Source organism: Capricornis sumatraensis, chromosome 7 (assembly GCF_032405125.1).
Source record: "Capricornis sumatraensis isolate serow.1 chromosome 7, serow.2, whole genome shotgun sequence".
NCBI classification, from domain to species: Eukaryota; Metazoa; Chordata; class Mammalia; order Artiodactyla; family Bovidae; genus Capricornis; species Capricornis sumatraensis.
This window is the reverse complement of record NC_091075.1, coordinates 87108200-87180288: the sequence shown is the minus strand read 5'-3', so window position 1 is coordinate 87180288 and position 72089 is coordinate 87108200. Positions and strand designations below refer to the sequence as shown.

Here is a 72089-nt window from a genome sequence, read left to right as displayed (position 1 = left end):
GGAAGGACACTGGTCATAACAAACACCCTCTTCCAAAAACAAAAGAGAAGATTCTACACATGGACATCACCAGATGGTCAATACTGAAATCAGATTGATTATATTCTTTGCAGCCAAAGATGGAGAAGCTCTATACAGTAGGCAAAAACAATATTGGGAGCTCACTATGGCACAGACCACGAACTCTTTATTGCCAAATTCAGACTTAAATTGAAGAAAGTAGGGAAAACAACTAGGCCATTCAGGCATGACTTAAATCAAATCCCTAACAATTATACAATGGAAGTAAGAAATAGATTTAAGGGACTAGATCTGATAGAGTGCTGGATGAGCTATGGGCAGAGGTTCAAGACATTGTACAGGAGAAAGGAAGCAAGACCATCCCCAAGAAAAAGAATTGCAAAAAAACAAAATGTCTGTTTGAGGAGGCCTTACAAATAGCTGTGAAAAGAAAAGAAGCAAAAAGCAAAGGAGAAAAGAAAAGATATACCCATCTGAAAGCAGAGTTCCAAAGAATAGCAAGCAGAGGTAAGAAAGCCTTCCTCAGTGAGCAGCGTAAAGAAATAGAGGAAAACAAGAGAATAGCAAAGACTAGAGATTTCTTCAAAAAAAATTAGAGATACCAAGGGAACATTTCATGTAAAGATGGGCACAATAAAGGACAGAAATGGTACAGACCTCACAGAAGCAGTAGATATTAAGAAGTGGCAAGAATACACAGAAGAACTGTACAGAAAAGATCTTCATGACCCAGATAACCACAATGGTGTGATCACTCACCTAGAGTCAGACATCCTGGAATGTGAAGTCAAGTGGGCTTTAGGAAGCATCACTATGAACAAAGCTAGTGGAGGTGATGGAATTCCAGTTAAGGTATTTCAAATCCTGAAAGATGATGCTGTGAAAGTGCTGCCCTCAATATGCCAGCAAATTTGGAAAACTCAGCAGTGGCCACAGGACTGGAAAAGGTCAGTTTTCATTCCAATCCCAAAGAAAGGCAATGCCAAGGAATGCTCAAACTACCGCATGATTTCACTCATCTTACAGGCTAGCAAATGATTCTCAAAATTCTCAAGCCAGGCTTAACAGTACATGAACCATGAACTTCCAAATGTTCAAGCTGATTTAGAAAAGGCAGAGGAACCAGAGATCAATTTGCTAAAATCCACTGGATCATCATAAAGAAAGAGGGTTCCAGAAAACCTCTATTTCTGGTTTATTGACTATGCCAAAGCCTTTGAATGTGTGGATCACAACAAACTGTGGACAATTCTGAAAGAGATGTGAATACCAGACCACCTGACCTGCCTCTTGAGAAATCTGTATACAGGTCAGGAAGCAACAGTTAGAACTAGACATGGAACAACAGACTGGTTCAAAATAGGAAAAGGAGTACATCAATTCTGTATATTGTCACCCTGCTTAATTAACTTATATGAAGAGCACATCATGAGAAACACTGGGCTGGATGAAGCACAAGCTGGAATCAAGTTTTCAGGGAGAAATAATAATTTCAAATATGCAGATGACATCATCTTTATGACAGAAAGTGAAGAACTAAAGAGCCTCTTGATGAAAGTGAAAGAGGAGAGTGAAAAAGTTGGCTTAAAATTCAACATTCAGAAAACTAAGATCATAGCATCCAGTCCCATCATTTCATAGCAAATAGATGGGGAAACAGTGGAAACAGGGACAGACTTTATTTTTGGCTCCAAAATCAGTGCAGATGGCGACTGCAAGCCATGAAAGTAAAAGATACTTGCTCCTTGGAAGGAAAGTTATGGCCAACCTAGATAGCATATTAAAAAACAGAGCCATTACTTTGTCAACAAAGGTCTGTCTAGTTCCTGTTGTCATGTATGGATGTGAGAATTGGACTATAAAGAAATCTGAGCACCAAAGAATTGATGCTTTTGAATTGTGGTTTTGGAGAAGACTCATGAGAGTCTCTTGGACTGCAAGGAGATCCAACCAGTCCATCCTAAAGAAAATCAGTCCTGAATACCATTGGAAGGACTGATGATGAAGCTGAATCTCCAATACTTTGGCCACTTGGTGTGAAGAACTGTCTCTTTTGAAAAGATCCTATTGCTGGGAAAGATTGAAAGTGGGAGGAAAAGGAGACAAAAGAGGATGAGATGGTTGGATGGCATCACCAACTCATTGGACATGCTGCTGCTAAGTCGCATCAGTCGTGTTCTACTCTGTGCGACCCCATAGAAGGCAGCCCACCAGGCTCCCTGGGATTCTCCAGGCAAGAGTACTGGAGTGGGGTGCCATTGACATGAGTTTGAGTAAATTCCGGGAGCTGGTGATGGACAGGGAGGCCTGGCATGCTGTGGTTCATGGGGTCACAAAGAGTCAGACACAACTGAGTGACTGAACTGAACTAAAGTTGGACATAGCTTTTTTTTCCCAAGGAGCAAGTGTCTTTTAATTTCGTGGCTTCAGTCACTATCTGCAGTGATTTTGAACCCCAAGAAAATAGTCTGTCACTCTTTCCATTGTTTCCCCATCTATTTGCCATTAAGTGATGGAACTGGATGCCATGATCTTAGTTTTCTGAATGTTGAGTTTGAAACCAGCTTTTTCACTCTCCTCTTTCACTTTCATCAAGAGGCTCATTAGTTCCTCTTCACTTTGTGCCATAAAGGTGCTATCATCTGTGTATCTGAGGTTATTGATATTTCTCCCAGAAACTTGATTCCAGTTTGTGCTTCATCAAGCCCAGCATTTCTCATGATGTACTCTGCATAGAAGTTAAATAAGCAGGGTGACAATACACAGCCTTGATGTACTCCTTTCCCAATTTGGAACCAGTCTGTTATTCCATGTCCTGTTCTAACTGTTGCTTCTTGATCTGCAAACTAATTTCTCAGAGGGCAGGTAAGGTGATCTGGTATTTTCATCTCTTTCAGGATTTTGCAGTTTGTTGTGATCCCCACAGTCAAAGGCTTCGGTGTTATCAATAAAGTTGATTGAAGTAGATGTTTTTCTGGAATTCTCTTGCTTTTCTGTGATCCAATGGAAAATGGCAATTTGATCTCTGTTTCCTGTGCCTTTCATAATCCAGCTTGAACATCTGGAAGTTCTCTGTTCATGTACCATTGAAGCCTAGCTTGGAGAATTTTGAGCATTACTTTGCTAGTATGTGAGATGAGTGCAATCGTGCAGTAGTTTGAGCATTCTTTGGCATTGCCCTGCTTTGGGGATTGGAATGAAAACTGACCTTTTCCAATCCTGTGGCCATTGATGAGTTTTCCAATTTGCTGGCATATTGAGAACAGCACTTTCACAGCATCATCTTTTAGGATTTGAAATACCTTAACTGGAATTCCATCACCTCCACTAACTTTGTTCATAGTGATGCTTCCTAAGGCCCACTTGACTTCACATTTCAGAATGTCTGGCTCTAGGTGAGTGATCACACCATCGTGGTTATCTGGGTTATAAAGGTATTTTTGCATAGTTCTTCTGTGTATCCTTGCCATCTCTTTTTAATATCTTTTGCTTCTGTTATGTCCATATCATTTCTGTCGTTTATTGTGCCCATCTTTGCATGAAATGTTCTTTAAAGGACATTCCATAAAGGACTTCAGAGGAAACACTCACAACATTTAGGGAATATAAGTGTTCCATGAAGGACAGCAGAGGAAATACTCCTAATCAAAAGAGTGAGAGTAATCTCCTGAAAGAATAAATAATGAAAGAGACATCACCCATCTACCAGATACAAAGTTTTAAAAGAAGTTAACAAAATTGCCAGTTGAATTAAATATCAATGATTTAAAAAAATAAATAATTCAATTTCTGAGATAAAAAGCAATCTAGATACAATGAATAGCTGACTAAATGGCACAGAACAAATAAGTGATCTAGAAGAGAAAATAATAGAAATCACCAGTTAGAACAGCAGACAGAAAAACAAATTAAAAAAATTTAAAGCAGCATAAGAGATCTATGGGATAATTTAAAAGGTGCCAACTTACACATATAGTGTTCCAGATGGAGAAGAGACAGAGAAAGGGATCAAAAATGTATTTGAAGAAATTATGGATGGAAATGTCCCAAACCTAAAGAAGACAACATATATACAACTACAGGAAGCAAAAAGGATATGAAATAAAATCAAAAAGCACATGATTACCTCAGGAGATATGAAAAAAGCATTTAACAAAGTCCAACATCTATTCATGATAAAACTCTCATTAAAATGAGCACATTTGATGGGGAAATATTTTACAATATAATAAAGGTCATTGACAATAAACCCACAGCAAACATAATACTCAACAGTGATAAACTTAAAGCTTTATTGCTAAATCCAGGAACAAGACAAGGACATCACATTACTGCCTTTATTCAACACAGTATGTAAAGTTGTAGCCACAGAAAGTAGATAAGAAAAAGAAATAAAATGTGTCAAAAGTGCAAGAGAAGAAAAACTGTCAGTATTTGCAGATGCCATGATACTCTATGCAGAGAATCCTAAAGTCCCCACATAAAAGCTATTAGAACTAATAATACAATTTCAGCATGCTAGCAGGAAACAGGATTAATTTGCAAAAATCTGTTGCATTTCTTTTTACTAATATTGAAATATCAGGATGAGAAAGTTTAAAAAAAATAACCTCTTTAAAAACTGTATCCAAAAAATAAAACACCTATGAATAAACCTGACCAAGAAAATGAGACTTACATGCAAAAAAACTTTAAAACTTGAATAAAGGAAATAAAAGAGGATTCAAAGAAATGGAAAGACATCCCATGCATGCTCTTGGATTAGAAGAATTAATATTGTCAAAATGGCAATACTACCCAAAGCTATCTACAAATTTAGTGTGATCACTATCAAATTGCCCATGACATTTTTCACACAAAACTAGAATCAATAATTCAAAAATTTGTATGGAACTATAAAAGATGAAGAATGGGAGAGTAATCCTGAGGGGGGATAAAAGCAGGAGGTATAACTCTCCTAGACTTCAGACAATATTACAAAGCTGCAATAATCTAAACAGTGCAGTATTGATATAAAATTAAAAATAGAACTAACATTTTTTGTTTTTGTTCAGTCACTAAGTTGTGTCAGATTGTTTGCAACCCCATGGACTGCAGAAGGACTTGCCCTTCACTATCTCCCTGAGTTTGCTCAAACTCATGTCCACTGAGTCTATGATACCATCCATCTCGTCCTCTGTTTCCCTTTTTGCCATCTGCCCTCAATCTTTCCCAGCAACAGGGTTTTTTTCAATGCATCAGCTCTTTGCATCAGGTGGTCAGAGTACTGGAGATTCAGCTGCAGCATCAGTCCTTCCAGTGAATATTCAGGACTGATTTCTTTTAGGATTGATGGGTTTGATCTCCTTGTAATCTAAGGTATGCTCAAGAGTTTGTTCCAACAACATAGTTCAATAGCATCCATTCTTCAGCACTCAGCCTTCTTTATGGTTTAAATCTCACAGCCATACATGACTACTGGAAAACTATAGCTTTGACTATACGGACCTTTGTTGGCAACATGATGTCTCTGCTTTTTAATATCCTGTCTAAGTTTCTCATAGCTTTCCTTCTAAGGAGAATGTGTTTTGTTTTTTTTTTGTTTTTTTTTTTAAATTTCACGGCTGCATTCACCATCTGCATTTACTTTAGAGCCCAATAAAATAAACTGTCACTGTTTCTACTTTTTCCCCATCTATTTGCCTGGAAGAATGGGAATAGATGCCACAATCTTAGTTTGTTGAATGTAGAGTTTTAAGCCAGCTTTTTCATTCTTTGCTTTCACCCTCAAGAGGTTCTTTGGTTCCTCTTTACTTTCTGCCATTAGAGTGATGGTGGTGGTTTAGTTGCTAAGTCATGTCTGAATGTTGCTATCGCATGGACTATATCCCACCAGGATCTTGTCCATGGGATTTTTCAGGCAAGAATACTGGAGTGGGTTGCCATTTCCTTCTCCAGGGGATCTTCCCAACCCAGGGATTGGACTGGGGTGTCTTGCACTGCAGGTAGATTTTTTTTACTGATTGAGCTACCAGGGAAACCTACATATCTGAGGTTGCTGATATTTTTTTCAGCAGTCTTGATTCCAGCTTGAGATTCATCCAGTCTGGCATTTTGCATGATGTACTCTGCTACAGGGAACAAGGACTGTTTCAAATTTGGAAAGGAGTACATCCAGGCTATGATATTGTCACCCTGCTTATTTAACTTATGTGGAATTTCCACTATGAAAAGAGAAAACTAAAAAGAGAGGCTAGTGTTTACACCCAAAACAAGGATGTCAATCAGAAAGAATTGTGCCATTGTCCCTATACCTAGCTCTGGAAGCCAAAGTTCAGAGGGTTTGTTCATAGGGTGATGCAGGAACTGAAACAGAGAGCTCCAAGATTCTACACAGAAACTCATTTTATTTGAAACAGACTGTGGGAAGGTCAGGGCTTCCCTGGTGGCTCAGATGGTAAAAAAATATGCCTGCAATGCAGAGAATGGGTTCTGTCCCTGGGTTGAGAATATCCTCTGCAGAAAGAACTGGCAACACACTCCAGTATTCTTCCCTGGAGAATTCTGTGCAGAGAGGAGCCTGGTGGGCTACAGTCCATGGTGTTTCAAAGAGTTGCACACAGCTGAGAAACTATACTTTCACTTCATTTCACATGGGAAGGTCAAGCCTAATAGTTCCCTCAAACTATGAAAGATTTTGTTGAAAAGCAGTTAAGAGGAAGCTTATGACTTCATGACAGATTCAAGCTAAACCACTTGCAAGCGAGTTTATCAGAGAAAACCAGAGAAAGACACAGCTAGAAAGAGCCTTCCTGAGGTCAGAACATATCTCAAACATTGACTTCAAAATTATCCTTGAAAAACAGAATGAACTTTGGGGGATCAGATTCTGGAAAAATTAATATTACCAGGTCAGTTCAGTTCAGTCTCAGTCGTGTCTGACTCTTTGTGACCCCATGAATCACAGCACGCCAGGCCTCCCTGTCCACCACCAGCTCCTGGAGTTCACTCAGACTCAGGTCCATCAAGTCAGTGATGCCATTCAGCCATCTCATCCTCTGTCGTCCCCTTCTCTTCCTGCCCTCAATCCCTCCCAGGATCAGAGATTTTCCAGTGTGTCAATGCTTTGCATGAGGTGTCCAAAGTATTGGAGTTTCAGCTTTAGCATTGTTCCTTCCAAAGAAATCCCAGGGCTGATCTCCTTCAGAATGGACTGGCTGGATCTCCTTGCAGTCCAAGGAACTTTCAAGAGTCTTCTCCAACACCACTGTTCAAAAGCATCAATTCTTCGGCACTCAGCCTTCTTCACAGTCCAACTCTCACATCCATACATGACCACTGGAAAAACCCATAGCCTTGACTAGATGGACCTTCGTTGGCAAAGTAATGTCAGTGCTTTTGAATACGCTGTCTAGGTTGGTCATAACTTTTCTTCCAACGAGTACACGTCTTTTAATTTCATGGCTGCAATCACCATCTGCAGTGATTTTGGAGCCCAAAAAAATAAAGGCTGACACTTTTTCCACTGTTTCCCCATCTATTTCCCATCAAGTGATGGGACCAGATGCCATGACCTTAGTTTTCTATATGTTGAGCTTGAAGCCAACTTTCTCACTCTCCACTTTCACTTTCATTAAGAGGCTTTTTAGGTCCTCTTCACTTTCTGCCACAAATGTGGTGTCATCTGCATATTTGAGGTTATTGATATTTCTCCTGGCAATCTTGATTCCAGCTTGTGCTTCTTCCAGCCCAGCGTTTCTCATAATGTACTCTGCATATAAGTTAAATAAGCAGGGTGACAATATACAGCCTTGACGGACTCCATTTCCTGTTTGGAACCAGTCTGTTTTTCCATGTCCAGTTCTAACTGTTGCTTCATGACCTGCATATAGGTTTCTCAAGAGACATGTGAGGTGGTCTGGTATTCCCATCTCTTTCAGAATTTTCCACAATTTATTGTGATCCACACAGTCAAAGGCTTTGGCATAGTCAATAAAGCAGAAATAGATGTTTTTCTGGAACTCTCTTCCTTTTACAATGATCCAGCAGATGTTGGAAATTTGATCTCTGGTTCCTCTGACTTTTCTAAAACCAGCTTGAACCTCTGGAAGGTCACGGTTCATGTCTTGCTGAAGCCTGGCTTGGAGAATTTTGAGCATTACTTTACTAGCATGTGAGATGAGTGCAATTGTGTGGTAGTTTGAGCATTCTTTGGCATTGCCTTTCTTTGGGATTGGAATGAAAGCTGACCTTTTCCAGTCCTGTGGCCACTGCTGAGTTTTCCAAACTTGCCGGCATATTGAGTGCAGCACTTTCACAGCATCATCTTTCAGGATTTGAAATAGCTCAACTGGAATTCCATCACCTCCACTAGCTTTGTTCGTAGTGATGCTTTCTAAGGCCCACTTGACTTCACATTCCCAGATGTCTGGCTGTAGGTGAGTGATCACACCGTCTTGATTATCTTGGTTATGGAGATCTTTTTTGTACAGTTCTTCTCTGTATTTTTGCCACTTCTTCTTAATATCTTCTGCTTCTCTTAGGTCCATACTATTTCTGTCCTTTATCAAGTCCATCTTTGCATGAAATGTTCCCTTGGTATCTCTAATTTTCTTGAAGAGTTCTCTAGTCTTTCCCATTCTGTTCTTTTCCTCTATTTCTTTGCACTGATCGCTGAAGAAGGCTTTCTTTTCTCTTCTTGTTATTCTTTGGAACTCTGCAGTCAGATGCTCATATCTTTCCTTTTCTCCTTTGCTTTTCACCTCTCTTCTTTTCATAGCTATTTGTAAGGCCTCCTCAGACAGCCATTTTGCTTTTTTGCATTTCTTTTCCATGGGGATGGTCTTGATCCCTGTCTCCTGTACAATGTCATGAACCTCCATCCATAGTTCATCAGGCACTCTATCTATCAGATCTAGTCCCTTAAATCTATTTCTCACTTCCACTGTATAATCATAAGGGATTTGATTTAGGTCATACATGAATGGTCTAGTGGTTTTTCCTACTTTCTTCAATTTGAGTCTGAATTTGACAATAAGAAGGTCATGATCTGAGCCACAGTCATCTCCCGGTCTTATTTTTGCTGACTGTATAGAGCTTCTCCATCTTTGGCTGCAAAGAATATAATCAGTCTGATTTAGTGTTGAGCATCTGGTGATGTCCATGTGTTAGAGTCTTCTCTTGTGTTGTTGCAAGAGAGTGTTTGCTATGACCAGTACATTTTCTTGGCAAAACTCTCTTAGTCTTTGCCCTGGTTCATTCCGTATTCCAAGGCCAAATTTGCCTGTTACTCCAGGTGTTTCTTGACTTCCCTCTTTTGCATTCCAGTCCCTTATAATGAAAAGGACATCTTTTTTTTGGGTATTAGTTCTAGAAGGTCTTGTAGGTCTTCATAGAACGGTTCAACTTCAGCTTCTTCAGCATTACTGGTTGGGGCATAGACTTGGGTTACTGTGATACTGAATGGTTTGCCTTGGAAACAAACAGAGATCATTCTGTGGTTTTCAAGATTGCATCCAAGTAGTACATTTCGGATTCTTTTGTTGACCATAATGGATACTCCATTTCTTCTGGGGGATTCCTTCCCACAGTAGTAGATATAATGGTCATCTGAGTTAAATTCACACATTCAAGTTCATTTTAGTTCGCTGATTCCTAGAATGTCAGCGTTCACTCTTGCCATCTTCTGTTTGACCACTTCCAATTTGACTTGATTCATGGACCTGACAATCCAGGTTTCTATGCAATATTGCTCTTTACAGCCTCGGACCTTGCTTCTATCACCAGTCACATCCACAGCTGGATATTGTTTTTGCTTTGGCTCCATCCCTTCATTCTTTCTGGAGTTATTTGTCCACTGATCTCCAGTAGCATATTGGGCACCTAATGACTTGGGGAGTTCCTCTTTCAGTATCCTATCACTTTTGCTTTTCATACTGTTCATGGGGTTCTCAAGGCAAGAATACTGAAGTGGTTTGCCATTCCCTTCTCCAGTGGACCACATTCTGTCAGACCTCTCTACCATGACCTGCCCATCTTGGGTGATCCCACGGGCATGGCTTAGTTTCATTGAGTTAGACAAGGCTGTGGTCCTAGTGTGATTAGATTGACTAGTTTTCTGTGATTATGGTTTCAGTGTGTCTGCCCTCTGATGCCCTCTTGCAGCACTTACCATCTTACTTGGGTTTCTCTTACCTTGGACGTGGGGTATCTCTTCATGGCTGCTCCAGCAAAGCACAGCCGCTGCTCCTTACCTTATTATCAAAAACTATAGGGACTTCTTTGGTGGTCCATTGGTTGACTTCACCTTCCAATGCAGGAGGTGTGGGTTTGAACCCTGGTGTTGGAGCTAAGATCCCACATGCCTCATAGCCAAAGAACAGAAACAATACTTTAAAAAATTCAATAAAGACTTTAAGAATGGTCTATATATATATATATATAGCAAGTCACTCAACAATTGATGAAAGCTACCAGCGAGGGAATGTGAATATGCATGAGGCTGCACAAAGACTTCATTAAATAGTCCATGTAGTTACTAAATATATAAGAGTAACAAGACATGGAATTGGAGTTGCTATACTCCATTGTCTAAATGTAACAGTTAAACAATAATTTCACAAAACATAAAGAAATAAAGTATGTGACCTACGGGGGGGTGGGGAGGGGAGGGGAGAAGAGACAATAGAATCTTCCTGTGAGAGGGTAAATGATTGGCTCTAACAGTAAAACACTTCAAAATAGATATTGCCTATGGGCTCATGAATCAAAGGAAACTATCAAAAAGACAAAACATTCAAATTAATAAAATTAGAAACTAAAATTAAAAATATAAAAGACCATAGGAGACTATTGTTAATATAAGAATGTAAAAAATATTCCTACAAACTGGAGAACTTAGAAAGGTGGATAAATTCTTATAAGCATACAACCTACTTTCAGGAAACTATTCTTATAGAACAAAAGTATAATAACAAGGTTCCATCTAATAGAGTCTATAAATAAGAGATAGAAATCATACTTTACAAAAACAGCAAATGGAAATTTTGGACCTGAAAATTACTATATCTGTAATGAAAATTTCACAAGCTGGAGTTAACAGTAGATTTGAAGAAGCTGATGAAAAAGCAAGTGAACTTGAAGATAGATCAATAAGTTAACATAATCCAAAGAAAAGGGAAGAAAAAAATAAAGAAAAGTGAACAGAAACTTAGAGAATGGCACATGTGCTGTGTGTGCCTAGTCATTCAGTAGTATCTGACTCTTTGTGACCCCACGGGCAGGGCTGTAGCCCTCCAGGCTCCTCTGAACATGGGGATTCTCCATGCAAGAATATTGGACTGGGTTGCCATGTCCTCAGGGATCTAACCCAGGTCTCCTGCATTGCAAGCAGGTTCTTTACCATCTGAGCCACCAGGGAAGCCCTATGTACTAACCTGCTTAGCTTCTGTGATCAGACGAGATAGGGTGTATTCAGGGTGGTGTGGCCGTAGACATAATAAAGCGCACCAACATACACAAAAATGGAGTGCCAGAAGAAAAAGGTGCAGAGTGAAAGATTCAAAAAATAATGCCTGAAAACATCCCAATCATGATGTAAAATATTAATCTGTACAACCCAATTGTCCAATTAATTCCAAGTAGGATAAATATTGGAGAGCCATACACAGATACTAATGAAATATTGAAAACTAAAAACAGAAAGTCTTGAAGCATTAAAAGAAAAATAATTCATCCTTACAAGCTAATGCCAAGATATTGCTTATTCCTCATTAGACACAAGGAATGTTCTCTGGCAGTGAGATGATATATTGAAAGTGCTAAAAGACAAACCTATAAGGCAAAAATTCTTTATCAAGAAAAACTATGTTTCAAAAATGAGGGCATGGGGTTCCCTGGTGGCTCAGTGGGAAAGAATCCATCTGCCAATGCAAAAGACATGGATTTGATCACTGATCCAGGAGAATCCCACATGGCACAGAGCAATGCACCACAACTAGGTCCATGCACCACAATTAGTGAGCCTGTGCTCTAAAGCCCAGGAGCCCCAGCCACTGAGCCCACATGCCACAACTACTGAACCCCTGATGCCCTTGAGTCTGTGCTCAGTAACAGGAGAAGCCACTGAAATGAGAGAATAGCCCCCACTGCTGAAACTAGAGAAAGTGCATGCAGCAACAAAGATCTAGCACAACCAAAAATACATAAATCATTATTTTAAGATGAAGGCAAAATATAGATAGTCTTATCCTCCCTATCACCCCAAAAAGAGTTTATTTCCAGGAAGTCTGCCTTATAGAGAAACTTGAAGGAAGCCCTCTGACTGGGGAAAGTAAATCTAGACTGCAATTCTAATCATGGTGATAGACCAAAGGGCACTGGTAAAGATAAGCAATTCTAAGATAGCTAAATGCATATGTCTACTCCTTTCTTCTCTTAACAAATATCATGTATACTATCATGTAAGAATTGAATCGCCAGTCTATGTCTGACGCAGGATACAGCATGCTTGGGGCTGGTGCATGGGGATCACCCACAGAGATGTTATGGGGAGGGAGGTGGGAGGGGGTTTCATGTTTGGGAACACATGTAAGAATTAAAGATTTTAAAATTTAATAAAAAATATATATATATATTAAAAAAAAAGCAAGCAAGTAAAATGTATATAGTTGCATTTCTAGACATATGACATATATTTGGGAGGTAGGGGGAAGGCAGCAGTGGTTTAGGCCCAAAGATGACAAGGTTGTCCAGTGGCTTAAGCCCAGGGTTCAGGTGCTGTACCTGAGATACACAGCTTGGGGATAATGAGTGAAAGTTCCACATTTGGCCAGAGGGGAAGTCAGAGAATATCAGCAGTTATGTTCCTAGTAATGACCTATCAGAGCCACATGTTGGGACCCAAGGGTGAGGTACAAAGAAACAGTGGTGTGAACACAGTAATTGTGGATCAGAACTCTGACTAGGACCCATGGTGAGGCACAGAGTATCTGTACTGTTGCCCCAGCAATGATAGGCTAAAGTCATGACTCAGGACCCAGGAACCGTGTGTGAAACAGCAGCAGCTCAGCCTAGGTAATGGCCAGTCAAAACCAAAATTAGGAATAACATGGTGAGACCCAAATAAACAGCAGCATGGCCACTGTTATTAAGGACAATTCACTGACTTAGAACCTGGGAGCAGGGCGCAAATCAGAAACTCTAGTTGCACAGATAGTAAGGCACTGTGACACATCGATCAGGGCAAGTGGGGTATAGGAGAGATGGGGAAACTCTTTGACCCCCAGATCAGGTCTCACCACAGTGACATTTCCAGCCTCAAGAAAGACACAGCAGTAGGGACCCTGGGCAGCTCTGTCAGTTCAATCAGTGTAGATGCACACTGTGGACGTTCTCAGGAGCAAGGCTGCAAATGTCATGATGAGGAGGTTACTGGAGTTCCCTTGCATTATTTTTCCTCATGAGCTGAAATTCCTCTTAGGGGATCTCTGCCAGTGCCAAGCTTCTCTGAGCTACAGGAAGGGATGGTGGGGGTAAAATCTTTCCCACGCTTTTCTACGCAGTAATCTTCAGACTTTGCAACCTACAGTGTTTCTGCTGCTTCTCCATTGTAGTCCAGAAATTTTCAAAAGTAATTTATATTGGTTTATAGTTGTTTGTTTATTGTTTTTCTTGTTTTTGTGAGGGATGCAAGTGATGGGACCTCCTAATGTCCCACCTTGTTGATGTCACCTTTCTCTCATTCTGTGTCAAAGTGATAGAAGACACAAGAGCCTCTCATTTGCTATTGTTTCACACTAGTCTTTTTTCTTCGGAGAAGGAAATGGTACCCCACTCCAGTACTCTTGCCTGGAAAATCCCATGGATGGAGGAGCCTGGTAGGCTGCAGTCCATGGGGTCACAAAGAGTCGGACATGACTGAGTGACTTCACTTTCACTTTTCACTTTCATGCTTTAGAGAAGGAAATGGCAACCCATTCCAGGGTTCTTGCCTGGAAAATCCCAGGGATGGCGGAGCCTGGTGGGCTGCCTTCTGTGGGGTCGCACAGAGTCTGACATGACTGAAGTGACTTAGAAGCAGCAGCAGCAGAAATCTTTTTTCTTACATTATATAATTGATTTGTGTGTACAAGATCATTGACTTTTAGCTGGGTGACAACTCTGACAAATCAATATAAACGCAATGTATAATCTAGAACTAGTCTACACTTTGCCCTTTCATCTAATTTCCACATCTGCTGACTATTATGCAATTTACCTACTTGAGGCAAAGGAGTTATAATTTAACTTCTGAATGATTTCTTCTGGATATAAGCCTGAGCAATAGCAAAAGGATATAGTAGTTGTTTAAACTACTGCATATGAACAAGATGTCTATGAAATGGCTCTTGCTTCTGCAGCTGTTACAGCTCACTTGCTATTTTACCTCTGGGAGTTGTGGAAAGGTGCTGGTGTGGCCAGTGGAATTTAGTCACTGGATGAATATGAAGACAATTCTGGATGAACTTGTGACGAGGGGTCATGAAGTGACTGTACTGGAATCTTCAGCTTCCACTCTTATTGATCCCAACAAACCATTGGCTATGAAATTTGAGACTTTCCCTGTATCTTTAACTAAAGATGATTTTCAGGCTCTTGCCAAGATTTTGATTGAGACATGGATGCTTGTGGTGAAAGAATCCCTTTGGATCCATCTTTCAGCAATACAAAGTCTATTTGATGAATTTTCTGATATTGCTATGAAGATATGTCAAGAAGCTGTTTCAAACAAGAAACTTATGGAAAAACTACAGGAATCGAAGTTTGATGTCGTTCTTGCAGATGCTGTTGGACCCTGTGGAGAGCTGCTGGCTGAGATACTTAAAGTACCTTTAGTATACAGCCTCTACTTCTCACCTGGCTATTCAGTTGAAAAGAAGAGTGGAAAACTTTCATTTCCACCATCCTATGTACCTGTTATGATGTCTGAATTAAGTGATCACATGACATTCATGGAGAGGGTCAAAAATATGATATATGTGCTTTATTTTGACTACTGGTTTCAGCTGTACGATGAGAAGTGGGATCAGTTTTACAGTGAAGTACTAGGTAAGTCAGGCTTCCCTAATGGCTGAATGGTAAAGAATCTACCTGCAAATGCAGGAGATGTGGGATCGATCCCTGGGTTGAGAAGGTCCCCTTGAAAAGGAAATGGCAACCCATTCTTTCCTGGAAAATTCCATGGAGAGATGAGGCTACAGTCCATTGGGTTACAAAAGAGTCTGACATGGCTTGGAGACCAAACAACACACAACAACTAAGTAATTCATGTTCTTACTTGGTAGCGTTAAATCCGATCTTTCCTTATGCCTTGGAAGGTGAGTTTGTATAAATATAATTTCACAGAAATTAGTCTCAAATAAGTGAAAGAGTGAAATAAAAATATAAAATGACCCATCAGTCTTATAAATATTATGAAAACACTTAAATTATAAGGTAAGGTAGAACCCATTACTAGTTTCAGATACCAGGAAGTCACATACCACAAATTGAAGCACATAGGACTTCTGCAAGTGAATATATATCTAACTCACAAAACTTTTTTTAATTAAAAAAAAATCACTAGAAATCTCATAAAATGTCTTAATAAATGAAGACATGTACACTAAGAATTACACACATATTTACTATGTTATATTTATATTTATCAAAGAACAGGTACATTCAGACATTTTTGACCACATTATCCCAAGCTCCTTTACAAAAATTACCTAAAATATATACACACAGCAATATTCTCATTTGATCCAAACTTTGTGGGTTTTGTTTTTTATTTCACTTTCAGGAAGGTCCACTACGTTATCAGAGTTGATGGGGAAAGCTGAAATGTGGCTCATTCGAAACTATTGGGATTTTTCATTTCCTCGCCCACGGCTACCGAATGTTGAATTTGTAGGAGGCCTCCACTGCAAACCTGCCAAACCCCTGCCAAAGGTCACCTACTCCTCTTTGTTCTTCTTTGTTAACTTTGTGTTTTCAATAGGAATCATGCTGTATTCTTTATTTGAAATGTTTGATTACAGTGAGTCAGATGTGGGAAGCTGGATAAAGTGACCTCTAGTTAGATATTGATATATGTCTATATGAACAAAGTATCTGAATTTCATTGTCATTCCAGAATGAGCTAGCATATGTGGGACACTTTAAGAATATGTCAGTTAAATAACAGCTTCATTATTCAACACATAATGAAGCATAATCAGATATCCACTAAACAATATGTATAGTTATATTAAATTTTATAAGTAATATAATACTAGCTACATTATTATAATTATATTATAATTGTAATGTTATAGGATAATTATATATGTCACATATTCTAGGAGTACTGACATACACTAATGGTGTAGATACAGTTTTTGCTACCTGACACTCCACGTGGAAAGACAGAATACAAGCAAATCATAAAAATTGTGCAAAAGTGTTATACAAAGGAAAGAACAGAATGCTAATAATTATCTAGCATGAATCATAGATGGTATCTCTGATTCACTGATAATTAAGGTGAAATCAGAAGAATGCTCAAGAATAAACAGAAGGGATGGGGCAGGGGTAGAAGAAGATAAATAAGAAAAGCATGTAGAGTAGTAATGGTAGTTGCCAAGAAGTCCAAGCTTAGTGTAAACAGGAAAAGGCCAAGTAAAGAAATAGATGATGCTGGTGAAGTCAGGTGGAAACGGATAGCGACTTAAAACATCTAGTAGGGGCATTGGGAAAACATTGAAAGGATTAAGAAAGAAAGCAGTAAAATATTGTTTAAACAGGCTTTCCTGGTAGCTTAGCTGGTAAAGAATCCACCTGCAATGGATTCCTGGGTGGGGAAGATCCCCTGGAGAAGGGATAGGTTATCCACTTCACTATTCTTGCACTTCCCTACTGGCTCAGACAGTAAAGAATCCACCTGCAATGTGGGAGACCTGGGTTCAGTCCCTGGGTTGGGAAGATCCCCTGCAGGAGGGCATGGCAACCCACTTCAGTATTCTTGCCTGGAGAATCCCCATGGACAGAGGAGCCTGGTGGGCTACAGTCCATGGAACCACAAAGAGTTGGACATGACTGAGCGACTAAGCACTATGTTATACTATTGCTTAAACAAACAAACAAACAAGACAATAAGTAACATGTAGTCACTGGGTTAAATGTAAAGAGTAAATTGTGGGAGAAAAGACCACTTTTCAGGTTGTTGCTAAATGTAGGCAACAATGAGTGAAAACTAGACTACAGTGTTCATAGAGATACAACCACACTGTATCTTATAATAAATAGTACCAACCTTATATTGTTGAGAGAAAAAAATTTAAGTACATGTGAAACATCCAAAATGTCACTGGCATATACTCATGGTCCAAAAGATATATTAACTGCTGTCATTTTTTTTAATTTTGTTATTATAATATAGTATCAATAACCTAATGTATGCCAGCCACCTTGATCTAATTCCTAATTGAAACTGATTTTCTTAATCATCAAGATTATAATATTCAGCAAACTGCTAGAGATTAGATATCCCATGGAGTGTTTTAAGGGTAAATTAAAAAGTTTACATAAAAATTAATGAAAATAATTTAATAAATTTAATAAAATTCACTTTAAATAAAATTTAATTTAACATACTTAATGTAAACTTTTTTAATGTTAGAAATTTTTAAGATTTTTGCAATCAGATATGTAAGATGAAATGCTAAATTCTTTCTGTGAGCTTTGAGGCTCTTCACCTGTGCTTTGGCTAAAATGAACATTCTGCTTCTACAATATAAATGCATGTATTTATAAGGAATATTTAACCACATTAAATTATGCATAATAGTTAGTTGGAAAATAACAGATATAATAAGATCACAGTTTTCTCTAAGGTTAAAAAAATATAAGCTGGAATTACAATTTTCAAGATTAGGAAACTTCTCTTTGTGTTCTATAAGAGCTAAACCAACTTTCTAACAGAAGTGAGGTTATATTGTGATTTTGAAATATGTTTCCCTGATGATTAGTGATATGGAGTATCTTTTCATATGCCTGGTGGTGATTTGGAAGCCTTCTTTAGAAAATGTCTATTTTGTTCTTCTGCCCATTCTTTAATTGAATTTTGTTGTATGAGTTCTATATGTATTCTGGACATTAATCCCTCATTCAATATGTGTTTAAAACTTTCTTTTTTTCCATTCTGTAGGTTGCAGTTTCATGCTGTTGATTGTTTCTTCTACTGTGCAGATGCTTTAAGTATAATATAGTACCACTTGTGGATTTTTTCTTTTGTTGTGGCTTTTATGTCCTATCAAAAAAGAAAAATCATTTTTAAGACAGATGCCAAAGAGTTCCATCCTTACATTTTCCTTTAGGGATGTTATGATATATTGTCTTATGTTTAAGTCTTTGGAATTATTTTAAGTCATTTGGAGCTATTTTTGTGAGGGGTGTAAGGCAGGGGTCTCATTTCATTTCTTGTGTATATACTTATCCAATTTTCTCCAAAAAGAAAGAAGTGACTATTTTTTCCACAGGGGGTGTTCTTGTCTCCCTTGCTGAATTGGTTGGCTATATATTCAGGGTTTTAATTCTAAACCCTGTATGCAGTTCCATTGATCTACATGTCTATTTTGGGGCCAGTACATTATCATTTGAAATGTTGCAGCTTTAGTATAATTTGAAATTGGAAGGTATGATACTTTTGGTAGTGTGAACATTTTAACAATATAATAACATTATATTCAACAGTAAAAATTCGAAAACTTTTTCTCTAAAATCAGAAACAAAATAAGGATATATCAAATATATTTCACCCTTTTCTAAAACTATATAAATTTGAAAATGAGGATATCTCTGAATGGAGCATTTTAGTAAATCTTATTTCCTATTATATAAATGTTCATACTTTTGCATGTTTTCTTGCAATGAGCTTATATTAATTTCACAAAGATATCAGAGTATAAAATGAATCAGTCCACATCAGTGATTAATTTGTATAGATAAGATATATTAAAATAATGCCAAATCAATGTATCTTTCACAGCATAGATGGAGCATTTTTGGTTAGCAAGCCAACATGGCAATGCAATGAAGATAAGTAACTTTAAATGCTACTACTGGTCAGGAAAATTTTGCTCCTCTACATTTATTAAACAGGATTATTGAGCAATGTATAATTATTCTAGTATAGCGTGTACACTTTTTAAATTAGAAACAATAAAGGACCACAAGACAAAATAATTCAGAACTAATACAAGCAAATACAGATTCACATGGAGTTTTATATAGTTTAAAGTAAACTACTAAAAAGGTGACCAGATCTCTGCTGCAGAAAGCCCTAATGGGGGCATTTGGAGAAGGCAATGACATCCCACTCCAGTACTTTTGCCTGGAAAATCCCATGGATGGAGGAGCCTGGTAGGCTGCAGTCCATGGGGTCGCTAGAGTCAGACACGACTGAGTGACTTCCCTTTCACTTTTCACTTTCATGTATTGGAGAAGGAAATGGCAACCCACTCCAGTGTTCTTGCCTGGAGAATCCCAGGGACGGGGAAGCCTGGTGGGCTGCCGTCTATGGGGTCGCACAGAGTCGGACACGACTGAAGTGACTTAGCAGCAGCAGCAGCAGTGCCGCATTAGTGCTCGCTGGGGGCCCTAATGTAGGGGACTCTGAAGGTCCTTCACCACAGCTGACATTGTACATCCTACTGTGACATCAATTATACAATATAGTTCAGGATGAAGGTTGCCACATGTAAACAAATTCAGCAATATAGTCAGTCAAATAAGTAACTACACAAGTATATCTCTGGGTTATACACAGGACTTGTAGGACTATCTCATAGAACTCCCCAACAATAATACCAGACTCCTCAATGTCAGAGATTAATAATTTAGACAGCTTGGGAAATTATGACAAATTTTAAGATAAGGATTATAGAGCTGAGTGAATGATAGACATAAGTGATTCAAACTATAAGTTTTTCATAGTGGTAATAGAGAAATGAAATACTAATGACTAATCTAAAATAATTATCAAAAAAGTATGTCTGGAATAAATAACTGATTTAGTAGATCTATAATAATAAAGAATTTAAGGTCAGTTTAATGCTGCAGTACAACTTCCTTCTAAGAATCTATGTTAGTAATTAATAACATAATAGATGAAAAATCTCAGTATAATAGTGTTTAACAGTGTCTCCTTGCCACCAATGTGTATTGGCCCTATCTCATTTCCTGCTTATAAACAAATATATTTGCAAAAATATACATAATACTTCTGCTTCATTGACTATGCCAAAGCCTTTGACTGTGTGGATCACAACAAACTGCAGAAAATTCTTCAAGACATGGGAATACCAGACCACCTGACCTGCCTCTTGAGAAACCTATATGCAGCTCAGGATGTAACAATTAGAACTGGACATGGAACAACAGACTGGTTCCAAATAAGGAAAGGAGTACATCAAGGCTGTATATTGTCACCCTGCCTATTTAACTTATATGCAGAGTACATCATGAGAAACGCCGGGTTGGATGAAGCACAAGTCAAGATTGCTGGGAGAAATATCAATAACCTCAGATATGCAAATGACACCACCCTTATGGCAGAAAGTGAAGAACTAAAGAGCCTCTTGATGAAGTGAAAAAAGAGAGTGAAAAAGTTGGCTTAAAGCTCAACATTCAGAAAACTAAGATCATGGCATCTTTTCCTATCACTTCATGGCAAATAGATAGGGAAACAGTGGAAACAGTGACAGACTCCACTTTTTTGGGCTCCAAAATCACTGCAGATGGTGATTGCAGCCATGAAATTAAAAGATGCTTACTCCTTGGAAGGAAAGTTATGACCAACCCAGAAAGCATATTAAAAAGCAGGGACATTACTTTGCCAACAATGGTCTATCAAGTTTTTCCAGTAGTCATGTGTGGATGTGAGAGTTGGACTATAAAGAAAGCTGAGCACCAAAGAATTGATGCTTTTGAACTGTGGTATTGGAGAAGACTCTTGAGAGTCCCTTGGACTGCAAGGAGATCCAACCAATCCATCCTAAAGGAAATCAGTCTTGAATATTCATTGGAAGGACTGATGCTCAAGCTGAAACTTTGGCCACCTGATGAGAAGAACTGACTTATTTGAAAAGACCCTGATGCTGGGCAAGATTGAAGGCAGGAGGAGAAGGGGATGACAGAGGATAAGATGGTTGGATGGCATCACTGACTCAATGGGCATGAGTTTGAGTAAACTCCCAGAGTTGGTGATGAACTGGAAAGTCTGGCGTGCTGTAGTCCATGGGGTCACAAAGAGTCAAGTACAACCAAGCAACTGAACTGAACTCAACATAATAGAAGAAATGGACCTCATATCACCCATTTCTTTCTCAAGGACTTCAGGGATGATTTATGTTCAAAAAACAGCCATTATAGAAAATAGTATGGAGTTTTTCAAAATTTTTAAAATATTTTTTCTTAGTGCTGAATATTTATTAGCACAACTAACCAACATCCAAGATGTGAAGTTAACGTATTTAAGGAACATGAGGAGGAAGGAAATCACTCTATAAACTATATAGTATGTGGTAAGAATAATATATATCAACACCTATGGCTCAGCAACGTCTCTTCTTTGGGTACATATACAAAAGAATTGAAATTATTACACCAATGAGATATCTCTACATGTGCATAAAAGCTCAACTCACAAGAGTCAAGAGGCTAAAGCAACCCAAGTGTCCACCAAGGAATCAATAAACAAAATGTCATATACACCAGTGATGGAATATTACTCACATTTAAAAGGAAATTCTAACAAATGTCACAACATGAAGGAACCTTTTGCTAAGTGAAATAAGTCAATCAGAAAAAGATAAATACTCTACAATTCAACTTATAAAAAGTATCCAGACTAATCACATTTGTAGAAACAGGGTAGAATGAAGCTTGCCAGAGGCTAGAGAATGAGGAATGTGGAGTTTCTTAATGAGCATAGAATTCCAATTTTGCCAGATGAAAAAGTTCTGGAGATTGGTTACACAGTGGGAATATACTTAATGTTGCTATACTATACATTTAAGAATGATTAACAAAGTAAATTTTATGTCATGTGTGTCTTGCCACATATTTTTTTAAAAAACCTCTACTACAGACTTTATTTGATTTTCTCTCTTTAGTTGCTGGTAGCAATCCCTTCCTGAGAAGGCAATGGCACCCCACTCCAGTACTCTTGCCTGGAAAATCCCATGGATGGAGGAGCCTGGTAGGCTGCAGTCCATGGGGTAGCGAAGAGTCAGATATGACTGAGCGACTTCACTTTCACTTTTCACTTTCACGCATTGGAGAAGGAAATGGCAACCCACTCCAGTGTTCTTGCCTGGAGAATCCCAGGGATGGGGAGCCTGGTGGTCTGCCGTCTACGGGGTCGCACAGAGTCGGACACGACTGAAGCGACTTAGCAGCAGCAGCAGCAGCAGCAGCAGCAGCAATCCCTTCAATAATGTTTGCTGTGCTCCTTCTCTTTTATGATGGAACAAATTATTTTTTTTCACAGGAAATGGAAGAATTTGTGCAGAGCTCTGGAGAACATGGTATTGTGGTGTTTTCGTTGGGGTCAATGGTCAGTAACATGTCAGAAGAAAGAGCCAATGTGATTGCATCAGCCCTTGCCCAGATTCCACAAAAGGTACACACAGTAACTTAACAGTGAGCAACTATTTAATGTCTGTTAAACTCTACAAAAGTTCTGATTTTAGACATTTTCTAACAGAAAGGTAAACTATATGACTCCAATTTGTCTCTCATTTATATAAACCAAAATATACATAGTAGGTGTTGTAGAATTACAAGGAGTGTCTTTCATCCATAATAGATTTAGATTAACATTGTAATAAAACAAAGAATGATATTAAAGAGATACAATATGAATTTTGGTATTATAATGGTATTGTGGGGCTGGAAAAGAAACCACCAAACTCTGCTTTGTCACTTGTGCCATTTCCTTGAATGATATCTGAGGTACAGTACACATACAAATGTTCTCTGGGGTTAAATTTTAATAGAAAATATAGTCACATAATAATGTCAAGCAATACTGAGAGAAGTCTGTTGCGCTTCTTGCAGTGTACATTTAGCATGTAATCCTGGTCTTTTTTGTATCCCATAAGTTTTGGAACAGAACTATCAGTGTGTTTTTCAGAATGCTACTCAGAGAAAGGATGGACAAGATTCCTCAAACTGCCATCCCCCAACTGATTTAGAGAAGAGAAATATCTGCCTCCCTGCTTGACTAGGCCCTGCTAATATCTGAAGCAGGAAGATCAATGTGAAAGAGTGAAGATAGGGTCCTTGCCCTTAAGGTGAACTCTGTAAAGTCTGGTCCTTAATGAACTGTGCTTCTAACCTGTCACATTCTTCCTCCTGAGTGAAGAGGGAGAAGGAACTATAAGAAGCAGTCAAGCATAAGGGAGACTGGCATGGAGAAGATTCAGCTGCCTTCTTCTTCATAAAATGCAGCAGTAACTTTTTTTCTAATATATAAAATACCCCTGCGGTCTTCGGATATTTGTTAACAACTTTTTTAGTTTGCAATTGATAGGCCTCTCCTAATAATTTATGCTGTTTTTTTGCTGAGAAACTTAAATTAATTTACATCCATTCACAGAGCAAATAGAAGTTAAACACTAATAAATTAGAATCCAGTTTATGAGAATTGCTTGGAATTCTAAAATTGTTCCTTATTTTTGTACTGGATCTAGAGACCACACTAATCAATTCTGTCAATGCTTTGTGCTTCATTGTTGAAGTATTCAGGATCAGTTGAATAAACTTTGATGCCACTATTTTGGAACTTTTTCAATAGTCCTGTTGTCCCTTTCAAATTTCCAACTGGCTCTTCTTTTCTAAAGGTAAAACATCCAAGTCTAGTAATAGAGATAATACTTTGGATTCATGTCAAAAAATTCCAGTTGTCATTGCTTTTGAAAGTGCCTAACAGTTTATAATTTAAATGAAGCTATACTTCCTAAGAAGCACTAATTAACTTATTATTAATAAATTATGAATAAGCAAATGTATTTATTTCTAAGTGGCTGAGGCATGCCATTTTCCTCTTTGTAACCAAAATGTGTGAAATTCTAATAAAATAACTTGTTATACTAACAAGTTGATATAACTAAACTCTCTTCTATAATGGTCAAAAAGAAATCAGTGAATATTAAATTTGAAGATGACAGCTAGTATAAAAAGAAGGTATATAAGTGTTTAGGTTACTTGTAATCTGTCACTGTCTTTTTGTTCTTGAAATAAGACCACCTAGAAATTATTTAAGTTTTCATGTTGGCACTGACACCTCAGTTGTCTATGCCATCATGTGTATATCAAATGTAGGTATTCCTGTTCATGTCAGGGTATTGTGCATGGGTGCTAATTCACTTCAGTCGTATCCAGTTCTTTGCAATCCTATGGACCATATCCCACTTGGCCCCTCTGTCCACGGAATTCTCCAGGCAAAATTACTGGAATGGGTTGCCGTGCGCTACTCTAGGGCATCTTCCCAACTTAGGGACTGAACCCACATCACTTATGTCTCCTGCATTGGCAGGTGGGTTCTTTACAAGCAGCGTCACCTGGGAAGCCCGTCAATGTATTAACAGCTAATATTACTTAATATGCCCTCATTTCTTACATGTCATATGGAAGACATGCAACTAGATATATTTTGATCACTTTAGAATTGTAACGTTGAAGTTCAACTCATAGAATAAGATATTACCCTTACCCTAACAGGTTCTATGGAGATACGATGGCAAGAAACCAGACACCTTAGGACCCAATACTCGGCTGTATAAGTGGATGCCCCAGAACGACCTTCTTGGTAAGACTTGGTAGAAAAAAATATTGAAAACATGGGTAACAGCTGAGCAAAGTGATAGCACTTCAAAAGGAAACAAATGTATAGAAAATTATTGAAACACTTGAAAAATGTATTATTTTATTTTTATTTCCTATGCGAGGGGAAAAAAGGAGATTATATAACAATTGGCCTTTTATTCTACACAGTCACACCTCTTATGGCCAGAATCTTTATTTTGGCTCTAATTTCTACTCACCATGATCTTTTCAATAACTCCCTTGATTGTTGTTCTGTCTCTGAATTCTTTCCTTATACCTCTTTGTTTCCCTCTGTAGGGGTATGCTAAATGCTACTAAAAATGAGTCCCCTTTTTATTAAAGGAGACTCTCCATTTTCTGTTAAAAAAACAATCTGCAATCATTTGTATGATACAATAACACACTTCATGACAAAAGGTTGCTTTTCCTTCCTCTGGTTCCAGTGCTACTACCACTATCCTTCTTTTCCCCTGATACCATTCCTGTCAGACTAAATGACTCCACTATATCTTTAAGAGAATAATTTCTGGCATGCCCTCCTCTTTTTTTGGCATGTGTGGTTTCTTTTACCCAGAATGTTCTTTCAAGTTGTTCACCTGCCAATCATGGATTCATCTGTGACGTTCAAGTGACTCAGCACAGCCTTCACAAAGTCTTTATTTACCCTTTCAGCAGACATAGCAGTTTCTTCTCCGAGTTCTGAAAGCAAGTTAAAAGCACTCTCACATGTGTAGTAATCTGTTATCTAAAAAAACACTGCTTCTTTCAGTGCCTTATAAAGGCCATTTCTCATTTTATTCTAAAAGTTATAATTAATCATTTTATTGAAATTCGCTCAATCCTAGGTCATCCAAAAACCAAAGCCTTTATAACTCATGGTGGAAGCAATGGCATTTATGAGGCCATCTACCACGGAATCCCTATGGTGGGCCTTCCTTTGTTTGCTGATCAACCTCATAACATTGTTCATATGACGGCTAAGGGAGCAGCTATCAGACTGGACTTGGAAACAATGTCAACAGAAGATTTGCTCAATGCATTGAAAGAAGTCATTAATAATCCTTTGTGAGTATATGTTTTTTACCTGACATTCTTTCTAGAGAAGTTCTCATCTGAAGGCCAAGGAGGCAGAAATGAGCCTTCACATAAGTATAATGAAGAGTAAGATTTATTCAATGCTTTGAAAACAATCAACAATAACCTATTGTGAGTGTCTCAATATTTTTTCATGGTTTTATGGGGAAAGTTTGTCAGTAGTTTAAAGACGGTAGAGAAATTCTGAAAGACTTAATCATTAGAATGAGAAGAATCACTGAAATGGTAATAGAAGGATTAAGAAGCATTGAGAACAAAGGTAAGTAAGGAACCATGAATTATATTAATATGAATATTCATCTGCTCACTTTACTTTCTTTCAGCCTGTGAACGCCTCAGATGTTTTAAACTCTACAAAGATACTTTATTTTCAGTAAACCACTTTGACATAATCAGTCTTAAATTCCCATTATATTTAATGTTTTCCAAGTTTTCTATGCTAATATTTTGACTCCATCACTGATAAATGGTAAACACCTAGAACTTTCTAATTACTCATTTTTAACTATGTAAATAATATTTATAAATACAAGTTTATTCTTAGGTTTTCTGATTGTAATAAATTTTGTCTAATTTAGAAGAATTATAAATCTAAATGCAGTTGATTTGGAAGGGTATGTTGGGATATTCCTTTTCAAAAAACTTTTACACAGTTTTTAAAACCTATTTTCCATTCAAAATTATTACCAAATATTGGTTATGTTCACAGTGTTGTACAACACAACCTTGAGCTTATATTATTCCCAGTAGTTTAGCTTCCTACACCCCATGCATATATTTCTATTCCTCCAATCTGGTAACCAAAATTGTTCTCTATATCTGCAAGTTTTTAATAATACTTTGCTAACTAGAACTTTCTAACTTAATTTCAACTATACCAATGTTGCTTATAAATGTAGATATATCCTGAGTTCTTCAGGTTGTGATTGATTTTGTCTTATTTGGAAGAGATATGATGGGATATTACTGTTTAAAAGCCAAATTTTCAAAAACGAGAAATATTTGATATCCAAATCACTTCAGGATATATGTGAATTTCAGTTACACAATTATATTAATATCATAAATATGATATATATATATGTTTCCCCCATTATTTCATAATGACTTTGCAATGAAACATTTTGAGAATGTCAGTAATAGTAGCACAGTGTGTATTTGTGTTTTTATAGCAGTGTTATTTAAATTTAATTTTAGCACAGCTATTGTCCTAAATGAGTAGTGCAAAAAGCACATTTTCTTTTTTTTTCTTAAGTAATAGATCTTTCATTTGCTGATTCGATATAAATGTACATCTCTTTAGTATCATTATATTTTTTTTACTTTTAATAATGTAAAGTTGGTGTCAAAAATGAAGCTGATTTCTTAGCTGCTATATACTTAATGTTCATGATATGCTACATATTTTATTTAGTAGCATAGTGTTACTTTACACATATTAAGTAACTTCTTTATTGTAGTCTATTCATGAGATGGTTAGATGGTATCACCGACTCAATGGACATGAGTGTGAGCAAGCTCTGAGAGTTAGTGATGGACAGGGAAGCCTGGCATGCTGCAGTCCATAGAGTAACAAAGAGTCGGACATCACTGAGTGACTGAACTGATTCCTATTGTATCACAAAAATGTTTCCTGATTACTGCAATCTTTGCAAACAACAAGTGTTCCCCCTGTGCTTTGACAGAAAAGGGAAAAAAGTTAACTCCATTGTTATCGCTACAGTGCCATGTTATAGCACTTTGTGATTTAGAGTTCATGAACCATATCTCATTATTCTTTCTACTTTCTTGTCTGTTAGCCATCATCTCCAAGTCAGGAAGGTCCCCTGAAGAGAATGGCTACCAACTCTAGTACTCTTGCCTGGAGAATTCCATGGACAGATGAGCCTGGCAGGCTACCGTCTATGGGGTTGTAAAGAGTCAGACACAACTGAACACAAACACACACACAGTCCATCATCATTTTAACAGTAGAAACAGTAGTTCAGGCATTGTAACTGCAATGCCTGAAAGTGAAATTTTGAGTCTTCTCCACATTCTAAGAGAATCTTGTTCTAAAAGAACAAGAACCGGAACAATATGAGAAAACATTTTCTGAGAGTATACTAGATTCTAAGAATGTCCCTGGTTCAGTTCCTGGGTCAGGAAGATCCTGGCAAAGAGATAGGATAATCCAATATTCTCAGGCTTCTTTGGTAGCTCAAATAGTAAAGAATCTGCCTGCAATGCAGGAGATCTGGGTTCAGTCACTGGGTTGGGAAGATCCCCTGGAAGAGGGCATGACAACCCACTCCAATATTCCTACCTGGAGTATCGCCATGGACAGAGTAGCCAAGCTGGCTACAATCCATGGTGTGGCAAAGAGTGGGACACGATTGACTGATTAAGCACAGCACAGCCCATAAGCTAAGATCTCAGTAATCACCTTGGAGGAAAAGTAGCTACTTTTCTTCCACTCTGTGTTGCACTTTTTGCTACCATTTGCAAGAAAATTTCATTTATTTATCTATTATAGCTCATTCTATAAATTAATCACTGATTTTCCTTCAGCTACAAAGAGAATGTCATGAGGTTATCAGCCATTCAACATGATCAGCCTATGAAACCCTTGGACCGAGCAATCTTCTGGATTGAATTTGTCATGCGGCACAAAGGAGCCAAGCACCTGCGGCCAGCCGCCCACAACCTCACCTGGTTCCAGTACCACTCTCTGGATGTGATTGGGTTTCTGCTGGCCTGTGTGGCAACTGTTGTATTTGTCATTACAAAGTGTTGTCTATTTTGTTGCCGGAAGTTTGCTAGCATAGGAAAGAAGGGGAAAAGAGACTAGCTGTTTCTGAGATGTCTAGCACGTTTGCCACATAAGTAGAACTCCTCATATTTATTAAAGTAGGATGAATTATGATAAAGTTCTACTCCTCTTGTGACAAAATGTAAATTTTATTTGCAAAGGATTTTCTACCTGACAAAAATATATCTTGCCAAGAAAAAACACTGATGAAAAATTAAATAAAACTATATGCATACATATTAAAATTTAATTTTTAATTAAAAAGTTAATCTAAAAAGAAATGATTGTGTAACTATTTTCACATGCTCTTTGTAAAACAACAAGAAGTCTACTCATAGCATCTGTGTCATTTTATAGATATTCAGAATTTTTAACTTCATTTTGATGTCAAATTTTATAGGTTTTCCTTGTTATTGAAGTTGTTCAATAATTGGAATTCTGTAAAAAGTTTCATCCATTTATTCTATTTGTGAGACCACTATCTGGTCTTCATTTTTACTGTGCATGCAGCCTCAGAATCACCTCCTACCTAGAGCCATGGCAAGACATTTGCTTTCATCCAGTTTAGCTTATTTCCCAGAAGAGTGTTTGTAGATTTAGAAATATAGCAACTGCCACTTACTTCCTATTATAAAATTGAAATATTTGTGAAAAATCTTTAATTTCATGACTTAATTTTCTTTTTCTCATCCACCTTTTAGTCACCTATTATTTTCCCTCCCATATTCAACTTTTAATAATGGATGTAAGTTCTCAACTGTATATTAAGAAAATATATAACCTGGACTCTAAAGGGACTTAGAAAATTTTCATTCTCTCAAAATGTACCTGAATTTATCTACAGATCATACCTATATCTAAATACAATCTAAGTCTGTATATACTCTTACAAAACTGGACACAGCATCACTTAACTACTTGCAGATATGATGTGATATCCAACGGGTTTGTTGACCATAGATTGAATTAATTACTATTGCATTATAATGTATTTTGAACCACACTTTTGATTAGCATTTATCATTCTTTTGTCTCTTTATTCAAGCAGCTATTGCCTCATTCCTTGCCATAGCACTTATATGTAAAATACAATTCCTTATCATGACAGAAAATAACATAGACATCATGTTTTAAACCTGGGTCTACTATGACTGACATAATCAGCAACAATGAGCACAGTAAAGGTGGGAGGAGGGTTCAGGATTGGGAACACGTGTACACCCATGGCAGACTCATATTGATGTATGGCAAAACCAATACAGTATTGTAAAGTAAAATAAAGTAAAAAAAAAAAAAAAAAACTATAGGTGTTTAAAAAAAATAAATAAAATGAGCACTAAAAAAAAAATTACAGAAATTTTAAGAAAAATTGGTGAATCAGATGAAAGCAATCTGAAGCCACACTCATGAAAACTGCACATCAAGAAAGCAGCTTATGATCGAACTGGTCCAGTTGAAGAAATGAGTATTTTAGTCAAGAGGACCACAATCCACACTGTATGACATTCATCAACCTAAGACATAATTAATATTAAAAGTAAATTGAAACATGATTATACAGTGGAAGTGAGAAATAGATTTAAGGGACTAGATCTAACAGAGTGCCTGATGAACTATGGACGGAGGTTCTTGATACTGTACAGGAGACAGGGATCAACCATCCCCAAGAAAAAGAAATGCAAATAAGCAAAATGACTGTCTGAGGAGGCCTTACAAGTAGCTGTGAAAAGATGAGAAGCAAAAAGCAAAGGAGAAAAGGAAAGATATATACATCTGAATGAAAAGTTCCAAAGAACAGCAAGGAGAGATAAGAAAGCCTTCCTCTGTGATCAATGCAAAGAAATGGAGGAAAACAATAGAATGAGAAAGAATAGAGATCTCTTCAAGAAAATCAGAGATATCAGGGAAAATTTCATGCGAAGATGGGTTCAATAAAGGACAGGAATAGTATGGACCTAACAGAAGCAGAAGATATTAAGAAGAGGTGGCAAGAATACACAGAAGCACTGTACAAAAAACATCTTCATGACCCAGATAATCATGATGGTGTGATCACTCACATTCACCTAGAGCCAGACATCCTGGAATGTGAAGGCAAGTGGGCCTTAGGAAGCATCACTATGAACAAAGCTAGTGGAGGTGATGGAATTCCAGTTGAGCTATTTCAAATCCTAAAAGATGATGCTGTAAAGTGTTGCACTCAATGTGTCAGCAAATTTGGAAAACTCAGCAGTGGCTACAGGACTGAAAAAGGTCAGTTTAAATTCCAATCCCAAAGAAAGACAATGCCAAAGAATGCTCAAACTACCGCACTGTTGCACTCATCTCACACGCTGGTAAAATAATGCCAAAATTCTCCAAGCCAGGCTTCAGCAATATGTGAACCGTGAACTTCCTGAGGTTCAAGCTGGTTTTAGAAAAGGCAGAGGAAACAGAGATCAAATTGCCAACATCTGCTGGATCATTGAAAAAGCAAGAGAGTTCCAGAAAAACATCTGTTTCTTCTTTATTGACTATGCCAACACCTTTGACTGTGTGGATCACAACAAACTGTGGAAAATTCTGAAAGAGATGGGAATACCAGACCACCTGACTTGCTTCTTGAGAAACATGTATGCGAGTCAGGAAGCAAGAGTTAGAACTAGACATGGAACAACAGACTGGTTCCAAATAGAAAAAGGAGTATATCAAGCCTGTATATTGTCACCCTGCTTATTTTAAGTTAAATATGCAGGATACACCATGAGAAGCACTGGACTGGATGAAGCACAGGCTGAATCAAGATTGCTGGGAGAAATATAAATAACCACAGATATGCAAATGACACCACCATTATGGCAGAAAGTGAAGAACTAAGAGCCTCTTGATGATGAAGAGGGAATTCATAGGGCCTGGACCCCATCTTAGACCTGTTCATGCTGATCATGCTAAGCCACCTTTCCAATGGGCTCTGAACTCTGTGTTTAGTGTCTATGAAAACAACAACAGAAGGATAAGACACCCTCCAGACAGGGGAACCTTGAAGATCGTATCTAGGTTACTCAACGCCTAAGAGAAAACATACACTAATCACCCCTTCCTCCAGAAAGGCCATAGATTTTTCTGTATCTATCGGAGTGTAAGCTCTGGTTTATTGATTATTGGATAACTGTTTGACTGTTTGAGCACATGAGTACATAGCACGTGAATGATGGGGTTATTGGGATTGCATTTTCCTTGGTTTATGTAAGTCTCAAGGAATTTGGAGTGATGGGTTCTGATACGTATGCATGGGGTATAAAAGGTTTTCACAAATGCTGGTCAGTGTCCTTGGCTAAGAGGAGACTCTCCCTTGGGCCCACCAGTGTAATAAACTGCACTCCGCTATCTGCATTGTCCTTCTGAGTGAGTTTGTTTCCCAGTACGTGTGGCTACAACAATGAAAGTGAAAGAGGAGAGTGAAAAAGTTGGCCTAAAGCTCAACATTCAGAAAACTAAGATCATGGCCTCTGGCCCCATCACTTCATGGCAAATAGATGGGGAAACAGTGGCAGACTTTATTATTTTGGGCTCCAAAATCACTGCAGATGGTGACTGCAGTAATGAAATTAAGAGATGCTTACACCTTGGAAGGAAAGTTATGATCAACCTAGACAGCGTATTAAAAAACAGAGACATTACTTTGCCAACAAAGGTCTGTCTCAGTTCAGTTCAGTTCAGCTGCTCAGTTGTGTCCGACTCTTTGCGACCCCATGAATCACAGCACGCCAAGCCTCCCTGTCCATCACCATCTCCCAGAGTTCATTCAGACTCACATCCATCGAGTCCGTGATGCCATCCAGCCATCTCATCCTCTGTCATCCCCTTCTCCTCCTGCCCCCAATCCCTCCCAGCATCAGAGTCTTTTCCAGTGAGTCAACTCTTCACATGAGGTGGCCAAAGTATTGGAGTTTCAGCTTCAGCATCATTCCTTCCAAAGAAATCCCAAGCTGATCTCCTTCAGAATGGACTGGTTGGATCTCCTTGCAGTCCAAAGGACTCTCAAGAGTCTTCTCCAACACCACAGTTCAAAAGCATCAATTCTTCGGTGCTCAGCTTTCTTCACGTCCAACTCTTACATCCATACATGGCCACTGGAAAGACCTTGACTAGACAGACCTTAGTCGGCAAAGTAATGTCTCTGCTTTTGAATATGCTATCTAGGTTGGTCATAACTTTTCTTCCAAGGAGTAAGCATCTTTTAATTTCATGGCTGCAATCACCATCTGCAATGATTTTGGAGCCCAAAAAATTAAAGTCTGACACTGTTTCCACTGTTTCCCCATCTATTTCCCATGAAGTGACCACTTCTTGCATTCTCCCAGCTCCTCAGCAATCACTGTGGGGGCTGGCAGCATCCACTGGATCTCAGTTTGGGGAGCTCTCATTCACATTAGAGGCCAGAAATTGCTAATGGCTATCACATTTCTTCTTTATTAATATGACAGAAGATATTTTCATTTCACATTTCAGTGCTTTAATAAAGCCCATTTCTCATTTTATTGTGAAACATAATTAATAATTTTTGCTGAAATTCATTCATTCCTAGGTCCCAAAAACCAAAGCCTTTGTAACTCATGGTGGAAGCAACGGCATTTATGAGGCCATCTACCACGGGATCCGTATAGTGGGCCTTCCTTTGCTTGCCGATCAACCTCACAACAACATTCATATGAAGGCCAAGGAAGCTGCTGTCATATTGGACTTGGAAACAATATCAAGAAGAGATTTTCTCAGTGCATTGAAGGAAGTCATTAATAATCCTTTATGAGTATGGTTCTTTTTTTTTTTTTTTTTTTTTTTTAACTAGCTATTCTTTCTAGAGAAGTTCTCAACTGAAAGCCAGGGAGGCAGCCATGAGTCTTCACAGAAGCACAATGAGAAGTAAGTTTGGCTCAATGCTTTGAAAACAGTCACCAATAATCTATTGTGAGTGTCACATTAATATTTTTTCATGGTTTTATGGGAAGGGTTTGTCAGTGGTTTAAAGATAGTGGAGAAATTTTGAAAGAACTAATCATTAAAAGGGGATGACAGAAGATGAGATGATTGGATGGCATCACTAACTCAATGGACATGAGTTTGAGCAAGCTCCAGGGGATGGTAAAGGACAGGAAAGCCTGGCCTGCTGCAGTCTATGGGGTCACAAATAGTCGGACATGACTGACAGACTGAACAACAGCAACAAAGTCATCAACATGAAAGAATCACTGAAATGGTAATAGAAGGATTAAGAAGCATTGAGAACAAAGTTATAGTAGGGAACAATGAATACCATGAATGTTTGTCTGCCCACTTTACTTTCCTTCAGCATGAGAACTCCTCAGATGTTTTAAACTCTTCAAAGATGGCTATTTTCAGGAAACCACCTTGACATAATCAATCTCAACTTCCCATTACATTTAATATTTTCCAGGGTTTCTAATATTTTGAAATATTAGAGAACAGTATGCCAATATTTTGATTCCATCACTGATAAGTGGTAAAGAGCTAGAACTTTCCAATTACCCAATTTCAACTATGTAGATACTATGTATAAATGTACATAGTTTTTGGGTTTTTTTATGGTGATAGTTTTGTCTTCTTTGGAAGAATTACAAAATCTAAATGTGGTTGACTTGGAAGGGATATGCTGGATATTTCTTTTATAAAACATTTTACACAATTTTTAGGTAATTTTCCATTCAAAACAAAATATTGGTTATATTCCTAATGTTGTACAATACAACTTTGTACTTATATTATTCCCAGTAGTTTTTGCCTCTTACCCATATATTTCTATTCCCCTAAATAGAGTAACTAATAGATTGTTCTCTATCTGCAAGTCTTTAATACTTTGAACCCATCACTCATAAATGGTAAACAAATAGAACTTTTTAACTTAATTACAACTGTGTCAATGCTGCTTATAAATATAAATATATTTTGAGTTATTTTGGTTGTGTCTGTTCTTGTCTTATTTGGAAGAGATATGTTGTGCTATTACTATCTAAAAGCCAAATTTTCTAAAAGCAAAAATATTTGATTTCCAAATCACTTCAGGATATACATGAATTTCAGTAACACAATTGTATTAATATCACAAATATGACATATACATGGGTAAACAGTGGAAACAGTGGCTGACTATTTTTCTGGGCTCCAAAATCACTGCAGATGGTGATTGCAGCCATGAAATTAAAAGATGCTTACTCTTTGGAAGGAAAGTTATGACCAACCTAGATAGCATATTAAAAAACAGAGATATTACTTTGTCAACAAAGGTCCATCTAGTCAAGGCTATGGTTTTTCCAGTGGTCATGTGTGGATGTGATTGCTGTACTCTAAAGAAAGCTGAGGGCAGAAGAATTGATGTTTTTGAACTGTGGTGTTGGGGAAGACTCTTGAGAGTCGCTTGGACTGCAAGGATATCCAACCAGTCCATCCTAAAGGAGATCAGTCCTGGGTGTTCATTGGAAGGACTGATGTTAAAGCTGAACCTGTAATACTTTGGCCACCTGAAGCAAAGAAATAACTCATTTGAAAAGACCCTGATGCTGGGAAAGATTGGGGGCAGGAGGAGAAGGGGATGATGGAATATGAGATGGTTGGATGGCATCATCAACACAATGGAAATGGGTTTCGGTGGACTCCAGGAGTTGGTGATGGACAGGGAGGCCTGGCATGCTGCAGTTCATGGGGTCGCAAAGAGTTGGACACAACTGAGCGACTGAACTGAACTGAACTCATACATATGTATACTTCTCTCTATTGTTTCATAATGTCTTTGAAATGAAACTTTTAGAGAATGTGTCAATGATAGTAGTACAGTGTCCATTTATGTTTTATAAGTTGTGTTATTTAATTTTAATGCAGCTATTTACCTAAAGAAGCAGTATAAAAAGCAAATTTTCTTTTTCTTAAGAAATAGATCTTTCATTTGCTGATTTTCTATAAGTATATCTTTCTAGTATATTTATATGTTTTTATTTATTTTATTTTTTTATTTTTTTATTTTTTTTAATTTTAAAATCTTTAATTCTTACATGTCTTCCCAAACATGAACCCCCCTCCCACCTCCCTCCCCATAACATCTCTGTGGGTCATCCCCATGCACCAGCCCCAAGCATGCTATATGTTTTTAAATTTTGTTTTATTTTTTAATTAATTTTTTTCAGATTTTATTTCATTTTACTTTACAATGCTGTATTGGTTTTGCCATACATCAACATGAATCCACCACAGGTATACATGTGTTCCCCATCCTGAACCCCCCTCCCACCACCCCGTACCATCTCTTTGGGTCATCCCAATGCACCAGCCCCAAGCATCCTGTAACCAGAATTGAACCTGGACTGGCGATTCATTTCTTATATGATATACATGTTTCAATGCAATTCTCCCAAATCATCCCACCCTCTCCCTCTCCCACAGAGTTCAAAAGACTGTTCTACACATCTATGTCTCTTTTGCTCTCTCACATACAGGGTTATCATTGGTGTCAGAAAATTAGGATGATTTATTAGCTACTATATACTGAAGGCTATGATATAATGCATATTTTATTTAGTAACATAGTGTTGTGCATGCCTGGTAGGTCGTTTCAGTCGTGTCTGACTCTTTGCAACCCCGTGGACCCCTGTCCATGGGGATTCTCCAGGCAATAATACTGGACTTTACACATATTAAGTAACTTTTTTATTGTATTCTTTTGCTATAGTATTACAAAATATGTTTCCAGATTATCACAGTCCTCTCAAAAACCCAGTGCTCCCCCCATGTTTTTGACAGAAAAGAGAAAGAAGTTACCTCCATTGTCATTGCTATAATGCCATGTTATAGCACTTTGTGATTTAGAGTTCATGAACCATATTTCTTTATTCTTCCTACTTTTTTGTCTATTAGCCCATCATCTTTGTGTCAAGAAGATCCCCTGGAGTAGAAAATGGCTACCCTCTTCAATATCCCAGCCTGGAGAATTCCATGGACAGAGAAGCATGGCCAACTACAGTCCATGGGGTCTCACACAGTCAGACTTGACTAAGCAACTAACACACACACACACACATACACACACACACAGTCCATCAACACACACACACACACTCCATCATCATTTCAACAGTAGAAATGAATGTAACTGCAATGCTTGAAAGTGAAATTTTGAGTCTTTTTCAGATTCTTTCAGAACAAGAACCAAAGCAACAACAATATAAGAAAACATTTTCTGAGAGAATACTACCTGCTAGGAATGTCTCTAAGAATCAATACATTATTCTCAAAATGATCAGATAAGGTACTATTCCTATCCAATTTATATAGCAATTGGGCCCTCCAATTATAAAATGAGTACTTTGAAAATAAAAAGGTTTTAAAAATTTAATAAAATTATACTAAAAAACAAAAATAGAGGAATAGAAAGAATATAAAAAAGCAGCCAGCAATTGTCAGAGTCAGTCAGGAATCAAACCGAGTCAATCCACTTCCACACTTTCAGCTACTACTTCACTAATGTAAGATCAGCTCTGTTTGGACATGCCTCTGAACCTCACCATAGACTTACCTGCTTATCTCTAGATTATGACTACATTTTAAAACGTATCTACCAGATTTATTAACAATTTTTTACTAGAGAATTCAAACTTTGCACAAACATATGAATTCCTTTCCTTTCTTTCCCCTTTGGGACTTAACTCATTCCATTCTTTAGACTACACAATCATCCTCTCCCATTTTCTTTCTATTCTTCAGCTCTTGAAATTCTATGCATTTAAGATATCCTAACCCACAAGTTAAGGTCTCAATAATCACCTTGGAGTAAAATTATCTATTTTTCTTCCACTCTGTGTTGTTTTCTCTGTTACCATCTGAAAGAAAATTTCACACATTTGATCAATTAGAGCTCATTCTATAAATAGATGTCTGTTTGATTTTCTTTCAGCTACAAAGGGAATGCCATGAGGTTATTAGCTATTCAACATGATCAGCCTATGAATCCCTTGGACAGAGCAGTCTTCTGGATCGAGTTTGTCATGTGCCACAAAGGAGCCAGTCACCTGTGACCAGCTATCCACGACCTCAACTGGTTCCAGTAAAACTCTCTGGATGTGATTGGGTTCCTGCTGACCGGTGTGGCAACTACTGCCTTTGTCATCACAAAGTGTTTTCTGTTTTGTTGCCAGAAGTTTGCTGGCACAGGAAAGAAGGGGAAAAGAGACTAGCTGTTTCTGAGATATCAAGCTTGTTTGCCACATAAATAGAACTCATCATGCTTATTCCAGTAGGAGGAATTATGGTAAAGTTCCTCTCCTTTTGTGACAAAATATAAATTTCACTTTCAAGGGATTGTCCACCTGACTTAGAATTATGTTTTTCAAAGGAAAAATACTGGTTAAAATTAAATAAAAATAAAATTACATGCATATATAGTGAAATTTATTATTTTAATTCAAAAGTTATACTAAAGAGAAATTATTGAATGTAATTGTTTTTCACATGTTGAGTGCAGAAACAAGAACAATAACCAGTCTACTCAACCATATTATTTTGTAGATATTCAGAATTTTAAACTTCATTTGATATAGAATTGTATAGTTTTTCCTTGCTATAGAAATTGTTCAATAATTGGAATTTTGTAAAAAGATTCACCCCTTAATTTTATTTGTGAGACTATTAATAGTTCTTTGTTTTCACTGTGCATCCAGCCTCAACAGCACTTCTTACCTAAAGCCATGGCAAGACATTCACTTTCATCCAATTAAACTATTTCCCAGAAGAGTGTTTGTGGGATTAGAAACACAGCAAAGATCACATAATCGTTTCAATAGACACAAAATAGTATTAGATATAATCCAACATCCATTCATTAAAAAAAAACTCTCATCAAACTGAATATGGAAGGAATATATCTCAACATAATAAAGGCCATTTATTATAAAAACACAGTCAATATAATACTCAAAATTGAAAACTTGATCAGAATCAAGGAAAAGATGCCCACCCTCACTTCCTGTTTAATACAGTATGGGAATTCATACCCACAGCAATCAGACTAGAAAAAATAGAATGAAATTATCCAAATTGGAAAGGAAGAGGTAAAACTGCCACCACTTGCAGATGACACGATACTCTATGTAGAAAGCCCTCATTATCTTCATAAACATTATTAAAATAAATTAATTTAGCAAAGTTGAAGGACACAAGATTAATACACAGAAACCTGTTGCATTTCTATACACTAACACTGAAATATCAAAATACTAAATGCCAAAGAAAATGTGAAGAAAAGGGAACCCTCATACAGTGTCGCTGGGAATGTAAATTGGTGCAATTGCTATAAAAAACATTATGCAAATCACTTAAATACCAAAAATAAAACTACCACATGATCCAGAAATCCCACTTTAGCTATATAGCTGAAAAAATGAAAAACTCTAGTTTCAAAAGATACGTGCACCCCAATGTTCATAGCAGCACCATTTATAATAGCTAAAACATGATGGGACTTCCCTATAGCCCAGATGGTAAAGAATCTGCCTGCAATGCAGGAGACCCAGGTTCAATCCCTGGGTCAAAAGATCGCCTTGAGAAGGAAATGGCAACCCACTCCAGTATTCTTGCTTGGAGAATTCCATGGACAGATGAGCCTTGCAGGCTACAGTCCATGGGGTTGCAAAGAGTCATACATGACTAAGCCACTAACACACACAAAGCATGGAAGCCACCTAATTCCCATTAACAGAAAATTATCTTAAGAAGGTATGGCAAATGTGTACCAAGGAATATTACTCACCCTTGGAAAGAATAAAATATTGCCATCTGTAATAACTTGGTTGGAACTAGAGATCACTATTCTTAGTGAAATATGCCACAAAGAGAAAAATACTATGTCACTTAATATCGTAACTAAAAAAATAATACAAATGAATCTATATACAACAGATTGACAGACATAGACAATAAACTTATGCTTACCAAACAGCAGGGGAGACAGCAACCAATTAAGAGTACGGAATAAGAGATCCAAACTACAATACATAAAATAAGCAACAAGAATCTACAAGAGAGCACAAGGAATTATTACCCAACATATTGTAATAAGTATAATGGAATGTAATTTTAAAAAAATACTAATTAATTATACTATACCCCTGAAATAACACAAAATTATAAATCAACTACACATCAACATAGATAGATAGATATAGATAGAAAATTTTGCACCTTGACGTCCCACTTCTTTTTCTTTTAGTTTGTAGCTTTGCTGGGTCTTCTTGCTGCACAGGCTTTCTTCTAGCTGCAGAGAGTGAAGGCTGCTCTCTAGTTGTGGTACAGAGGCTCCTTATTGAGGTGGCTTTTCTTTTTGCAGAGCACTGGCCCTAGAATGCATGGGCTTCAGTAGTTGGAATGCATGGGCTCAGTAGATGCAGTTCCCCAGCACTAGAGCACAGGCTGAATAGCTGTGATGCACTGGCTTAGTTGCCCTGCAATATATAGGATCTTCCTGAACCAGGGATCAAACTTGTGTCTCCTGCATTGACAGACTGATTCCATACTACTGAGCCATAGTTGAAGCCCCAGCACTCTCATTTCTTAAATGGCAACATGATATATTCCATGAACAAATTCTTACATGAAGTAAGAATAACTACTGAAAGTTATATTTTAAAACAACTATTTAGTGTCTAGAAAGTGCCCTAAAGATATACAGCAAGTAAAGACACATTTATTTCAGAAAAAATACATTAAGAGAAAAATCACTGAAAGCCTTTGCTGTTTAATCCCCAAACATCTCCCTCTCTCATCATCTTTATTCAGAAAACTAGACTCCACTCTGGGTAGGTTCAGAAAGAACACTAGGCTCTCACTATCCACAGCTCCCTTTTGAGTGTTATTGTATCATCTTAGAAGGGTTTAGTCACTTGACTTTCTCCCACATACACACACATACCCCCTAGTTATGAGTTACAGTGGCAAATTTCCATATAAGTATTGCCATCAAATTTCCCCCTTCTTCCACCAGCTCCACTAATAGGGCCAAGGTTCTATTCATGCACAGAATATTGAGAATACTGAATCACAAAAGGTGTTTTCCCAGCTCATTCATAGAATGGAAGTTCCATGATGAAAAGGAAAACTAAAAATTAACACTACTGTTTACATAAAAAAGAGGGATTTCACAGAGAAAGATATACACCACACTGTTCCTATTTCCAGCTCTGAAGAGAAAGTTCAGAAAGTTTGACCAGAGGGAGACTTAGGATATAAAAGCTATTCTTAAGGGGCTCAGTTAATAGAATAAGACTGTGAAAAAGTCAAGCCTATGAGCACTCACAAACTATGAAAGATCTGTTGGTAAACAGTTAAGAGGAAGGTAATTGTTTAATGACAGATACAAGCTAAACATTGACAAACTAGTTTATCAAAGAAAATCAGAGAAAGACACAGCTATGAAAAGCATTCCTGAAGTCAGAACACATCTCAAACACTGACTTTTAAAACTATCCGGCAAGGGGTCAGATTTTGGAGCAATTTATGCCCCAAGATGTTATAAACAGCTATAGCACAATCACTAAAAAACTGATGAAATCTAACAGCATGAAGTTCTGTTCAGTTCAGTTCAGTCGCTCAGTCATGTCTGACTCTTTACGACCCCATGAACTGCAGCATGCCAGGCCTCCTTGTTTATCACCAATTCCCGGAGCCTACCCAAACTCATGTTCATTGAGTCGGTTATGCCATCCAACTATCTCATCCTCTGTCGTCCACTCCTCCTCTTGCCCTCAATCTTTCCCAACATCAGAATCTTCAAATGAGTCAGCTCTTCACATCAGGTGGCCAAAGTATTGGAGTTTCAGCTTCAACATCAGTCCTTCCAATGAACATCCAGGACTGATTTCCTTTGTGATGGACTGGTTGGATCTCACTGCAGTCCAAGGGACTCTCAAGAGTCTTCTCCAACACCACAGTTCAAAAGCATCAATTCTTTGGTGCCCAGCTTTCTTTATAGTCCAACTCTCACATCCATACATGACTACTGGAAAAACCATAGCCTTGACTAGATGGATCTTTGTTGACAAAATAATGTCTCTACCTTTTAATACTTTGTCTTCATAACCTTCCTTCCAAGGAGTAAGTGTCTTTTAATTTCATGGCTATAAACACCATCTGCAGTGATTTTGGAGCCCAGAAAAATAATGTCAGCCACTGGTTCCACTGTTTCCCCATCTATTTCCCATGAAGTGACACATGCCATGTCTTTGTTTTCTGAATGTTGAGCTTTAGGCCAACTTTTTCACTCTCCACTTCCACTTTCATCAAGGGGCTCTTTAGTTCTTCTTCACCTTCTGCCATAAGGGTGGTGTCATCTGCATGTCTGAGGTTGCTGATATTTCTCCCTGCAATCTTGATTCCATCTTGTGCTTCATCCAGCCCAGCATTTCTCATGATGTGTTCTACATATAAGTTAAATAAGCAGGGTGACAATATACAGCCTTGATATACTCCTTTTCCTATTTGGAACCAGTCTGTTGTTCCATGTCCAGTTCTAACTGTTGCTTTCTGACCTACATACAGGTTTCTCAAGAGGCAAGTCAGGTGGTCTGGTATTCCTATATCTTTCCGAATTTTCAACAGCTTATTGTGATCCACACAGTCAAAGGCTTTGGCATAGTCAATAAAGCAGAAATAGATGCTTTTCTGGAATTCTCTTGCTTCTTCAATAATCCACAAGATATTGGCAATTTGCTCTCTGGTTCCTCTGCCTTTTCTAAAACCAGCTGGAACATCAGGGAGTTCATGGTTCATGTATTGCTGAAGCCTGGCTTGGAGAATTTCAAGCATTACTTTACTGGTGTGTGATATGAAAGGAGGCAGTTAAAAGAAGAGTGCTACTAAAAGCACTGTCTGCCCAGGTAATGTGAATTTTGTGGCAGCTGCACCCTCCAAATAGTTGCATCAGATGCTTTACCCTGTAAGGGAAAGAGACTCTATTAAAATAGTCCATGTAGTCAGTAAACATATATCAGTAACAAGACATGGAATTAGAGTTGCTACACTTCATTGTCTAAATGCAATACCTTAACAATAATTTCACAAGACATATAAAGAAATACAAATATGTGACCTAAATGGTGAAAAAACAGTCAATAGAAACTCCTTATGAAAGGGACTAATGGCTGGCTCTAACAAGGAAAAACTTCAAATTAACTAATGTCAATGGGTTCAGTGACCCAAAGGAAAATACCAAAAAGACAAAACACTGAAATAAATAAAATGAGAAACTAAAATAAAAATATAAGTGATCACAAGAGACTATTCAGTATCATTATATTCTTCAAATTGGAGAACTTTGGAGAAATATATAAATTGTTGGAAGCATACAACCTATCATCATGAAACTATGATGAAAGAAGAAAGATATAATAAAAATGTACATCTAATAGAGTCTAAAAATGAGATATAAAAATCATATTTTACAAAAATAACAAATGGAAATTTTGGAGTTGAAATTACTGTATTTGAAATGAAAAATTCACTAGTGGGAATAAATAAGAAGTTGATGAAAAAGCAAGTGAATTTGAAGATAGATCAATAACATAATATAATCCAAAGAACAGAGACAAAAAATGAAACGAGGGTTAGAGAATATTGGTACATGATAAAGCACACTAACATACACAAAAGAAAGCTCAAGTCAGAAAACCTTAAAGCACTAAAGAAAAATAATTCAACCTTACAAGGGAATATCAAGATACTGCTTATATCTTATGAGAAACAGTGGATGCTCTCTGTCAGTGAGATGATATAGTCAAAATCCAGATAGTCAAAACTGTCAATCAAAAATTCTATATCAAGGTCATTGTTGTTCAGTCGCCCAGTCATGTCCAACCCTTGCAATGCCATGGACTGCAGCACACCAGGCCTCTCTGACCCTTACCATCTCCTGAAGTTTGCCCAAGTTCATGTTCATTGCATCTTTCATGCCATCCATCCATCTCATCCTCTGACACCCTCTTCTTCTGCTCTCAATCTTTCCAGAATCAGGGACTTTTTCAATGAATCAGCTGTTTGCATCAGATGACCAAAATACTGGAATTTCAACTTCAGCATCAGTCCTTCCACCAAATATTCAGGGCTGATTTCCCTTAAGATTGATGGTTTGATCTCCTTGCTGTTCAAGGGACTCTCAGGAATCTTCTCCAGCAATCACAGTTCAGCACTCCGCCTTCTTTATGGTCTGACTCTCACAACCTTACTTGGCCACTGGGAAGATCATTGCCTTGACTATACAGACTTTGTCAACAGAATAATATCTCTGTTTTTTAACCCAGTCTCTAGGTTTATCATAGCTTTCCTGCCAAGAAGCAAACATCTCCTGATTTCATGGCTGCAGTCACCATCTGCAGTGATTCTAGAGCCCAAAAAGAGGAAACCTGTCACTATTTCCATATTTTCCCCTTCTACTTGCCATGAAGTAATGGGGCCAGATGCCATGATCTTAGTTATTTAAGACTTAGTTTTAAGCCAGCTTTTTCACTCTCCTCCTTCACCCTCATCAAGAGGCTCTTTAGTTCCTCTTTGCTTCTGCCATTAGAGTGGTATCATCTGCATATCTGAGGTTGTTGTTTCTCCTGCCTATTTTGATTCCAGCTTTTAACTCATCCAGCCTAGCATTTCTCATGAAACACTCTTTCAAAACTGAGGGCAAAATATAGATAGTCCTCTACCCTTATCCACCCAAAAAGAATGTATTGCTGGGAAGTCTACCTTACAGAAAAAAAAAAAAAATGAAGGAAAGCGTACGGCTTAAGAATGTAAATCCAGGCTACAATTCTAATCACCATGATAAACCCAAGAGCACTGCTAAATGTAAGAAATTATATGACAGTATAAGTGCATATGGAAGAGGCGGCAAGAATACACAGAAGAACTGTACAAAAAAGATCTTCACGACCTGGATAATCATGATGATGTGATCAATAATCTAGAGCCAGACATCTTGGAATGTGAAGTCAAGTGGGTCTTAGGAAGCATCACTATGAACAAAGCTAGTGGAGGTGATGGAATTCCAGTTGAGCTATTTCAAATCCTGAAAGATGATGCTGTGAAAATGCTGCACTGAATATGCCAGCAAATTTGGAAAACTCAGCAGTGGCCACAGGACTGGAAAAGCTCAGTTTTCATTCCAATCCCAAAGAAAGGCAGTGCCAAAGAATGCTCAAACTACCACACAATTGCACTCATCTCATACACTAGTAAAGTAATGCTCAAAATTCTCCAAGCCAGGCTTCAGCAATATGTGAACCGTGAACTCCCTGATGTTCAAGCTGGTTTTAGAAAAGGCAGAGGAACCAGAGATCAAATTGCCAACATCCGCTGGATCATCAAAAAAGCAACAGAGTTCCAGAAAAGCATCTATTTCTGCTTTATTGACTATGCCAAAGCCTTTGACTGTGTGGATCACAATAAACTGTGGAAAATTCTGAAAGAGATGGGAATACCAGACCACCTAACCTGCCTCTTGAGAAATCTGTATGCAGATCAGGAAGCAACAGTTAGAACTGGACATGGATCAACAGACTGGTTCCAAATAGGAAAAGGAGTACATCAAGGCTGTATATTGTCACCCTGCTTATTTAACTTATATGCAGAGTACATCATGAGAAACTCTGGACTGGAAGAAGTACAAGCTGGAATCAAGATTGCCAGGAGAAATATCAATAACCTCAGATATGCAGATGACACCATATTTATGGCAGAAAGTCAAGAGGAGCTAAAAAGCCTCTTGATGAAAGTGAAAGAGTGAAAAAGTTGGCTTAAAGCTCAACATTCAAAAAACGAAGATCATGGCATCTAGTCCCATCACTTCATGGAAAATAGATGGGGAAACAGTGAAAACAGTGGCAGATTTTAGTTTTGGGGACTCCAAAATCACTGCAGATGGTGACTGCAGCCATGAAATTAAAATACGCTTACTCCTTGGAAGAAAAGTTATGACCAACCTAGAAAGTATATTCAAAAGCAGAGACATTACTTTGCCGACTAAGGTCTATCTAGTCAAGGCTATGGTTTTTCCTGTGGTCAAGTATGGATGTGAGAGTTGGGCTGTGAAGAAGGCTGAGCACTGAAGAATTGATGCTTTTGAACTGTGGTGTTGGAGAAGACTCTTGAGAGTCCCTTGGACTGCAAGGAGATCCAACCAGTCCATTCTGAAGGAGATCAACCCTGGGATTTCTTTGGAAGGAATGATGCTGAAGCTGAGGCTCCAGTACTTTGGCCACCTCATGTGAAGAGTTGACTCATTGGAAAAGACTCTGATGCTGGGAGGGATTGGGGGCAGGAGGAGAAGGGGACGACCGAGGATGAGATGGCTGGATGGCATCACTGACTCGATGGATGCGAGTCTGAGTGAACTCTGGGAGTTGGTGATGGACAGGGAGGCCTGGCGTGCTGCGATTCATGGGGTCGCAAAGAGTCAGACACGACAGAGCGACTGAACTGAACTGAACTGAACTGAGGCTTCCTAGATGGCGCTAGTGGCAAAGAACCCAGCTGCCAAAGGAGGAGACATAAGAGACATGAGTTTGATCCCAGATCAAAAAGAGTCCCCTAGAGAATGGCACAGCAATCTACTCAGTATTCTCGCCTAAAGAATCCCATGGACAGAAGTTCCTTGCAGGCTACAGTCCATAGGGTCGCAGTGAGTTGGGCACTACAGAAGCAAATTCACACACACACACACACACACACACACACACACACACACACAAGTGCATTTATCTTCTCTTTTTCTTTCTTGGCAAATATAAAAAGCAGGCATGTAAAACATTTACGTAGTTGTATTTCTAGACATATGAAATATTGTTAATGTATTTTAGAGGTAAGGGGAATGCAGCAGAGGTAAAGGCCCTGACATGACAGGGTTGTGCAGTGGCTTAAGCCCAGGTGTCAGGTGCTGTACCTGGGATACACAGCCTGGGGATGATGAGTCAAAGTTCCACTTCTGGCCACAGAGGAAGTCAGAGACCATCAGCAGTATGTTCCTAGTAATGACCTATCAAAGCCACATGTTGGGACCCAAGGGTGAGGTACAGAAGCAGTGGTGTGGACATGGTAATTGTGGATCAGAACCCTAACTAGGCCCCATGGTGAGGCACAGAGTGTCTGCACTGTTGCCCCAGCAATGATAGACTAAAGCCGTGACTCAGGACCCAGGAATGGCGTGTGAAACAGCAGCAGCTCAGCCTAGACAATGGTCAGTCAAAACCAAGACTAGGATTAACAGGGTGAGACCCAAATAAACAGCAGCATGACCACAGCTATTATAAGACAAACCTGGGAGCAAGGCACAGATGAGAAACTCCAGTTGCACAGATGGTAAGGCACTGTGACACCTCAATCAGGGAAAGCAGGGTACAAAGTGATGAGGAGACTCCTTGACCCCAAGATCAGGTCTCACCACAGCGAAATTTCAGCCTCAGGAAGGACACAACTGACGGGACCCTGGGCAGCTCTGTTGTTGAATCAGTGGAGGTGCACACTGTGGGAGTGCTCAAGAGCAAGGCTGCAAAGGTCATGATGATGAGGTTGCTGGAGTTCCCCTGCACTATTTTTCTCCATGGGCTGAAATCCCTCTGAGGGGATCTCTGCCAGTGCCAAGCCCCTCTGAGCTGGAGAAAGGGATGGGAGATGTAAACTCTTTCCCACACTTTTCTACATGGTGATCCTCAGGCTTTGCAATATGCAGGGTTTCTGCTGCTTCATCATTGTAGTCGAGAAATTCCCCAAAGTAATTTGTAGTTGTTCATTTATGGTTTTTGCTATTTTTGTGAAAAATAAAGGCATTGGGACCTCCTAACCATGCATCTTGTTGATGTCAGTTGAGTTCAGTCGCTTAGTCGTGTCCGACTCTCTGCGACCCCATGAATCACAGCACGCCAGGCCTCCCTGTCCATAACCATCTCCCGGAGTTCACTCAAACTCACGTCCATCGAGTAAGTAATGCAATCCAGCCATCTCATCCTGTTGTCTCCTTTTCCTCTTGCTCCCAATCCCTCCCAGCATGAGTCTTTTCCAATGAGTCAACTCTTCACATGAGGTGGCCAAAGTACTGGAGTTTTAGCTTTAGCATCATTCCTTTCAAAGAACACCCAGGGCTGATCTCCTTCAGAATGGACTGGTTGGATCTCCTTGCACTTCAAGGACTCTCAAGAGTCTTCTCCAACACCACAGTTCAAACGCATCAATTCTTCGGTGCTCAGCTTTCTTCACAGTCCAACTCTCACATCCATACATGACCACTGGAAAAACCATAGCCTTGACTAGATGGACCTTAGTCTGCAAAGTAATATCTCTGCTTTTGAATATGCTATCTAGGTTGGTCATAACTTTTCATCCAAGGAGTAAGCATCTTTTAATTTCATGGCTGCAGTCACCATCTGCAGTGATTTTGGAGTCCCCCAAACTAAAATCTGCCACTGTTTTCACTGTTTCCCCATCTATTTCCCATGAAGTGATGGGACTGGATGTCATGATCTTTGTTTTCTGAATGTTGAGCTTTAAGCCAACTTTTTCACTCTCCTCTTTCACTTTCATCAAGAGGCTTTTTAGCTCCTCTTGACTTTCTGCCATAAATATGGTGTCATCTGCATATCTGAGGTTATTGATATTTCTCCTGGCAATCTTGATTCCAGCTTGTACTTCTTCCAGTCCAGAGTTTCTCATGATGTACTCTGCATATAAGTTAAGTAAGCAGAGTTACAATATACAGCCTTGACATACTCCTTTTCCTATTTGGAACCAGTCTGTTGTTCCATGTCCAGTTCTAACTGTTGCTTCCTGACCTGCATACAGATTTCTCAAGAGGCAGGTTAGGTGGTCTGGTATTCCCATCTCTTTCAGAATTTTCCACACTTTATTGTGATCCACACAGTCAAAGGCTTTGGCATAGTCAATAAAGCAGAAATAGATGTTTTTCTGGAACTCTCTTGCTTTTTTGATGATCCAGCAGATGTTGGCAATTTGCTCTCTGGTTCCTCTGCCTTTTCTAAAACCAGCTTGAACATCAGGGAGTTCATGGTTCATATATTGCTGAAGCCTGGCTTGGAGAATTTTGAGCATTACTTTACTAGTGTATGAGATGAGTGCAATTGTGTGGTAGTTTGAGCATTCTTTGGCATGGCCTTTCTTTGGGATTGGAATGAAAACTGACCTTTTGCAGTCCTGTGGCCTCTGCTGAAGGTGAAGGTGCAAGTGAAGTTGCTCAGTCATGTCCGACTCTTTGTGGTCCCGTGGACAGTAACCTACTAGGCTTCTACGTCCATGGGATTCTCCAGGGAAGAATACTGGAGTGGATTGCCATTTCCTTCTTCAGGGGATCTTCCCAACCCAGAGATCGAACCCAGGTCTCCCACATTGGAGGCACACACTTTAACATCTGAGCCACCAGGGAAGCCCTGCTGAGGTTTCCAAATTTGCTGGCATATTGAGTGCAGCACTTTCACAGCATCATGTTTCAGAATTTGAAACAGCTCAACTGGAATGCCGTCACCTCCACTAGCTTTGTTCGTAGTGATACTTTCTAAGGCCCACTTGACTTCACATTCCAGGATGTCTGGCTCTAGATGAGTGATCACACCATCGTGATTATCTTGGTCATGAAGATCTTTTTTGTAGTTTTTCTTTGTATTCTTGCCACCTCTTCTTAATATCTTCTGCTTCTGTTAGGTCCCTACCATTTCTGTCCTTTATTGAGCCCATCTTTGCATGAAATGTTCCCTTGGTATCTCTAATTTTCTTGAAGAGATCTCTAGTCTTTCCCATTCTGTTGTTTGCCTCTATTTCTTTGCATTGATCGCTGAAGAAGGCTTTCTTATCTCTTCTTGCTATTCTTTGGAACTTTGCATTCGAATGCTTATATTTTTCCTTTTCTCCTTTGCTTTTCACCTCTGTTCTTTTCACAGCTATTTGTAAGCCCTCCCCAGACAGCCATTTTGCTTTTTTGCATTTCTTTTCCATGGGGATGGTCTTGATCCCTGTCTCCTGTACAACGTCATGAACCTCATTCCATAGTTCATCAGGCACTCTATCTATCAGATCTAGTCCCTTAAATCTATTTCTCACTTCCCCTGGATAATAGTAAGGGATTTTATTTAGTTTATACCTGAATGATCTAGTGGTTTCCCCTACTTCCTTCAATTTGAGTCTGAATTTGATAATAAGGAGCTCATGATCTGAGCCACAGTCAGCTCCCGGTCTTGTTTTTTCTGACTATATAGACCTTCTCCATCTTTGGCTGAAAAGAATATAATCAATCTGAATTTGGTGTTGACCATCTGGTGATGTCCATGTGTAGTCTTCTCTTGTGTTGTTGGAAGAGGGTGTTTGCAATGACCAGTGTGTTCTGTTGGCAAAACTGTATTAGCCTTTGCCTTGCGTCATTGCTTATTCCAAGGCCAAATTTGTTGATGTCACCCTTCTCTAATTCTGTGTCAACGAAACAGCAGACACATGAGCCTCTCATTTGCAGTGATTTACATTAATCTTCTCTCTTAGGTAATATAATTGATTTGAGTGTAAAAGTTCATCGACTTTTAGATTGGTGACAGTGGTGATAAAACAGTAATAAACACACTTCATAATCTTGAAGTGTTATATACTTCTCCTTTCACCTGATTTCCACATCTGCTGACTATGTGTGTAATCTATTTACTTTAGGCATAGGAGTTATAATTTAACTTCTGATTGATGTCTTCTGGATATAAGCCTGAGCAATAGAAAAAGTCTTCCGTGTTTGCTTAAAGTACTGCATATGAACAAGATGTCTATGAAATGGCTCTCACTTCTGCTGCTGCTACAATTGGCTTGCTACTTTAGTTCTGGAAGTTGTGGAAAGGTCCTGGTGTGGCCAATGGACTATAGTCATTGGATGAATATGAAGACAATTCTGGATCAACTTGTCACAAGGAGTCATGAGGTGACTGTTTTGACACCTTCAGTTTCCACTTTCATTGATCCCAAAAAAACATCTTCTCTCAAATTAGTGACTTTCCCTCTACCTTTAATTAAAGAAGAAAATGAGAATTTTCTCAAACTTTTCATTGAGAAATGGAAGCATGCAGTGAGAGACTCCTTTTGGAACCATCTTTCAACAGTGGAAAGTTTATCTTGGGGATATTCTGATATTTTAATGAAGACTTGTAGAGAAGTTGTTTCAAACAAGGAACTTATGGTAAAACTTCATGAAGAAAGGTTTGATGTCATTTTTGCAGATGCTGTTGGACCCTGTGGTGAGCTGCTGGCTGAGATACTTAAAATACCATTCATGTACAGTCTCTACTCCACACCTGGATCTTCAGTTGAAAAGAAGAGTGGAAGGCTTCCATTCCCACCATCCTATGTACCTGTTATGTTGTCAGAATTAAGTGATCACATGACATTCATGGAGAGGGTCAAAAATATGATATATGCACTCTATTTTGAATTCTGGTTCCAGGCATACAATGAGAAGAAGTGGAATCAGTTTTACAGTGAAGTACTAGGTAAGTCATGTGTTTAGTTGGTAACATTAAGTCCTATCTTTATAAAGCCTTGGAATGTGAGTTTGTGTAAGTATAAATTCACTGAAATTTGTCTCAAATAAGTGAAACATTCAAATAAAAATATAAAATAACCATCAGTCTTATAAATATCATGAAATGAAAACACCTAAATTATAGGGTGAGGTACAACCTTGTAGTCCTTTACTAGTACTGGATACCAAGAAGTCATATACCATAAGTTGAGGCACATAAGACCTTTGCTAGTGACTGTCTATCAACTTACCAAACTTCTTTTTTTTAACTTAAAATTTTAAGTCACTAAAAATCTCATAGAATGTCTTGGCAAATGACATGTACACTAAGAATTAAACACATATTTGTAGCTCAAGTATCTAGGTAGCATTTAGAAATTGTTTCTACTTGTGTAATTCATTTTCCAAATAGTGTTATATTATATCATATCATCCTATCTAATGTTGTATATTTGTCAAAGAACAGTTACATTGAAACATATTTGGTCACATCATGGCAAGGTCCTTTATAAAACTTACCTAATGTATATACATGGGCTTCCCTGGTGGCTCAGATGGTAAAGAATCCACTTGCGATGTGGGAGACCTGGGTTCCATCCCTGAGTTGGTAAGATCCCCTGAAAGAGGACATGGCAACCCACTCCAGTATTCTTGCCTGGAGAATCCCCGTGGACAGAGGAGCCTCGAGGCCTGCAGTCCATAGGGTCACAAACAGTCAGACACGACTGAGTGACTAAGCATAATACATATACACACACAGCAATATTCTCATTTGATCCAACATTTGTTCTTGTTTTGTTTTTATTTTCACTTTCAGGGAGGCCCACTACATTAGTTGAGACAATGGGGAAAGCTGAAATGTGGCTCATTCGAAACTATTGGGATTTTTCATTTCCTCGCCCACGGCTACCAAATTTTGAATTTGTTGGCGGCATCCACTGCAAACCTGCCAAATCCCTGCCTAAGGTCACCTACTCCTCATTGTTATTCTTTGTTAACTTTGTGTTTTCAATAAGAATTATCCTGCATTCTTTATTTAGAATGTTTGATTGCAATGAGTCAGATATGGGAAGCTGGATACAGTGAACTTCCAGTTAGAAATTGATATATTTCTATGTCACCACACGTATCTGAAATTTACTAACATCACAGAATAAACAGAATATGCTAGAGACTTTGAGAATATGTTAAATTATGATTTCACTATTCAACACATAATGAAGTATCAGACACTTATAGTTATATTATTATATAAAAATATAGTAAATATATAATTTATACTTTAATATTAGCATAATATTAGTTACAATTATAGTAGCTTAATTATCCTACTATAAGATAATTATATATATAACTTATTTGGGGAGTGCTAATATAGAGAAACGGTGTAGACAGTTTCTGCCTCCTGACCCTCCACCTAGAAAGACAGAATACAAGGAAGTCATAAAAAATGTGTAAACGTATTATAAGAAAAGACCACTGTGCTATAGAAACATCCAGTATGAATCATAGGAAAATCTGAAGATGTTCATGAATAAACAGAAGAGATAGGGCTGGGATAGAAGAAGATAGAAAAGAAAAGCAGGTAGAGTGATAATGACAGTTTCCAAGAAGTACAAGTTCAATCTAAACAAGAAGAGGCTAAGTAAAGAGGCTGATAATGCTGGTGATGTGAATTGGAAACAGATAATTATTAACTTGAGAAACGTCTAGCAGGAGCACCTGCAAGAACATTGAAAGGGATAAGAAAGAGATATGGTCACATATTCTTAAAAAAAAAAAAAAGCAGGATGTAGTCATTGGGTTGGATTGTGAACGGCAGGGTGGGAAAGGAGAATATTCGGCAGGTTGTTCAAGATACAGGCAACATACTCAGAGATAGGACAACACTAAATCTTATAATAGTAGCAACCTCATATTATCATTGAGGGAAAAATTGTAAGTACATGTGAAACATCCAAAATGTCAGTAGCATCTAATGATCCAGAAGAAATATTAACTATCTTCATTATTCTTATTTTGTTACTATAATATACTATCACTAACCCAATGTTTGCCAGGAATCTTACTGAAATTGAGATGATTTTCTTAATCAAGATTATATTATTCAGAAAGCTGTAAAGTAGATACCCCATTGTTGCTGTCTAGTTGCTAAGTCGTGTCCGACTCTTTTGTGATCCAATGGACTGTAGCCCACCAGGCTCCTCTGTCCATGAGATTACCCAAGCAAAAATACTGGAGTGGGTTGGCATTTCCTTCTCCAGGGTACCTTCCAGACCCAGGGATCAAACTTGCATCTCCTGCTTTGCAGGCAAATTCTTCTAACACTGAGCCACTAGGGAAATCCTATGGAGTTTTTAAAAAATAAATTTAAAAAGTTTACTAAATTAAAAAATTAATTTAATGTAAATAATTCGATAAATTTAATAAACTTTACTAGAGCAAATTTAATTTAATTTAACATATTTACATTAAATTTTTAATTAAAAAAATAATATTTAAGATTTGGCAATCAGGTGAGCAAGATGACTAAAATATTTTTTTAAGTTATAAGGCTCTAGCTAAAATGAACAACCTTCTTCAACAATATATATGAATATGTATAAATCTATATTTTCATAAAAATGCTTAATTACACTAAATCAGCTACAATGCAATATTCAGATGTAAAATAAGAAATATTAAAAGGTCACAATTTTCCTGAAGGCTAAAAAAGAATGTAAGCTTGAATGACAATTTTCATGATATATGTCATAATTCATATTTCATTATAGCAGTAGATAAAGATTAGAATTAAAGCACAAATTTTAGCATCATGTCTTCAAGGTCCATCTATGTTATTGAAATTGGTCGGATTTCCTTCTTTCTCATGGGTGAATAACATTCCATTCTGAGTGTGTGTGTGTGAAATATCTTTTTTAAGATTTACCCATTGATGGGTGCATAAGTTGTTTCTTAGCTATTGTGAATAATGCTACAATAAACATGGGAGCATATATATCTCTTTGCTATCCTGTCTTTATTTTTATTCTTTGGCTGTATACCCAGAAATGGGATAACTGGGTCATACAGCAGATCTATTTTTAATTATTTTAGGAACTTTCATTTTGTGTTCTCTAAGAGCTAAACAGTTTACATTTCCACTGACAGTGGGACACTTTTCTCTACCTTCTCACAACACATCTCTTCTTAGTTGCAGACTTTCTAACAGGTATGAGAAAATATCTCATTGTGGTTTTGAAATACATTTCCCTGATGATTATGTTATTGAGCATCTTTTCGTATATCTGGTGGTCATTTGGACATTTTCTTTGGAAAATATTAATTTGTTAATCTGCCCATTCTTTAACTGAATTTTGTAGTATGAGTTTTATGTATATTCTGGATATTACCCACCTCGCTCAACGTGTGGTTACAAAACTATTTTTGTTCCATTCTGCAGGTTGCATTTTCATCTTGTTGTTTGTTTCTTTTGTTATGAAGAAACTTTTAAGTTTGACATAGTCCAATTTATTGTTTTTTTTTTCTTTTATTATGGTTGTGATATATCAAAAAATCATTTTCAAAATCAAACATAGGGAGATTCATCCCTATGTTTTCTTGTAGGTAGGAGTGTCATAGTATCTGGTCTTATGTTTAAATCTGTGATTGACTTTGAGTTATTTTTGTGAGTGGTGTAAGATAAGGGCCTCATTTCATTTTTTTTGCTTATGTTTATTCAATTTTCTCAGAAAATAAAGAAGTGACTGTTATTTATCCATTGGGTATTCTTGTTTCCCTTGTTGAATATTGGTTGACTATATTCTCAGGATTTTGATTCTAAATCTTGAATGCTGTTCCATTGGTTAATGTGTCTATTTTTTACCAATACAATATGATTTGAAATATTGCAGCTTTGTAATAAAATTTAAAATTGGGAGGTGCCTTTGAAATTGCCTTTGGTTCTGGGTAGTGTGAATATTTTAACAATACTAATTCTGATCCATGAACACAGGACAACTTTCTATTTATCTGTGTTTTCTTGTATTTCTAAAACAAATGCTTGTAATAACTGTACAGATTTTTCACATCATTCGCTAAATTTATTCCTAGTCATTTTCTTCTTTTGATGCTGTTGTGACTGGGATAGCTTTTTTCAGACGTTACATTGTTAGTACATAAAAACAGAACTAATTTTTGTATGTTGATATTATCAACATATAACCTTAAGGTAGTTTTATTGAATTTATTAATTAATTCAGGTTGTTAGTTGAATCTGTGAGATTTTTTGCACAAAAAAAAGTCTTCTGCAAAAAAAATTAAAAAGTTTATTCCTTCCTTTCTATTTAGGATGCTTTTCATTTCGTTGTCTTGCCTAGTTGCTCTAGCTAGGACTATGTTGAATCAATATGACATTTGGCATCCTTGTCTTGTTCCTGATCTTTGAGAAAAAGCTTTCAAACTTTCACTGTTGAGCATAATGTTAGGTCTGGGTTTGTCATGCATCTCCTTTATTACATTGTAACTCTTTTATTACATTTTTACAATATAACTTTATTACCTTGAGTTATGTTCTTTCTTCCTTATGTTGAGGGTTTTTATCATGAGAATGTTGTATCTTATCAAATGTTTTTTGTACATCTATTGAAGTAATAAAGTTATTTTATATTTCATTCTATTCATGCAATGTATCACAATCATTATTTGGATACACTGAAGCATCATTACATGTTAGAGATAATTCTCACTTGGTCTTGGTACATAATTCTTTCAATGTGTTCTTGAATTTAATTGCTGATACTTTGTTGATAATTTTTGCATCTATACTATAGTCTGGACATTGGCCTGTAGTTTTTACTTTTGTACTGTTCTTGATATAAGGGTAATGCTGGCCTTGTAGAATGGGTTTGGAAATGTTCCCATCCTCTTTTTTAATTTTTAAGATTTTCTGAAGAACTGGATTAATTATCCTATACTGTTTTATAGAATTCCTCAGTGCAGCCATCTGGTCCTGGTGTTTTATGTGTTGGTTAGTAGTTAGTTCATTCATTCAGTCATGTCTGACTCTTTGTGACCTCATGGACTGCAGCACGCCAGGCTTCCCTGTCCATCATGTCCATTGAGTCAGTGATGTCATCCAACCATCTTACATGTTGGTAGGCTTTTAATTACTGATTTGACTTCTTTACTCATTATGACTATTCAGATTTTCTATTTCTTCCTTACTCAGTTCTGGTAGATTGTGTTTTTAAAAAGTTATCCATTCTTCTTGGGTATATAGTTTGTTAGCATATAATTATTCATAGTAGTCCCTTTGGATCCTATATATTTTTGCAGTATTGATTTTAATGTATCCTGTTTCATTTATAATTGTATTTATTTGAGTCCTCTTTTTCTTGGTAAGTCTAGCTAAAGGTTTTTAATTGTGTTTACTTCTTTGAAAAGACAGAGAAAGACAAATATTGTGTAATATCACTTACACGTGGAATCCAAAAATGCTGACTCATAATAATAGAGAGTAATATAGCGGTTTCCAGGGGCTGCTGCTGCTGCTAAGTTGCTTCAGTCATGTCCAACTCTGTGCGATCCCATAGCCAGCAGTCCACCAGGCTCCCCCGTCCCTGGTTGCCATTTTATTCTCCTTCCAGGGCCTAGTAGGTGGGAAATAGGAGAGATGTTGTTTAAGGCTACAAACTTGTAAGTTTTCTTAGTAAATAAGCCCTAGAGATATAAGGTACAAAATAGTGAATATAGACTACAATATTTTATTATAACCAGCATACTTGCTAAGAGGCCAGATGTTAATTTATCCAGCCACAAAAAAAAAAAAATCATAATGATGGAAGTTTGAACCATCATTAAAATGGCAATCGTATTACAATAATAGATGTATCAATCATCATGCTTTATATCTTAGCTTACATAATGTAATATGTCAAATACATTTTCAACATTTTCAAAAAATATATGAATTTGAAATTAAGAATATCCCTGGATAGAGAGTTTTAGTAAATCTTGCTGCTGCTGCTTCCCTTTTAAATAATTTTTCATACTTTTGCATATTTTCTTACCATGAACTTACATTATTTTTTAAAGATATCAGAGAATGAGATGAACCAGTCCTTATCAGTAACCAATTTGTAGAGATAAAATGTATTACAATAACACCAATTGGATGCATTTTTCACAAAACAGATGAAAAGTTTTGGGTAGCAAGCCAATGAAACAAAACATTGAAAATGAGTAACTTTAAATGCTAATACAGCTCACTGGAAATACAATCATTACCTGGATATACTGTGAGAATCTTAAGAGAGTTCAGTGTCTTAATATTAAGACTGATATCACCAGGGTGAAATTATACTTTTGAAAAAGCTCATCAAATACAGTCTTCAAGGTTAAGTTTAAAAAATTCCTTCTTTTCTTTTTTAGGTTATAAAATAGTTTTGCAAAGAAGTTTTACAAAATAACTAGCATCAGAGAGTATACATTTTATGATGGAAGAATTGGGTCATTATTTTCCAGATAGAAAAGGATAATGAATCTAAAATAGAAGAAAGAACTAAGAAAATATGAATATGTGATTTTGATTAAATATCTAAAAAAAATTTGCTCCTCTACATTTTAAAACTAGAGAACATTGATCACAGTAGACTTACTCTAGTATAGAAAGTAAGTTTTTAATTAGAAAGGATCAAGGATCACAAGACAAAATAATTCAGAAACAATTCCAGGCAAGTTCAGATTCAACAGGAACTTTATTTAGTTTGAAATGAACTACCCAAAAGGTGACTTGATCTCTGCTGCAGAAAGCCCTGGGGCACATTTCCCACTGTGGGGTAGGTGCACCCTGAGGTGACTAATGTAGATGATACTGAGGGTCCTTCAACACAGTTGGACATAGCACATCCTACCATGACATCAATTATACAATATAGTTTAGACAAAGGGTGCCATATGTAAACAAACCCAGAAATATGGTGGCTCAAATAAATGACTATGCAAGCGCATCTCTGGGTTATAAATAGGACTTACAGAACTGTTTCACAGAATTTCCAAAATAAAATGTCAGACTCCTCCATGTCTCTGATTAGAAATTCAGATAAAGAGTTTGGGAAATTATGACAAAGTTGAAGCTAAGGGATAAGGATTACAGAACTGAGTGAATGATAAACATAAAGTGATTCAAATAATAAATATTTCATGTACTAATAGGGAAATGAAGTACTAATGATGAACCTAAAATAATTCTCAAACAATCTGCCTGGAATAAATAAATGATTTAGTAGACCTAGAATAATAAGGAATTACAGGTGAATTAAATCCTGCAGTGTAGCTTCTAAAAATTTATGTTAGTAATTAACAGCATAACTGATGCAGAGGCTGAGTATAATACTGTTTAACAGTACTTTCTTGTCACTACCGTGTACTGGCTCTATCTCATTTCCTGCTTATACGAAACACCTTTGCACAATTATACATAATAAAAGAAATGACCTCATATGACCCATTTCCCTCCAAGTACATCCAAGTACCTCCAAGGGATGAAGTCTGTTTAAAAAAAAAAAAAAAACAGTCATTACTGAAAATAACATACAGTTTACTCAAAAGATTTTTTAGTGTTAAATATTTATTAGCACATGTGACCAAAGTCCAAGATGTGAAGTTAGCATGTTCAAGAACATAGTGGGGTGCAAGGAAAGGGAATCAGTCTATAAACTAGCTATATAGCATGCAGTAAGAATAATGTACACTTTCTAGTATAAAACTTGTCTATCTATACAGCTCAGCAATTCCTCTGGATGAGACATTTGCACAACAGGTAAGTAAAAGCTGTATTAGCAGGACCCAAGAAGTTGGACAACCCAAGTGTCCATCAAGAGACAAAACAATAAACAAAATGTCATATGCACAATGATGAAATATTGCTTATCTTTAAAAGGAAATTCTGACATGTCACAACATAAATGAACCTTACGCTGAGTGAAATAAACCAATCAGAAAAAGACAAATACTGTAGGATTTAATGTATAAGAAGTATCCAGACTAGTTACATTTGTAGAAACACAGGGTAGTATGAAACTTGCCAGAGGCTAGAGAAAGAGGAAACGGAGTTTCTTAATGAGCATAGACTTCCAGTTTTTCTCCAGAAAAAGTTCTGGAGATTGGTTGCATGGTGTGAATATACTTTACCCTACAATACTATACATTTAGGAATGATTAAGAAAGTAAGTTTTCTGTTATGTGTATCCTTCCGCAATATTTTTTAAGAAGCCACTACTCTAGTATCTTCAGACTATATCTTATTTTCTCCCTTTAGTTGCTTGCATCAATGCTTTCAATAATGTCTGCTATGCTGCTGCTCTTTTGTGATGGGGCAAATTCTTTTCTTCACAGGAAATGGAAGAGTTTGTGCAGAGCTCCGGAGAACATGGTATTGTGGTGTTTTCATTGGGGTCAATGGTCAGTAACATGTCAGAAGAAAGAGCCAATGTGATTGCTTCAGCTCTTGCCCAGATTCCACAAAAGGTACACACAGTAACTCAATAGTGGATAACTATTTAATGACTCTGTTAAACTTTATAAAAGGTCTGATTTTTCTTCCAGAAAGGTAACTAATATGATAGCTCCAATTTTTTGCAGGTGCTATAGCCATGCAGGGACTGTCTTTGATAGATAATAATTTTAGATTATTACCTTTACCTTAACAGGTTCTATGGCGATATGATGGCAAAAAACCAGACACCCTAGGACCCAATACTCAGCTGTATAAGTGGCTCCCCCAAAACGACCTTCTTGGTAAGACTTGGCCGAAAAAAAATATTGAAAACATGAATAACAGCTGAACAGAGTGATAGTACTTCAAAGGGAAACAAATATATAGAGAATTATTGAAACAGTCGAAAAGAAAACTTTACTGCTTCATTTCTATTTACTATGCTAGGGGGGAAATGGGGACAGCTGGCAGGGCTTCCCAATCTGCTCAGTGGTAAGGAATCAGCCTGCCAGTGCAAGAGATGCAGGAGAAGTGGGTTCTATCCATGAGTCCCCAAAATCCTCTATAGAAGGAAATGGCCACCCACTTCAATATTTTTGTCTGAAAAATCCCATGAACAAAGGCGCCTGGTGAGCTTCTGTTCATGGGGTCACAAAAAGTCGGAGAAGACTGAGCGACTTAGCATACACACCCATAACAACTGGCATTTTACTATACACAGTCATACCCCTTATGACCAGAATCTTTATTTTAGCTGTAATTATTTCTGACTGTGAACTTTTCAATAACATCTTGGATTGTTGTTCAGTCTCTGAATTCTTTCGTCACATCTATCTTTTCCCCTCTGTAAGGGTATGATAAATGCTACTGAAAATAAGAACTCTCCTTTTATTACCAGTGACTCTTCACTTTCTGTAAGAAAAAAATTCATAATCATTTTTGTGAAGCAATAAAACACTCCAAGGTAAAAGGTTACTTTTCCTTCCTCTGGTTCCAGTGCCTCTACTATTACCATTCTCTTCCCCTGACACCATTCCTAATCAGACTAATTGACTCCACTATATCTTTAAGAGAATAATTTCTGGCATGCCTTCCTCTTTTTTTGCACATTTGGTTTCTTTTACCCAGAATGCTCTTTCAAGTTGCTCACCTGCCAATCCTGGATTCATTTGTGAAGTCCAAGTGACTCAGCACTTCTTTCATGGTCTTCATTTACCCCTTCAGCAGATGCAGCAGTTACTTCTCTGAATTCTGAAAGCAATTTAAAAGGACTTTCATATGTGTAATAACCTGTTATTGAAGACTGTTTCCTTCAGTTACCTTTTAATGCACTTTTCTCAATTTATTTCTAAAACTTAAAATTAATAATTTTATTGAAATTCACTCAATCCTAGGTCATCCAAAAACCAAAGCCTTTGTAACTCACGGTGGAAGCAACGGCATTTATGAGGCCATCTACCACGGGGTCCCTATGGTGGGCCTTCCTTTGTTTGCTGATCAACCTCATAACATTGTTCACATGAAGGCCAAGGGAGCTGCTGTCAGATTGGACTTGGAAACAATGTCAACAGAAGATTTGCTCAGTGCATTGAAGGAAGTCATTAATAATCCTTCGTGAGTATATTTTTTTTACTAGATACTCTTTCTGGAGAAGTTCTCATATGAAGACTCATTAGTCTTTACATAAGCACCATGAGGAGTAAGATTCACTCAGTTCAGTCATCAATAACCTATTGTGAGTGTCACAGTAATATTTTTTCATGGTTTTAAGGGAAAGGTTTGTCAGTGGTTTAAAGACAGTGGAGAAATTTTGAAAGATCTAACCATTAGAATGAGAAGAATCTCTGAAATGATAATAGAGGAATTAAGAAGTTTGAAAATGAAGTTAAAGTAGGGAAACGTAGATGTCCACTTTACTTTCTCTCAGCAAGTGAATTCCAAAAATGTTTTAATCTCTTCTAACAATTTATTTTCAGTAAACAACCTTGATATAAGTAATCTGAAATTCCCATTACATTCAATATCTTCCAAGTTTTCTATGCTAATATTTAGACCCAATCACTGATAAATGGTAAATAGCTAGTACTTTCTAATTAGCCAGTTTCAACTATGAAGATATTTATTTATAAATGTAGGTATATTCTTAGGCTTTTTGATTGTTGCCATTTTTGTCTTGTTTGGAAGAATTATAAAATTTAAACATAATCAACTTGGAAGTGATATGTTGGGATAGTTCTCTTTTAAAAATTCACACAATTTTTAAATATTACTTTCCATTTAAAACTAGTAGAAAATATTGGTTCAATTTCCAGTGTTGTACAATGCATCCTTGAGCTTATATACTTCTCAGTTTTTGCCTCCTACTCCCCTACCCATATATTTCTACTCCCCCAAATATGGTAACCAATAAATTGCCCTCTATGTCTGCAAGTCTGTAATAATATTTTGGTTCCATCACTGATAAATGGTAAACAACTAGAACATACTAATTTATTCAATTGCAGCTATGTAGATACTATTTACAAAGGTAGGTATAATCTGAGTTCCTGTCATTGTCCTTCTTTTTGTCTTATTTGAACAGGTATTTTGAGATATTGCTATCTAAAAGCCAAATTTACGAAACCAAAAATATTTGATTTCCAAATCACTTCAGAATATACATGAATTCCAATAACACAATTAAATTAATATAACAAATATGATGTATATGTTTCCCCTTTTCTTTATAATGTCTTTATAAAGAAAACATTTTGAGAATTTGTCAGTAATAGTAGCACAGTGTATATCTGTGTTTTATAAGCAGTGTTATGTAAATTTAATCTTAGCACTGCTATTGTCCTAAATGAACAGCAAAAATATTATATTCAGTTCAGTTCAGTTCAGTCACTCAGTCATGTCCGACTCTTTGCGACTCCATGAACTGCAGCATGCCAGGCCTTCCTGTCCATCACAAACTCCCAGAGTTTACCCAAACTAATGTCCATTGAGTCAGTGATGCTGTCCAACCATCTCATCCTCTGTCGTCCCCTTCTCCTCCTGCCCTCAATCCCTCCCAGCATCAGGGTCTTTTTAAATGAGTCAGCTCTTCACATCAGATGGCCAAAGTATTGGAGTTTCAGCTTCAACATCAGTCCTTCCAATGAACACCCAGGACTGATCTCCTTTCGGATGGACTGGTTGGATCGTCTTGCAGTCCAAGGGACTCTCAAGAGTCTTCTCCAACACCACAGTTCAAAACTATTAATTCTTTGGCATTCAGCCTTCTTTATAGTCCAGATCTTACATCCATTCATAACTATTGGAAAAACCATAGCCTTGACTAGACAGACCTTTGTTGACAAAGTAATGTCTCTGCTTTTCAATATGCTGTCTAGGTTGGTCATAACTTTCCTTCCAAGGAGTAAGCGTCTTTTAATTTCATGGCTGCAATCACCATCTGCAGTGATTTTGAAGCCCCCAAAAATAAAGTTAGCCACTGTTTGCACTGTCTAAATGAACAGAAAAATATTACATTATTTTTCTCTTCTTTTAAAGAAATAAACCTTTCATTTGCCAATTTTATATAAATGTACATCTCTTTAGTATCTTTATTGATTTTTACTTAATAATGTAAAACTGGCATCAAAAAATGATGATTTATTACCTGCTATATACTGAATATTCATGTTCTGCTACATATTGTGTTCAGTAACATACTGTTGTTACCATTGTTGTGGCAGTTGTTCAGTCACTAAGTTGTAGCCAACTCTTTGTGACCCAGTGGACTGCAGCATGCTACGGTTTCCTGTCCTTCACTATCTCCTGGAGTTTGCTCAAACTCATGTCCATTGAGTTGGTGATGCTATCTAACCATCTCATTCTCTGCTGCCTGCTCCTCCTTTTGCCCTCAATCTTTCCCAGCATCAAGGTCTTTTCTAATGAGTTGGCTGTTTGCATCACGTGGCCAAAGTATCAGAGCTTCAGCATCAGTCCTTCCAATGAATATTCATGGTTGATTTCCTATAGAATTGACTGGTTTGATATCCTTGCAAGTTTGGTCTCCTCAAGTGAGTCTCCTCAAGTGATTCTCAAGAGTCTTCTCCAGTACCACAATTCAAAAGTATCAATTCTTCAGTGCTCTGCCTTCTTCATGGCCCAACTCTCACATCTGTACTTGAAAAAACGTACTTTGGTTATATGGGTCTTTGTCAGCAAAGTGATGTCTCTGCTTTTTAATACGCTGTCTAGGTTTGCTATAGCTTTCCTTCCAAAGAACAAGTATCTTTTAATTTCATGGCTGCGGTCACCATCCCCAGTGATTTTGGAACCTAAGAAAATAACATCTGTCTCTGTTTCAACTTTTCCCCCTTCTATTTACCATGAAGTGATGGGAGAGGATTTCACAATCTTAGTTTTTTGAATGTTGATTTTTAAGCTCTAGGTGACTACACCATTGTGGTTATCCAGGTCATTAACACCTTTTTCGTATAGTTCTTCTGTGTATTCTTGCTACCTCTTCTTAATCTCTTTTTCTTCTGTTAGGTCCTTACCATTTCTATCCTTTATTTTGCCCATACTTGCATGAAATGTTCCCTTGATATCACCAATTTTCTTAAAGAGATTTCTAGTCTTTCCCATTCTACTGTTTTCCTCTAATTCTTTGCTTTGTTCACTTAAATGGCCAGGCACTTTGCATTCTTTGGAACTCCGCATTCAGTTGGGTATATCTTTCCCTTTCTTCCTTGCCTTTTGCTTTTCTTCTTTTCTCAGCTATTTATAAAGACTTCTCAGACAACCACATTGCCTTCTTTATTTCTTCTCTCTCTCTCTCTCTCTCTTTTTTTTTTTTTTTTGTTGTTGTTGTTGAGCATATAGAACTTCTCCATTTTGGGTGCAAAGAATATAATCAATATGATTTTTACTCTGACCATTCGTTTCCAGATTACTGCTGCTGCTGCTGCTGCTAAGTCGCTTCAGTAGTGTCCGACTCTGTGCGACCCCATAGATGGCAGCCCACTAGGCTCCTCTGTCCCTGGGGTTCTCCAGGCAAGAATACTGGAGTGCGTTGCCATTTCCTTCTCCAATGCATCCCACTCCAGTACTCTTGCCTGGAAAATCCATGGACAGAGGAGCCTGGTGGGCTGCAGTCCATGGGGTCGCTAAGAGTCAGACACGACTGAGTGACTTCACTTTCACTTTCCAGATTACTGAAGTCCTCTCAAAAACCCAGTGCACATCCTCTGTTTTGACAGAAAAGGGAGGGAAGTTGCCTCCATTGCTATTGCTCACAGTGTCATCTTGTAACACTTTGTGTTCTTGAGCTATATCTCTTTTTTCTCCCTTCTTTCTTGTCTACTAGTCTATTATCAACAGTAAAAATGAATGTAATTGCAATGCCTGGAAGTAAAATGTTGAGCCTTCTCCAGAGTCTTTTAGAACAAGAACGACAACAATGCTAGCAAATATTTGCTGCAAGTATACAATATGCTAGGAATGCCTATAAGAATCAATACAATATTCTCAAAATATCTCAAAAAAATTATCTCAAAATAATCAGATAAGATACTATTCCTATCCATTCTTTAGAAAAATGAAAAACTGAGGAATAGATTATATCATGAATGGCCCCTCCAATATAAAAATAAAAACATTTTAAAAAATTTAGTAAACTTAAAACAAATAAAACTGTGAGACAAAAAGAATAAAAAAGCAGCCAACAAGATAAATGTCAGAATCAGGAGTCAAACACAGACAATCCACTTCAACACTTTGGAACACTATTTCACTAAGGTAAGATCAGCCCTGCCTAGACATATCTTGGAACCTCATCATAGACTTTCCTGCTATCTCTGGATTATGACAGCATTTTAACACGTTTCTATCAGGGCTTTACTAGATAATTCAAACTTTGAGCAACAAACCATGATTTTTGTTGTTGTTGTTTTCTTTCCTTTGGGGACTTAATTCATTCCATTCTTTAGACTGCACAAACCCCTCCCATTTTCTTTCTTTCCTTTGTAGCTTGAAATGCTATACATTTAAGAAGTCCTAGCTCTTAAGCTAAGATCTCAAGAATCACCTCACAGGAAAATTATCTATTTTTCTTTAAGTCTGTGATGCATTCTTTGTTTCCATCTGCAAGAAAATTTCACAAACTTTCAGTTATAGCTCATTCTATGTATCAACGTCTGTTTGATTTTCCTTCAGCTACAAACAGAATGTGATGAGGTTATCAGCCATTCATCATGATCGGCCTGTAAAGCCCCTAGACCTAGCAGTCTTCTGGATTGAGTTCGTCATGCGCCACAAAGGAGCCAAGCACCTGCGACCAGCTATCCACAACCTCACCTGGCTCCAGTACCACTCTCTGGACGTGATTGGGTTTCTGCTAGCCTGTGTAGCAACTGCTGCATTTGTCGTCACAAAGTGTTGCCTGTTTTGTTACCAGAAGTTTGCTGGCAAAGGAAAGAAGGGGAAAAGAGACTAGCTGTTTCTGAGACCTCAAGCAGTTTTGCCCCATAGATAACACTCCTCCAATTTATTCCAGTTGGAAAAATTATGTTTCCCATCCTCTTGTGACAAAATACAAACTTCACTTTCAAGGGATTTTCTACTTGGGTTAGACATATGGCTTGCCAAGGAAAAATACTGGCAAAAAATTGAAAGAAAATAAAACTGTAAGCTTATATATTGAAATTTATTACTTTAATTCTAAGTAAATAAGTGTTAGTTGTTCAGTCATGTCCAACTCTTTGCAACACCATGGACTGCAGACCACCAGGCTCCTGGGTCCATGAGATTTTCCAGGCAAGGATACTGGAGTGGGTTGCCATTTCCTTCTCCAGAGGATCTTCCCAGCCCAGGTATAGAACCCAGGTCTCCTGTACTGCAGGTAGATTCTTTACTGACTGAGCTTCTAAAGTTATACTAAAAAGAAATTAACAAATGTAATTATATTTAACATATCGAGAGTAAACCAAGGACAATAGCAAGTCTACTCATAGCATCCACATTATTTTGTAGATATTCATAATTCTTAACTTCATTTTGATGTAAAATTATTGCTTTCTCCTTGCTATAGAAATTGCTCAATAATTGGAATTCTGTAAAAATATATGTCTTTTTATTTTATTTGAGAGGTCATTAACAATTCTTCATTTTCACTGTGCATCCAGCCTCAGCATCACTTCTTAAAGTTACGGCAAGACATTTGACTTCATCCAATTTAACTCATTTCCCAGAACAGTGTTTGTGGAATTAGAAATACAGCAACTACTACCTACTTCCTATTATAAAACTGAGATATTTGCAAACATCTTCAATTTCATGACCTAATTCTCTTTTCTCATTCACTTTTTAGTCATCTATTATTTTCACTCCTTGATAATGAATGTAAGTTCTCAAGTGTATATTAAGAAGATATATAGCCTGTACTATATATACAGACTATATAAAGAGACTTATTGAATTTTCATTCTCTCCTAACGAACCTGACTATATCTACAGACTATATCTGTATACATATCTAAATCTATATATATTCTTATGAAACTGGACACAACACCACTTAGCTACTTGCAGATATGATGTGATATTCCTTGGGTTTGTTGAACACAGATTGAATTAAATACTATTACATTATAATATATTTTGAACCACACTTTAGATCAGTATTTATCATTCTTTTGTCTCTTTCATCAAGGCGCTATTGTCTTGTCCCTCCCACAACACTTACACATAAGCATTCAATCCTTTATCATGACAGGAAATAATATAGACATCATTTTCTTTAAACCTCGGCCCACTATGACTGACCTAATCAGAAACAATGAGCACAATACAAAAATTACAAATTTTAGGAAAAATTAGTGAATCAAATGAAAGCAATCTGAGAGCACTTATGAAAAATGTGCACCAGGAAAACAGTTTATGATTAAAGTGGTGCAGGTGCAGAAACACATTCTTGTCTTATTAATCAAGAGGACCATCATCCACATTATACAATATTCTTCAGCCTAAGGCATAATTGATATTAAAAATAAATTGAAACATTGAGACTTGGGAAATTATAGGAAAATTTACTGTAGAATTTTTTACAGAACCTCATTAGATAATTGACACATTTTTTAAGAAAAATAGAATTAATATCCCTTTCCTGGATCACAGCCTTGTTGCCACAGAGGGACTTACATTAACTAAATGAAGCTATTAGCCGTGCCATGCAGGACCACCCAAGATGTATGGCTCATGGTGAAGAGTTCTGACAAAATAAAGTCCGCTGGAGGAGGAAATGGCAACCCACTCCAGTATTTTTGCCAAGAGAATTCCATAAACAGTATGAAAAGGCAAAAAGATGTGAGATTAGAAGATGAGCCCCACAGGTCAGAAGGTGTCCAATATGCCGCTGGGGAAGAGACAAGAGCTATAACTAACAGCTGCAGAAAGAATGAAGTGGCTGGGCCAAAGCAGAAGCAACACTCAATTGTGGATGTTTCTGGTGGTGAAAGTAAAGTCTGATGCTCTAAAGAACAATATTGCAAGGGAACCCAGAAAGTTAGGCCCATGAATCAAGGTAAATGGGACATGGTCAAGCTAAAGATGGAAAGACTGAATTAGTGAGCTAAAATGAACAGGTTCGGTGAATTTAATTCAGATGACCATTATATCTACTATTGTGGGAAAAAATTCCTCCCTAGAAGAAATGGAGTAGCCCTCATAATCAACAAGAGTTCAAAGTGTAGTACTTGGCTGGAACCTCAAAAACAAAGAATAATCTTAATTTGCTTCCAAACTACTCAACATCAAATAATCCAAGTCTATGCCCCAAACACTGATGCCAAAGAAGCTGAAGTTGGCTGGTTCTATGAAGACCTACAACCAATTCTAGAACAAACAACAAAAAGAGATGTCCTTTTTATCATAAGGAATTAGAATGCAAAAGTAGAAAGTCAAAACAGTAATTTGGAATAACATACAAGTTTGAACTTGGAGAGAAAATGAAACAGGCAAAGGCTAACAGAGTTTTGTCAAGAGAAAATGCTGATCATAGTAAACACCCCTTTCCAACAACCCAAGAGACAACTCTACACAAGGACATTGCCAGATGCAGCCAAAGATGAATAAGCTCTATACAGCCAGCAAAAAGAAGAAGAAATTTTAAAAGGCAAGATGTTATCTAAGGAGGCTTTACAAATAGTTGAAGAAACAAGAGAAACAAAAGGAAAGAGAGAAAGGGAAAGACAAACTCAACTGAATGCAGAGTGCCAGAGAATAGCAAGGAGAGAAAAGAAGGCCTTCTTAGTCGAACAATGCAAAGAAATAGAGGAAAACAATAGAATGGGAAAGACTAGAAAGCTCTTCCAGAAAATTGGAGATATCAAGGGAATATTTCATGCCAGGATGGGCATGATAAAAAACAGAAATGGTAAGGATCTAACAGAAGCAGAAGAAAGTATGAAGTGGCAAGAGTACACAGAAGACTATGCAAAAAAGGTCACAGTCATCCAGCTAACCACAATGGTGTGGTCACTCACCTAGAGCTGGACATCCTAAAGTGAGAAGTCAAGTGGGACTTAAGAAGCATTACTATGAACAAAGCTAGTGGAGGTGATGGAATTCCAGCTGAGTTATTTAAAATCCTAAAAGATAATGCTGTTAAAATGTTGCACTCACTACATCAGCAAATTTGGAAAACTCAGCAGTGACCACAGCACTGAAAAATGCCAGTTTTCATTCCAATCCCAAAGAAAGGCAATGCCAAAGAATGTTCAAACTAGTGCACCATTGCACTCATTTCACATGCTAGTAAGGTTAAACTCAAAAATCCTTCAAGCTAAGATTCAGCAGTACATGAACCAGGAACTTCCAGATGTACACCTGGGTTTTGAAGAGACAGAGAAACCAGAGGTCAAATTTCCAACATCCTTGGATAATAGACAAAGCAAGGGAATTACAGAAAAAAATTTTGCTTCATTGACTATGCAAAAGCCTTTGACTGTGTGAATCACAACACACTGTGTAAAATTATTAAAAAGATGGGAGTAACAGACCACCTTACCTGCCTCCTGAGAAACCTGCATGCAGGTCAAGAAGCAACAGTTAGAACCAGACAAGGAACAACCGACTGATTCAAATTTGGTAAAGAAGTATTAACAAAGCTGTATGGAGTCAGCCTGCTTATTTAACTTATAAGCACAGTACAACATGTGAAATACCAGGCTGGATAAATTCTAAGCTGGAATCAGGACTGCTGGGAGAAATATCAATAACCTCAATGATGTAGATGATACCACTCTAATGGCAGAAAGTGAAGAGGAATTAAAGAACCTTTTGATGAGGGTGAAGGAGGAAAGTGAAAAAAGTGGCTTGAAACTCAACATTTAAAAAAACCTAAGATCTTGGCATCTTGTCCCATCAGTTCATGGCAAATAGAAGGGGAAAAGGAGAAGCAGTGACAGAATTTATTTTCTTTTGGATGATGACTACAGCCATGAAATTAAAAGATGCTTGCTCATTGGAAAGAAAGCTATGAGAAACCTACAGTGTATTGAAAAGCAGAACCATCACTTTGCTAACAAAGATGTATATAATCAAAGCTATGGTTTCTCCATAGCTATGATGAAAATGCTTGCGACCTTGAGTGTGGTCTAGAAGAGGTGACCACCACCAATGTTGACACTCAGACATTGTCTCAAAAGTCAGCATGATGAGTGTGCCATAGTCCCTCTCCCAGCTGGCCAGGTACACTGGCCCCACCTACTCCACACGACAGACCTACATTATATCTGGACAACCACACAAGGCAGAGGACACAAGCTTAGGCTGCACATGAGCATGCCTACGCAGGTGGTGTATAGGACCTCTGTGAGCACACATATCTCACTGACTTCAGTACTCTCCACCCATGGTGAAAGGAAAATAATTACTATGAAAATAGCCGGATCAAGCCTAACTCTCAGGGCTTATACTCCAGCAAGCAGTGAATAGACCCTGCCTGTGATAGAGTGGCAACAGCTTGGAGCAGAAAGGGAATCCCACCTTACATCCTTCTGGGTTTTAGACACCAGTTCAGTTCAGTCGCTCAGTCGTGTCCAACTCTTTGCGACCCCATGAATCGCAGCACGCCAGGCCTCCCTGTCCATCACCATCTCCCGGAGTTCACTCAGACTCACGTCCATCGAGTCCGTGATGCCATCCAGCCATCTCATCCTCGGTCGTCCCCTTCTCCTCCTGCCCACAATCCCTCCCAGCATCAGAGTCTTTTCCAATGAGTCAACTCTTCGCATGAGGTGGCCAAAGTACTGGAGCTTCAGCTTTAGCATCATTCCTTCCAAAGAAATCCCAGGGTTGATCTTCTTCAGAATGGACTGGTTGGATCTCCTTGCACTTCAGACACTTAAGCAGCAACAATGCCCCCTATCAAGGTGATAACACCCAGCACACACACCCTGATGGAAGACATGATGGGCATCCATTTCTAAATCAGTCTTCATACCAAAGACATTGAAAACATGCAGTCTACACAGGGATACTCACACATAAAAACACCCTTTCAAGACCACAATACAGAACTGTTTCTCCTAAATTCAGAGAGGCAAAGTTAAGTGAAATGAAAAGGAAGAAGAAACACTCCCATTAAAAGAGCAAGAGAAATCCCTTGAAATAGCAAATGATGAAACAGCCATCACCAGTCTACTAGGTACTGAGCTTTAAAAGGAGGTAATAAAAGTATTAATTAAGAAAAAGTTATAGATAAAAACACTGATCATTATAACATGTAGTTAGAAATTATAAAGATCAACTCATGAAAAATAATTAAATTTGAGATAAAAAGCAATTTATAAACAATGAATAGCTAACTAAATGACACAGAAGAAAAACTAAGTCATCTGGGAAATAGGATAGTGCCCATCAACAGATAACTATGTTAAGAAGATGTAGGATATATGTACAAGGACTATTACTCACCCTTAGAAAGTATAAAATTTTGCATTTGCAACAACGTGGATGGAACTAGAAAGCATTATTCTTAGTGAAATATGTCACACAGAGGAAAAATGTTACATCGTTTATATGTGGAATCTAAAAAATAATACAAATGAATCTATATACAAAATAAACTCAGATTCACAGACATAGGCAATAAATAAAATTATGCTTACCAAACAGCAAGAAGGAAGCCACCAATTAAGAGTATGGAGTAAGAGATGTAAACAACCAAACACAAAAATTGATAAGCAAAAGAATCTTATGGATAGTAGAGGGAATTATACCCAATATCTTATAAT

The 72089-nt window shown here is 37.6% G+C and overlaps 1 protein-coding gene and 1 pseudogene across 10 annotated transcripts; both read left to right on the top strand.

The window, feature by feature from the left end:
* Window positions 1-14360: 14360 nt before the first annotated feature.
* On the top strand, window positions 14361-67400 carry LOC138082400 (UDP-glucuronosyltransferase 2B18-like). Of its 10 annotated transcripts, none has more exons than XM_068975697.1 (7): window positions 14366-15091; window positions 50696-51315; window positions 52165-52313; window positions 59724-59855; window positions 60038-60125; window positions 61218-61437; window positions 66010-67400. In XM_068975697.1, exons 1-7 carry the CDS (start codon window positions 14370-14372, stop codon window positions 66287-66289), a joined length of 2211 nt encoding a protein of 736 aa, XP_068831798.1. In that variant the 5' UTR covers window positions 14366-14369; the 3' UTR covers window positions 66290-67400. The 10 variants fall into 10 exon arrangements, with proteins under 10 accessions (XP_068831800.1, XP_068831798.1, XP_068831806.1 ...); XM_068975705.1 differs by lacking the exons at window positions 50696-51315; window positions 52165-52313; window positions 59724-59855; ... (1 more) ...; window positions 61218-61437; window positions 66010-67400 and adding exons at window positions 15824-15972; window positions 22553-22684; window positions 24787-24874; window positions 25737-25956; window positions 28537-30015 and having other exon boundaries at window positions 14366-14677; window positions 15029-15087; XM_068975704.1 differs by lacking the exon at window positions 14366-15091 and having other exon boundaries at window positions 50592-50905; window positions 51257-51315.
* Window positions 29517-37995, top strand: LOC138082219 (UDP-glucuronosyltransferase 2B18-like; annotated as a pseudogene).
* Window positions 67401-72089: the final 4689 nt, after the last annotated feature.

Bases quoted from the DNA above. Each gene is read 5' to 3' on its own strand.
- LOC138082400 (XM_068975697.1), top strand. From the start codon at position 14,370: ATGTCTATGAAATGGCTCTTGCTTCTGCAGCTGTTACAGCTCACTTGC. The intron at 15,092-50,695 runs GTCAGGCTTCCC...AATGGACTATAG, and splicing joins TACAGTGAAGTACTAGGTAA to TCATTGGATGAATATGAAGA. The intron at 60,126-61,217 runs GTAAGACTTGGC...ACTCAATCCTAG, and splicing joins CCCCCAAAACGACCTTCTTG to GTCATCCAAAAACCAAAGCC.